Here is a 72,089-nt window from a genome sequence, read left to right on the forward strand (position 1 = left end):
GATAGGCTAAGCACAGGGAGACCAATTAGCAACAAGGGAGTGTTATCTAGCTATGCTGGCTGCGGACGAGCAAGTTCAAGCAATGATTACCGAAGAGAAGAAAGTTGTGGCAGAACCCGTTGAAGCGTTGGAAGAAATTCTTTTAGATGATGATAACCCTGAGAGGTGCACCAGGGTTGGAGCAGATCTGGAAGTGAAGGTCAAGAAAGATCTCATTTGTTTTTTAAAAAGAAACAGGGATGTGTTCGCATGGAGTCATGAAGATATGCCGGGTATAGACCCTAGTGTCATTACCCACCGTCTGAGCATATGCCCTTCCTCAAAGCCAGTGCGACAAAAGAAGAGGGTATTTGCCCCAGAGAGAGACAATGCTATTAAGGAGGAAGTTCAAAAGTTGATTGTAGCGAAGTTCATTCGAGAGGTATACTATCCTGATTGGTTAGCCAACGTGGTCATGGTCAAGAAGGCGAACGGCAAATGGAGGATGTGCATCGATTTCACTGACTTAAACAAGGCTTGTCCTAAGGATAGTTACCCGTTACCACGCATTGATCAGCTGGTAGATTCTACTGCAGGCCATAAGTTGCTCAGTTTCTTGGACGCATTCTCTGGATATAATCAGATTAGGATGGACGAATCGGACCAGGAGAAGACGTCTTTCGTCACCAGTCAAGGATTATTTTGTTATGAAGTAATGCCTTTTGGTTTGAAAAATGCTGGAGCAACGTACCAACGACTGGTCAATCATATGTTTCGTCCACAGATCGGGCGGAATATGGAAGTTTATATAGACGATATGTTGGTAAAAACTCAGGACGAAGGAAGGCATCTGGACGACCTGCAAGAAGCGTTTGAGACACTGAGGCAGTATCGAATGAAGTTGAACCCTAGCAAATGCGCTTTTGGAGTATCATCAGGGAAATTCCTAAGGTTTATGGTTTCCAACAGAGGAATCGAAGCAAACCCTGACAAAATTCAAGCAATTTTGAGTATGAAACCCCCGAGCAATGTTAAGGAAGTCCAATCCCTCACCGGACGAGTTGCCGCCCTCAACAGGTTTGTCTCTAAAGCTACTGACAAATGTCTACCATTTTTTAAGGTTCTTAAAAAAGCGTTTGAATGGACCGATGAGTGTCAGAAAGCTTTCGAAGATCTGAAAACGTATCTTACTAAGGCTCCTTTATTAAGCCCGTCCGTGCAAGGAGAACAGTTGTATTTATATTTGGCAGTCACTCCACACGCGGTGAGCTCAACATTAGTGAGGGAAGAAGACAAGGTACAAAGACCCGTATATTACACCAGCAAGGCATTGAGGGGAGCAGAAGGACGATATCCTCTAATAGAGAAATTAGCTTTTGCATTGATAACAGCCTCCAGAAAATTAAGGCACTACTTTCAAGCTCATGTCATCAATGTCATGACGGACCACCCACTTAAGAAGGCAATGAACAAATTGGAAGCTGCAGGACGTTTGATCCAATGGGCCGTCGAGCTCAGTGAGTTCGACATAAGATATCAACCGAGGCACGCCATAAAAGCTCAAGCTCTGGCAGATTTCATTGCGGAATTTACTTCAAGTGGTGACGAAGTAGGTGACAGGGGTAATGCTAGGTGGGTCGTCTATGTTGATGGTTCATCTACTCAGTATGCAGGAGGAATAGGTGTGGTTTTACAATCCCCAGAGGGGGACAAGTTAAAACACAAAGTCCGTTTGCAGTACCAGACAACTAACAACGAAGCTGAGTATGAAGCTCTTCTCAAGGGGATGGAATTGGCCAAGTCCATAGAGGCGAAGTCACTCCTCATCCTGGGAGATTTGCAGTTAATCATAGGTCAAGTGAACGGACTGTTTGAGGCGAAAGAAGAGCGAATGAGGAAGTATCTGGACCGAGTAATGCACATTATAAAAAAGTTTGAAGAAGTTAGTTTCGTCCAAATCCCAAGGGAGGAAAACATGGAAGCCAATGCCTTGGCAAGAGAAGCTTCAGCGAGGGAAGCCATAGACGAGTCAGATGAAATTCAGTATATGCCAAGTGTAGATATCCCAGTGATACTACAGGTGGGAGATAGAGAAAATTGGATGGCTCCAATTGTATCGTACCTCAAAGACGAACGACTCCCAGAAGAGAGGGACGAAGCTAGGAAGTTAAGGGTGAGAGCAGCCAGGTACATTCTTATCGATGAAATTCTTTACAAGAGAGGTTTTTCCCAGCCTTATCTCAGGTGCTTAGCCCCAGACGAAGCAAACTACGTAATAAGAGAAATTCATGAAGGAGCATGTGGAAATCATTCAGGAGCCAGGTCGCCCGTTCACAAGATCGTCCGTGCAGGGTATTATTGGCCAAATATGCAAGCTGACGCCAAGGCCTACGTCAAGGTCTGCGATCAATGCCAAAGGTTTAGCAACATTCCCAGGCAACCATCAGAGTACTTGACTCCAATGACAGCCCCGTGGCCTTTTGCACAATAGGGACTAGACATTCTGGGCCCATTTCCTTTAGGTACAAGGCAAATGAAATTTCTCGTGGTTGGCATTGACTATTTTACCAAGTGGGTAGAGGCAGAACCTTTAGCCAACATCACACAGCAAAATGTCAAGAACTTCGTGTGGAAAAATATTGTGTGCAGGTTTGGAGTACCTAAGGTGCTGGTATCAGACAACGGACGACAATTTGACAATGCACTTTTCAAAGATTTTTGCATGCATTTTGGAATTCAAAATCACTACTCTTCGCCAGCCCACCCATAAGCTAATGGCCAAGCGGAAGTAGCAAACCGATCCTTGTTAAAGATAATCAAGACTCGGCTTGAGGGGGCTAAGGGAATATGGCCAGATGAGCTACCAGGTGTCTTGTGGGCATATAGAACGACGGCGAGAACTCCTACAGGGGAAACTCCTTTCAAGCTAGCTTATGGAACAGAAGCAGTCATACCTGCAGAAGTGCACATGGCCAGTCACAGAGTTGCAGCGTATCAAGACAAAGATAACGAGGAACAACTCCGGTTGGACCTTGATCTGATAGACGAGGTAAGGACGGACGCCGAACAAAGGATGACAAGATACAAAAACCTCATGGCTAGGCGGTATGATGCGATGGTGAAGCCAAGGCGTTTCAACATAGGAGACCTCGTCCTGAAAAGGGTTTCCTTGGCAACAAAGAACCCAGCACATGGGAAGTTAGGGCCAAACCGAGAAGGCCCCTACAGAGTCGTCAACTGTAAAAGACAAGGGTCCTATTATTTGGAAGCCCTTGATGGAAGGAAGTTGGAGCATCCTTGGAATGTGGAGCACTTGAGGAAGTACTATCAGTAAAAGGTTGGCTTGGAGGAGCATGACTTTGGACGAGCTCAAGGATTAAAAACAAAACTTTGTTGTTATATATTATGTGGCTTTATTGTTGTGTTAAACTTATGGATAGCGTTATAGTCTGTTTGAATAAAGGCGTTAGCCTATGAAGTGTATGCCCCATCTTAAAACAATATGTTATGTTATGTATATAATGTTTTGTGCAATATTGATTTTCATGTGGCCAAGAGCTGAAAAGCTCAAGACGAAGAAATTCTCTGGACGCGGAGATATATCGTTTAAATTTTTTCCAAGGCAAATTTGTCCGAATAAAGGGGCGAAATGAAATTTATGCCTATCTAAATAACCTTGTCCAAAACGAAAAGGACGGGGTAAAACTTGATATCCGAGTAAGACTCGTCCAAAACAAAGGACGAGTCACAACTAGATATCCGAGTAAACTCGTCCAAGTCAAAGGACGAGATACGGCTAGATATCCAAGTAAAACTCGTCCAAAATAAAGGACGAGTTACAACTAGATATCTAAGTAAACTCGTCCAAGTCAAAGGACGAGGTGAGACAAACTTAAACTCGTCATGAGGATAACTTACACTTGTTCATACAAGGGATGAAGTAAAATATTATCTGAAGTATCAACAAATGCATAGACGAGTGCTTTAGCAATCAAAGATCTGTCCATGGACGAATAAAAATACATAGCCTCAGGACGGAAATTGGCAAAAACAAATAAAGAAGTCAATGAAGCTGAATTGTTACTTCATGGACAAATCACACTTAGTGAAATTCCGACAAAAATGATGAAAATGTGTAAAATGGACGAGCTAAACATCAAGACTAGTATGTGAAAAATAAAGACTCGTTCATACACATTAATGAAGGACAACAATAGTCACTCAGCTGTTCCAAGGGCGGACAACTAATGCCCAAACACCCTTATAACATAAAAATTGTTTTGCGTAAACTCGTCCTTAAACTATGGACGAGCTAAATGTACTTGCGTTACAATAAAAAGGTCCAAAAATAATGGACCAAAAGAAAAGTAAAAATACAAAAGATAACTAAGTAAAGACTTCGTCATTAAACTGGTGGAACATCAACATGGGAATCGTCTTGAGGAGGCAAAGTTGAGGCGTCGTCCTCAATATTGACGTCTTCAGAGCCAGTTTGGAGGAGAGAGCTGGTTGTAGCAGCGCCTAAATTGAGCTTGATGGAGCTAAAGTCAACTTCAGGGAAATTTTCCATAGCTTCCATCCTGAAATCCTCAAAGCCAGCTGCATAGTTGGTGTCCAGGAGATCAGTGCATTTCTTGGACGCCCTGAATTCAGTCACCGCGTCTTCTCGTGCTTTAGAGAGAAGAGAACTCAACTCGTCATTCTTTTTCTAAAGATGATCAAGACGAGTGTCCTTCTCCACAGCGTCGGTCCTCAGCTCCTCGATCAAATTTTCTAACTCTTTTGCCTTTTCATTGGCACTAGCAGCCACCTTAGCCCATTTTTTGGATTCAGCCTTCACCTCCTGGATCCTCGTCTCCAGCAAGACCCTCGTCTTGTCCAGCTCTGTAGCTTGCTTAGAGGCCGCCATAAATTTTGACATAGCCTGAAAGAAAGAACGAGTAAGAAAAGTTAACAGGGTGATCCTTATGTTATTGCTAAGACGAGCTCAAGAAGTCCATACCTTAAAAAGGTCATGAACACCTGAGTGTTCAAACTCCCTCAAGGACATGTCATAGCAGGCATTTATGTCCTCCTCGAGCACAGCACTCTGGAACCGTTCCCAGGCTAAGTCTTCATTTTCAACAATGTTTGAAGCAACCCTTTGGGAAGGCTGGGACGAGGCGGGGATGGTCGTTGTGGGTGTAGGAGTCTTGGATGGGGGGGTCTCAACGGGCGTGGACGAGTCGACGTCAACAACTTGGGTAGGTGGCTGGGACGGAGGCAGGTTGGGCTTCGCTTGGGACGAGACTTGTTTGATTTTTTTTGCTTCGACGGCTGGGGAGGTTCCCTAAATCCAGAGTTCTGGATAAAGTTTTCCTTTTCTCCCCACCCAGTGGACGAGATTGAGGCTCGCCCTCAAGACGAGTCCCTTCAGCAGCTACCTCCTTTCCCTTATTTCCCTTCATTGTTGCCATTCCTAAAAAAAAAAAAATGGGAAAAATTTTCTTTTAGAACGAAGACGAGAAACAAACAAAAACAAAAACACTTAGAATTTTGAACTTACTTCTTCGTACTGTGATCTCGTGTGCAAGAGCTTCTTCAGATGGTTTAGGACCAAGTCCCCACTTGGCAAGACGTCTGAGTGTAACTAAGGAATGGAAATCCCTGTCTGAGTGAAGACGAGCCCTGTGGACGCGGTCACGGTGGAATTTGCTAAGGGAAGGTCGTCCAACGGCTAAAAGAAAATAAATAAAAGTTAGATATAAACAACAATAATATTAATAAAAAGAAAAAGGGAGACAAAGACTTTACCCTCTGGACGAAGGTTCCCTAAATCCCCAGTATAAGAACCAAATGTATCCCAGCCCACGTCCGCAGGGCTACCAGCCCAAAAGCCAGAGACGAAGAAGAACTCCGTCTTCCATTTCCTATCAGACGAGGCCAAGGACTTGATCAATCTACCATCACTACCCCTGGCTGTGAACTGATAGAAGCCAAGGGATTGATGAATTTCAGAAGGTTTGTAACAGAATAGGAACTCGTCCACGGTGAGAGGACGGTCCCCTCCAAATACTTCCCTCCACAAAATTTGCATGGAGATAATCAACCTCCACGCGTTGGGATTAAACTGACATACTGCTAAACCTAACCTACATAGTAACTCTCTGGTAAAAGAATTTAATGGAAATCTTAGACCCCCCAAAAGATAGGCTTCATAGACGCCTATCCCAAAACGAGGTTCACAACACCATTCTCCACGGACTGGCAGTCTGGGGTTGAACTCGTCCGGGATTTGGTACCACGTCCTAAGATTATTTAACCTCTGCTCGTCCGTCTTAGAGGGGATATCTAGAGCACAACTAAAGACAGTGGTCAGATCGTCTGAGGCATTAGGAGGAGTATTGGACGAGGTACCTGCCTGGGACCCTGAGGCCTTCCGAAGTTGATCTTGAACAACTTCCAAAGGAATACCAGGGACTCCAGAAACGTACTCGTCCGAAGAATTCCCCCCACTACTATCGCTAGAACTACTAGAATTATTGGTGCTAGTCTCGTCGTAATACTCGTCTATCTCTTTCTCTACACTATTACTAGACGAAGAGATAACTGTTGCTGACATTTTCTTTGAAAAGGAAAATTGAAGAAACCTACGAGACGAAGGAGGAAGGAATACCTGTTTCTAAGACGGATGAGGGCTATAGACGCGTGAAAACTCCTAGACGAGGCTCTAGACGAGGAATGTCAAGGGCAGAAAATTCTAGAAATGTGAAGGGCACGGGAGAGATTCAACTATTTATAGGATGTTGACTTGGGCATTTGAAGCGACGTCATCAATGCGAAAGTGACACGTGGCATCTGTCTCGAAGAAATGAATCGACGAGACTAATTACGAATAAGAGGTTAACACGTGGCATATGCTTTTAACTTAAGTCAGCTGAGAACGTCTAAGGACGAATTGAATAAACTCACCCCATTAGTTGAACGACCCATGTGAACAGGGGGCAACTGATGATGAGGCAAAAATGTCACTCTGAAGGTCGTCCACACGGCTCGTCCAAACAATGGGGAGGTCGTCTATGAAACCTCAACACAGGAAGGAGCTTGACCAATGGAGTCAATACTCGTCCTTACCTCCTTCATCCTGAGGAACAAGGACGAGGCATTGTGAAGATGGCCCGTCCGTCCTTAAGGATGGACGAGCCAGCGTCATGATGGCATCTCGTCTTTGGCAGAGGTAGAACAGACGAGATGAAAGGTTGCGTCTGCTCTCAATGAGTGCAATATTCCAGCAACCGTTCCGCAGTAAATAATCAGTTATGAAATCCAAGTATTGCAACAGCCATAGCAGTTACAAGCGGTTACTCTCAAAACCCGCAATAACTGGAGAAGTTACAAGGTAACCGTTTTTGCCAAACACTATATAAAGGGCACGTTGGCAGAGAGGCGAGGTATGAAAAATTCTTCCCAAAAAAGCATTTTCTGGGTAGCGCTTTCTTTCTTTAGACGACTAGTAACAATATTAACTTTGCCATCGGAGGACCCTGGGCCGGCACCCACCGGTCTCCTCTGATCTAATTTTGTTTTACAGGATTCTCTTCAAGATCAAGACCCGGGAATCTTCAGCCCACTGATTTCTGTAAGAATATCAAGCTTAACCCATGATTTGATGTCACTTCTCTTTTGCTGCCACCTTACCTTATATGTAGTAACTGCCACATACAAGGTTGTAGCAAATTCTTTCCCTTCAAATAAGAACACTTGGTATGAAATTGATGTCCATTTAAAATCTAAAGATACTAAGATTTTATATATATATATATATATATATACACACACTTGGCATTTAATATTAGAGTCTTTAGAAGAATACTTGACCCAAAATTAAAGTGTAATTAAATCAATTTTGGATTCTTGATTTGAGCTTTCACTTTAATATATTACTATATACCATATGATTAAGAGTTACTATACAAAATTAATTAAAAATTTTATATTCTTCACATTATTCTCTAGGTCTATTTGACCGGGCTTATACCACTAATACTGGAAGAATTTATGTTGAATATTTTATATACAATAAAAAATTATCTTCCTTCACCGAGAACCATACAATATAAAATAATTTCAAAAAAAGGGAAATCTTGAAATATCTCATAAAATCTACATTCCTTTGGAGGTAATCGGCGATGTCATGTCTATTTTTTCTTCCTCCACTTTTTTGGACAGATGTGTAAACATGTAATAACCATTAAGCAGATTCCACGTCGTAAAAAAAAAAAAAAAAAAAAAAAAGACCTTTTTTCAGTTTTTCTTGTTGGAATAAGTAAAACTTAAAAAATGACAGAAAAAGTGTGGACAACTCTGGCTTAATAATATTCTTATAAATAAAGTTTTAAATTAGTTTGGAAGTATGCAATATTTAAGAAATACATACAATTGTTTAAAAATAAAAAGTTAAATAACTAATTAAAAAAGTTATATAATTAAAATTATATATAATAGTCTCTTCAATTACAAAAGTTAAATAACTAATTAAAAAAGTTATATAATTAAAATTATATATAATAGTCTCTTCAATTACCGTCTTTTTCATAAAGAAAAATAATTCCAAATAAATTAAACTTTTTCCTATTCTTATCCCACGAGAAATTGCTTAAAAGGCACTCTTAGTAGAGTAGTAGGGTCATAAATCATAATAAATTAATTGGACCAAAAACAGGAGCTGGAGTAAAAAAAAAATAAAAATAAAAAAATAAAACAACAACTTGTTATTCGAATGGTTTTTATCAACAGATTGGGTTTCCTCACTAAACTAGAAGTCACTACAACACTGAGTCACTACTAACTGACTCACCATCGAACTCCTACTATAAATAAAATCATAAATTAGTACTTAATATTACATACACACATATACGTAGAACATTACACACGCGACAACACACACTCTCTCTCTGTCCTTAACAGAAAACAAACAAACAACCTCTCTCTCTCTCTTTCTCTGTTTCTTTCACATGACTCGTCCTCTGAGATTCCTTAACGACGTGACATCGTCGCCCGAGCCAGTCGAACCGGTAACGGTCGACTCAGACTTCGTGGTAATCCTCGCAGCTCTCCTCTGCGCTCTAATCTGCGTGTTGGGTCTCATCGCCGTCGCTCGCTGCGCCTGGCTCCGCCGCCTCTCCTCCTCCTCCTCCTCCACAGCAACAACCCAATCATCATCATCACCACAAGCTGCAGCCATGCCGACCTTCGTTCCTCCGTCTTCATCTCTGGCCAACAAGGGGTTGAAAAAGAAGATCCTAAAGTCTCTCCCGAAGCTGACCTTCACGGCCGACTCGGCCTCCAAGTTCTCCTCCGAGTGCGCGATCTGCTTGTCCGAGTTCGCCACCGGAGACCAGATCCTCGTACTCCCTCAGTGTAGCCATGGCTTCCACGTGGCGTGCATCGAGACCTGGCTTGGGTCCCACTCCTCGTGCCCTTCCTGCCGTCAGATCCTCGTCGTCGCCACGTGTCACAAGTGCGTTGCACCTCAACCCGACTCCAGACTCAAGGACCCACATCCTCAAGATGATGATTGTAGGTTCTTGCCCTAGACCCCTAGTCCCCAACTAGGGGATTGAGTTTAATTTCTCCAAAATTTTTAAATTTTTGTTCTTTCAAACTTTCTTTTTTAGTATTTAGCGTTTGTGTTGGAGAAGGAAAATTAAGGTGGGTTTGGATGATTATGAATTCCTCTGTAAAATTAGATTTGGTGTATGTAATGTAAATACTACTTGTTATAATTTATGTACTAAAAAGGTTTCAAATTGTTAAATTAATGAAAGAATTATGATGTAATATCTGCTTTTAGCTCACTAATTACAATAAAGGAAAGATGGGCATCCAACATTGCTGGATTTCTCTTTGCCAAAATGAGTTGGACGTTGGAACTTCTTGCAACACAAGACAACCTGACTTTACAGCTAATCAGAACTTTGTTTTAATAAAGAAATTGTTACCATTTGTTAAACGCTGGCACCGAGGTGGTTGACTGATTTACGGAAGGAATGTATTCCCAATTCCAATTCGTGTTTTAACCGACCACAGCTGTGTTAAAAAGAAATAAATAATAATAATAATAATAATAATAATTTGTCTGTCAATGTCAGCCGTCAAGAGAGTGCATCAAACCCATTATTAATTCGACAAAAATGGCCCAACCTATCCCGACATCTCTAATTGGTTTTTGTGGGTCGGTGAGTTGGGTTAGATTGAAATTTTATTTTAAACTCCGTATTGATAGTTTTTTCAAGTTTTTTCAACGCATCATGCTTGACCACTCATCTTGAACATAAGTTTATTTTGTTTTACTATTATTTAAAGTTTTTTTAATAGTTTTATTGGTTTTGATATTTAAGCTCCGTTTGGATCCGACTTATTGCGTGTTTGTGTTTTGTACATCATGTTTCCTTTTTTTTTTTTTTTTTTTTCAAGTCGTAGTTGTTAACTTTTCTCCCGTGTACACGTGTTTGTGTTTTGTACATCATGTTTCCTTTTTTTTTTTTTTTTTTTTCAAGTCGTAGTTGTTAACTTTTCTCCCGTGTACAGTGCATAGTGCACTATTTATGAGACCTACAAACTTTATTTTTCAGCAATTTTTTTCATTATAAATGATTCTCACTGTACTCTTCACACATTTTAAAATTATTTTACTATAGTGTTTTCAGTTTTTAGTTTTTAGCAAAATAAGTTGTATCCAAACGGACCCTTAAAATTAATTTTGATGAGTTTGGAAATTTGGTATATTATTCAAGAATATTGTATAGATCACAATAGTTTATTGTAAAAAAATTTATAAATAATTGAAGAAAAATTAGTTTTTTTTTTTTTTTTTTTTTACCCAAATCAACTCAACTTGATCAATGTGGGTTGGGTTGGGTTAAAAAATTCTCAACTCAACAAGGTCGGGTTCGATTAAAAAAACCTTTCAACTTGACTCAATCCTACTTATGCACATCTCTAGTTAACGTGGATAAATTTGCAACTTTGTACATGTAATTGAATTTCTTTTAATCTGATACTCTATTTTATTTTTCTTCGTTAGAAAAACTTAAAACTTCATTTATTTTTATAATTTAATAGTTACAATAGTTAGCGAAAGAAAACTTCGAGTTCACATTCTCCTAATAAAGAAAAACAAAACAAAGACACTAAAAACTAAAAGATTCTACACCAAACTTTATTTAGTTGAAATGGAAGAGGACTTTATTTGAAATTCTAAAAAAATTGGCTTTTGCATAATCTCTACGGCTCTACCCTTCTGCGACGGGTGAAAATTCACCTGAAAAACCTTTTTCTAATCTTATTAATTAGATTCGATTCTTGAAAATTTAAAGTAAGCTTATAGTAACGATGGTAACATGACCCCAACACCCCAAGCCCAAAGCAAAACAAAGAAAAAAGTAAGCATATATTGATGGGAAATAATTACTCCTACACCTAGCCATGGGAAGAGCACCAGGTGTGATTTAATTTTGTGCGGGCCATGGAATCAAGAACAATGTATGGGGGACCCAAAGCAAAGGAATCCACCTAACGTTTTGAAAGGAACCCACTAGCTAAGGGTTTGTCTATAATGTCAACATTTCCTTTTACTCCCACCACCAATTTCCGACTCATGAACTTGTTGTTCTTATTTAATTGTTTTGAAAAGTTGAGCTTTAAAAATCAACGGCGTTGTTCTATTCAATTGGAATTTCTAGGGGCTAGTCTCAAGTGGTGAGTGGGAGACTCTATAGCCCTTTGCTTCCATTTCCGATTCGAGTAACTCTAAGCAACATATAATACTCTTAACTTTATATATAATAAGAGAAAAGTTAATAGATACTCTAAATGACTAAGTATATTGATTAAAAAATTAATCTGTAATATTGATAGTTGCATATATCAAAATTTCATCAATTTCTTCTTCCGCCCGCATCAAAATTCAAACGGAAGGAGATGTAAAGAGGAAAAAAACACACACATAAAGACCCATAATTCATAATACTGTAATTAATGTGGATTATGGAAGCTAAGATTTAGGAGTTAGATTAAGAGAGTCATTATCAAACATGTCCATTCCAAGTCCAACCTTTAGGATTATATTTATAAAGTACATTTCCGTTTAGGGTGTCGGCATTTGAGAATGGTCAAAGTGGAAAAACTATTAGGAAAGAGAGATGCTACGTTTACAATATTTTCACAACAAATTAGAGGTGGTTAGTTGTTATTTGTTCAAATTTGAACTTAACACTAAGATTACTTTTTTGTTCCAACAATAATAACTTACTGCTTAAGATTTGTTGTGAAAATATTGTAGAAATATAATTTCTCGTTAGGAAAAATACAAAAGAAAAAATGTCACTATGAGGCTTTTCACAATGGCCATTACATTGGAAATTGGGAGATAGGCTAATGTATAACGTAGTTAGTGCCTTATTTAGCAATATTGGGTTAGTTGATTGAGTTCATCGAGAAGCAAACTTGTTCTTATTATATAGTCAAGCACTAACTAACTACAATTAATAAATTAATAAAATAATTCAATAAAAATATAGTACTGGTAAATATACTTTGCTTCATGATCTTTAAAAGCGATTCATTATTCAAAAAAACTGTTATCTCCAATTCTCCATTCTTGTCCAGATGTCCTGACCTAAGTCCTAACGAAGATAGTGTAAGACCAATAACTTATTCGAGATACTAATTAATATTTCTTTATTGAAAAACCCATTTATTCCTTTGTCTTTAGACCGTCAAATAAAATAATTGGGTGGGTGACCTAAGTACTGGACGGGAATATATAACCAATTACGTGGGGGTCATGTGTACAATTATGATTCTGATAATACTACTAAAAAAGTGATCAACAAAGCACAACTTTTCTCTAGCTCAATATATTTTCCAGAAAATCTTGTGGGTTACTACACCTTTTCATAGTTTAATAATTCTACACATTACTGTTATGGTGGCTGTGCTCCTCAACTCCCACTATCAATGACAATGGTGTGTTTGATTGCGACAAGTTGAACCCATTATATATATATATATATATATATATACATCAATCATAGTACTGTTTAGGAAAAGAGAATTTCTATTTTCTTTTAAGAAATGAAAAGAATAGAAAACAAAAGAAAGAAAAAGAAAGGCTACGAGTTGAAATAAAGAGAGACATAGAGTTACATAAATCACGTAAAGAGAGCATGCAAATCTTATGAACCGAGAAAAAGGCCTTTAATGAGTTTTGGTGTTTTCCCCATGCTTTAAGATCATTTCACGCAGCTTGCATGTTTAATTTCATCGTCACCTTCCACTCTCAATTTGCAAATACACTAGAGAGCTCATTTGGGTATATATTTGTTTTCCTTCAACAATATGAACACCAAAAAGAGGATTTGCAATTCTACTCGTATTCTAACCATCCATATTATCTGCGCGCTTAATTGTAAAAAAATAAAAATAGAATTTTTCCTCTATTAAGTTGAAGAATATTACAATATATTATCATTATACCAAAAAAAAAAAAAAAAAGTTCACAATAAAGAAAATATTTAGGAAAATAACAAAATCTCATAATATTTTTTCAACACTCTTGTTTTGAGTTTTGATGGGTCGGGATATACTTTTTATTTTATTTTGATTTATGATAGATTCACACCTTAACTTATTATGAAAATTTTGTGAGATTTTATTGTTCATAATCATGGCATGCCCGTGAAATCTCTTACATCATATATATTTTATTTTCTTCTTTCACCAAAAAAACATTACATATATATTCTCAAGTACAACCATAGTTGGTAGTTATTATCACCGTACAATATATAACCATATATACTTAGCTTATTAATTGTTATAAACCAATGAAAATAGACTAAAACCAAAACCAACACGGTTAGCTTGTTTGATTTGGCTTCTCTTTTGGTTCATTAACTTATTTCTTTGTGTGCAACTTAATTTCTCTTTAAAAAGAAAAAGAAAAAGAAAGAAGGGTCAACACACTAAACAGGCCAAGTGCTTGTATACACACTGTTACTCGCACATTTCATGTGCCACACCTAACCCATTAAGGCTATGCTGCCAATAGCATTATAGCACAAAATCTAGTGAGGCCAGAAGAGAGTGTGCCGAGAAGAAAAACAAACAAGTGGCGTATACTAATCACACTCAGTGCATATCAAATACCAAAAGGCCGGGTAACGCAAATGACCTCCCACGAATGCGGAAGATTGTGCTTAGTGGCCACTATGTGACTTGTGACGAGCTCCTTTATCTTTCTTTTTAAAAGGTGACAAAGAGATAAAAAGGATCCAAATTTCTACAAAACTTCGGTCGCACTGGCGGCTCCGCGTAGAGTGCTGACTTGACTTGGAAAAAATTTAATTATTATATGTAAATTTTAAAAATTTTATAATTTTTAATCCTAAACAAATATTTGGGACCACCCTAAATTTTTTTAGACTCAACATAATGATACTTTGGACAAAATTTAGCAACAAATTTGGTTGTAAATTAAGACTACAACTTCACTCAATCTTTTTTTTATTGGATGTGAATTTTGACAAATTCATTATTAGATTACATTTTTTTTTTCTTAAATCCTCCATATTTGCAAAATTTCAAAAAGACCAAATATCAATAACTATGTTATCACTCAAATCTTTAAATTTCAAATTTTTGTTGTCTAAAATTTTACATAAAAAATAAGTTTATAGATTAAATAGTAAATCATTTTTAATTGACATGAAATTTGACATGTGTTTTAAGAACATAAAGAACATACAATTTAACATTTAAATTTTCAAAATATGTAATTATGTTAATTTGTTTAGTGGGAGTTGTAGCAAAAGCCTAAGAAAATTTTTATGAAACTAAAATTTTGAAAAAGATATAATATTGCAGCATTAATAATGAGATTATCATGCAAAAATTTCAAAATAAGAAAATTCAAAAAGGGTATTGTAAGACTTATGTCTTTGTGTGTGTATGTGTTTTTTTTTAATTTTTTTTTTTATGGTCAATATATAAAGTTCTATTTTTATTAAATTTTGTATAATTTAAGTTTCTTAATGACCACCCTGGAAAAATTTGTCGGATACTAGGATTGAATTCAATGGATTTTCCTCATCATGTATTAGAAAGAAAACAATTTTGGGCTTTGCTGGGTTTAAAAAATTAGGGGGACTTGAAATATTTCATTTCACACCCAAATGTATTGTATTACTGCAATGTTGTAGTTACTTATATGGAAGGAAACGGTGACAAGCTTGCGATTGAGGTTTATGTGTTATTTGTGAAATTTCAAGTTTAATTTGATCTGGTTTCTTGACTTTGGAGTTGTATTTCCAGGACTTGATGCATTGAGTAGTACATGAACTGATATCATATGTAAAGGTGAAATTAAAGTAAAAGGGACTTTACAAATATAGTATCTATCTATGTGGACAAGCTCTGCATTGGCTTTAGATCTGCCTTTTGCAAAGAAAAACATAGAAGTGATAGAACTGCTTTGGAGGATTAATTGTATAAATCTTTCTTGGCTCTAAGACTTTAATAGTATAATTATTTCGTACTCAGTGCGCATGGATCCAGCTTTTTTACCTTTTAATTGTACCATTTGAACTGTGGCTATCCATTGACAAAGGAGGCTCATGGTACATGTGTATAAGTTATTTGGTGTGGATAACTTTTCAAAACTTTTGCCTTTGGTGTGACCCACATTGACAATGAGTGATTATAAGTTATTATAGAACTCTTTCGATATCTTAAGATATAAGACCTAGCGTGGGATTTATCTTATCTATATCTTGCCCTATCCCGTCCCACCTTGCATATGTGAATCCATATCACTTTTACTTTGGGTGTTTTTTTTTTCTCCTTTTTTTTTTTTTTGGCTTTTATAGTTGTTTATGATCGTTTAGTTCAGTTTATTAGAAGTTAACTTTCTTTGTAAGTTAACATGTTACTTTACTATTATCTGACTAAGTCAGTGAATTATTTAACACACCATCATAACATTTACTCATCAAAGTTATTATTTCTTTCTTGATTTGGATTTGCCTTGGCAAAGAAAAACATAGACGTACTGTTTTATTTACTAACTGAGTAAAGAAAAACTTAGAACTGCTTTGGAGGATTAAAGTGTATACATCTTTCTTGGCTCTATAACTTTATAGTAAAATTAATTCGTACTCAGTGCACATGGATCCAGCTTTTTTATCTTTTCATTGTACCACGTGAACTGTGGCTACCCATTGACAAATGGTACATGTGTAAGTTGTTGGTGTGGACAAGACGACAAGTACACATCCCCTCTGCTCAGCCCTCCAAGCAGAAGCCCATGCCATTCTTTAGGCAGTTCAACTTGCACAGATTGAAAGATGGAGCAAAGTTATTTTTGAGGGTGATGCAAAAGCTTGCTTTGATCCCCTCTCATCTCCAAACTCTTCTTTAAATTGGTCTATCAGTAACATTATTAGTAATATTTCATGTTATGCTGAGTCCTTTTTTATTGTTGCTGTTTCTATTGGGTCAAGAGGCAGTGTAACACTGCAGGACATGTTACTACTAGGTTCTCCCTAGAGTCTTTTCTGCCTTTATGTTATTATAATCACAATCTACTAGTTGTCATAGAGTCCGCTTGTGAGGTAGTTTTGAAATAAACATTGAAGTTTATAAAATAAAAATAAAAATAACACTTTGGTCTTTGTTGTGAGTCTCGTTAGTAAGAAGTGTTTACAAATTATTGCGGATCTCTTTTGATATCTTAAGATATAAAACCTAGGTGGATTGTCTTATCTATATTACATTTGTACTTATTTTTCCTCACCGTTCTAGGCTTTTATAGTTGTTTATGACCATTTGGTTTAGCTAGTTGAAGCTAACTTGTTATTTTATTATAGTTTGACTAAGTCGATGATTTATTTAAAATACCATAAAAATATTTAACCATCAGAGTTATTATTTCTTTCTTGATTAGAACACTGTTGTACTGTTCTTTTCTTCTCGTACAAATGTTCTTACTCTTTGTGAGCTCGTTCTTAAACTCATTTTATATTTTTGTTTTTGTTAATCATTTTATATTTCCAACTTAAGTGAGCCAATTAAATCTTCATCTTTGTTGAAAGTAAGAACATATGAGAGAATGAGAGAATAAACTTTATATCATGTGAAAATTTGCAGGATCAAATACACGAAGAATGTCTGATTACATAGGCTATAGAAAGTATATCAAACATAAAAGCCTTGACTAAGACTAAAATCAAGGACAAAGTGATGATCCTTGATTTTAGCTTAGTTAGGGATGTGATATATATGAAATACACATCTATAATACAAGATATAATATATGGTGTATAATAACATCCCCTCAAACTAGAGGTGGTGTGGAGGAAGTCATCTTGAGTTTAGAGGCAAAAAGGAGACATTCAATTGATGAGATTTTGTTTTCATGAACACATAAGCAAGTTAGTTTGTAGAAAAGACATAAAGTAAGTAAAGATTGCCTTACCGAGATGATGGTGAATGAAGTGATAGTCAATCTCAATGTGCTCAGTGTGCTTATGAAAGACATCATTCTAGACAATATGGATAGCACTTTGATTTTGGTAATGAACAAAAGTGTTGTTGGTTTGAGAAGCACCCATAATGAAGCCAGAAGAGTTCATAGTGAGAGCACTATACTTAGCCTTGCCTTGATAATGGAACGAGTGTCTAGGGATTTTTTTTTGCTAAGTTAAGATAAGAGAGAAGTGTCCAATGAAAAATAGTAAATAATGGTGGAGTAGTGGATAGTAATATCCCCTACATTGGAGTTTTACCATCCACTACATTGGAGTTGAAAAACGGGGTGGAAAAGAAAGAGAAGGGTGGGATTGCCAGCTGAATTTTGTTGTTGTTGTTTTTTTTTTGGTTGCGTAAATGCTTATTTTTATTTACTGTAAATTTTTTTTGAGAAGAATATTTTTTTTATATACTAATGTGGTATGTTAAAATAAGATTGGATAAATTGACAAAATTGCTAAACAGTCTTAAATGTTGGGCATTCAAATAAAAAAATTCTATATATTATGGATTAAAATCAAAATCATTAGGGGTGTAATTTCTATTTTAGTAAAAGAATATATATTAAATTAATAATTTTTTTTATAGGAACAAATTACTACTACTAAGGACTTTGGAGGGTGTAATTTATCTTTCAGTTAAAAGGTATATATCAAATTACTAGGAAACTTTGGTCGTGCTAGGATTTCTTGTTTTCACATGGGCCATAGTATGCTAGAAGAAAACTATATTGGGCTTTTTACTGATGAGTCTAAAAATCTTTATCTTTCTGTTTTCAATTGGGCTTGGAAATTGAAACTTCTCATTCTACCCAATAGAATACGACGTCGGTTGGACTCCAACAGAATATGACGTCGTTTTAGAAAAAAACAAAAAACAAAGTGGGAATTGAACCCGACGTGAATCGAACACGCAACCTTCTGATCTGGAGTCAGACGCGCTACCATTGCGCCACGGATCCACAACTGGTAGTTTGCGCAAATAATTAATATTTAAAACATAATTTTGGAGTATATGATATGCGTTTTCCGTTAATGCAACCTTCTCAGTTCTAGTCTCAAACAACGGGAAGAACAACTCCTCCTGGAGCTGAGTGGGTTCTGTAATCTTCACAAAAGACCCAAACACTATATATATATATATATATATATGAGATCTTTGAATTCCAAATCAACAATCCTAAATGGCATCAATTTGGACTCTTCGATTCCATCTCATTTCTCTCCAGGTATTTCTCTTTCTGTTTCATTCATTGCTTTATTATTATTATTATTTACAAATATTTCAGGGTTTAATTATTTCTAATTAAATTTGGTTATTGTAGCCTTCAATTTGGGTTTCAAAGCATCAGACCCATTTGAATTTTGTGAAACTCAGACCGGAATTTCGTTTCATAAATAGTAGTAGTAGCAAGCAGCTGAACCGGAAATTTGTACTGGGAGCCAATTCCGGTTCGCCGAGTGACCCAGATGAACCGGCGGTTAAGACTCAGACAATCACCGTCGCTGTAAAAGACCAACTCTCCAAATTGCACGGAACAATCAACTCTTTCCCTCCCCTCGTTTTCGTGGTAAAAAAGATTTCTTTTTTTTTTTTTTTTGGCAACAAAGTTGTTGTTTTTGAATGTAGTGAGTAGATTTGTATGTTATGTTATTTATAATTATGTATGAATTTTTATGGGCATTTTATTTTTTGGTCTAAGATGAATAGATATGGTGGGAGTAATCTGGCAATAGGGTTATGTATTGCAATTGCATTGTTGGTCATTGCTGTAAGAGTGTATGCGGCGAGGAAGTTGAGGCACAGAACACCTGGTTCTGTAGCTGATCTAGTTAGACGCGGGCAGCTGAGGTCTGATAGAAGAGGCATGTATGATCCCAATCCTTAAACCCGGTGTTAGATTTGGTTTCCGAGTTTTTAGTGATAACATGCTCTTTTTGATGCAGCTCGAGGCCTCTCAAGTATGAAGACCCGTTCAATAATCCAATGGTGAAGGTTGGGAAGAGCAATTCAACTGTTGAAATGTGTGGAAAGGTTTATCGATTAGCCCCGGTTACTCTGACAGAAGAGGAACAAGCCATCCATCAAAAAAGGAGGTCACGGGCGTACCAGTGGAAGAGGCCAACTGTGTTCCTTAAGGAAGGGGAATCTGTACCTGCTGATGTTGACCCTGATACGATTCGGTGGATTCCTGCTAACCATCCTTTTGCAACGACAGCTAGTGACATTGATGAAGACTTGGCGCAGAATAATGTTTATCAAAAGCATGGTGTTCCATTTCGTATTAAAGCTGAGCATGAGGCAATGCAGAGAAAGCTTGAAGCACTACAAAGTGTAAGTACTAAGTACTGAGATGCAACTATGTTTACTACTAGAAACGGGGGAAATATCTCCATGCACGATAGCTTTATAACATGCACCACTTTTAGTAGAGAGAATTTCTTCATATTACATTTGAATAAACATCCAGTGTCTTGGAATTTGCAGACCTTGATGTAGTTGAACGATATCAAGGTAGGGCCAAAATGGCCATTACCAAATCTGGTCCTACAAAATTAGGGTACTTGTAGCCAACCTTAAGTCTGGCTGAAGACTCTGTTGAGTTTAGTTTTACATGTAGATGATGTTGCCAAATACAGGAGATATGACAGTTCCCGTATTTAACTCACCTGATTGGGGTTGGATTCTTAACACCAATGTTGATGCCAACAGTGATGCCTTCAGATCAAGGCATATGATATATTGGTTCCAGCAGACCTATCATAAATCAAACAAATAATGGTTCTCACCTTAGATAGTTAAATGGTAGGATAAGGATGATTCGAGAGCACTTGAATTTACCATGTTATTAAATGGACAATTCAAACACACTGAAAAATGTGAGATGTTTTCAAATCTGTTGTGCTGGGATAATTGAATCCTTTGTGTCATCAACTTTCTTCTGAAGTGGGGCTTATGCTGATTTGAGTAATTGCAATTGGTAATGGATCCATGTTTCAGGCTAGAGTTCCATAAATCTATCTTAGTTAGTGCTTATATTTTCCAAGCTGGCGCCTTCTATTGACAAGGTGGTTGAAATAGGTTGTTTTAACTTTGACACCTTACTACCTTACACAATTTTTTCTAAGTCTAAGCATTTATCCATGCAGCTATCTCAACTTACGGTTCTATTTACCCTGCATCCATCCATTTGTATAATTGACCAAGGAATAGAAGTTGTTTAATTAGCCTAGGAACTTGAATGAAATTGTATTTATTCTAAGTCATGTTTTTGCATACTTGAAATTGACAAGCAGTTGATTACTAGGACTGTAGGGCATAAAATGTCACTCCCATATTGCTCTCTGAAAATTCTTTTTTGTTTGCAGGAGCAAAAACTCAATAATTTAATGATAGATCCCAGAAATGCTAAAGATTTTGAGAGACCGTTCAAGGAACATCCAAGGTCTCATGAGCAAGTAGAACAGAGTTCCTTTAATAATCAAACCAGTGACTCTATGCCCCCCACATCAGATCCTGCCCCAATTTCAGTTGAAAGCAATTCATCCTCAGAGGAAACACAGAAACTGTAAGTTACATCTGGCTTCTAGGAATGCTACTGTCATCTGTCAAAGAGACTTGTTCTGCAGCAAACATGGGATTCCTGAGTTTTACGAAATACATATCCAGATATTGGTATGAATTTGCTTCTAAATTTTGAATTTTAACAACTTCCATCTCTGATATTCAAGTTGAAAAGCGAAGGCTGGATTGTAAATAGAAAGTCTACTTATTTCAGTTTATTCTACGTAGATTGCAATGTTTTTCCATAGATAGCCTTACTGCATAAAATCTGTTGTACACATGGTTTCTGTATTGGCTGCACGTAAATCTCTCTCTCTCTCTCTCTCTCTCTCTCTCTCTCTCTCTCATATTAGTGTGTACTGATGGAAAAACTATCTTATGAGACCTGTGTATCGAGCACACCTCTCCCATGTGGATCACACGTCTGGGGACCCACCAAATGTGAGAGCGGGGTGCTTCATAGGCTAATCTCATGAGATAAAATTTTCACACTAGTAGGTGGTGAATGTGTGAAAATAGTTGGATTTGAACTAATTTAACTATTGAAACCTTTTTTGGTCATTTGGGTGATGAAGACGCCAAAATGAAGATTCAACCAAACCTATAATTTCTACCTGACTAGCTGACAGCCAATGTCAGGTTGAATGGTTGATGCATGTTATTTTCATTTCCTTCGGTTCGGCAGATGATGGAATTGTTTCTTTTAGAAAGGAAGATGAGGTTGGAGTTCAATGAGATTAGATATTCCTCATTCCTCTACAAGTTAAGAGAGGGAGATGCTGAATACCACGAAAAATAAGAAATAAAAATGCCAGTAGTTTTTTGAGAACATGTCAACCCTTGGGTGAAAATCTAGCTAATACCAGAAAGAAAATTTAAACACAAATGGAAAATAGAGAATCCAATATTCCTCAAGAAAGAGGGTACTATCTAGTGCTTGATGGTTGTTAAACTCGGATTCCTAATTACAGGTGATTAGGCCAGGGGGGTTGATGTTCAACAGGTTAAACCCAGATGAGTCACATTTTTTGGAAAGTGTTGCTCCCTTAAATCATTATAACGAAACTAGCTGATTTAAAAAACATGAAAAAAAAAATGCATAAGTTAATCCATATCTGTATCAAATTGATATAATATGTAACTGAAATTTTTAACAGATCCGTAGAGGTCCAAATCATCCAGAGGGGGGGAGTGGGATGAAGTGGTATCACTGTTAGTACATGAAAGACCAGGTTGGCTACCAATGGACATCACACTATATCAGCTATGCTCTTTATTAGAAGTCTCCAATAAATAATCATACTATAAGGCAAAATTTTTTCAACGAGTTTGAATCAGAAGAATACTTTCATGCATAATGCAACCACAACAAGCAAAAATTTCCAAACGGAAGATTGATGACATCTTCAGCAGCTGATACAGCCAAAAAGTGGCTAAATCTGTTGAAAGAATTCAATCACTTGCTCTTCGCAGCAGCAGCTTGGCTAGCACCAACAGCAAACATCTCAGTAATGACCTCGAGGGGCATGCCTTTTGTTTCTGGAACCTTTAAATAGATGAATATCCAGGAGATGACACACACAACAGCGTAAATGCCAAAGATACCACCAAGGCCAATTACTTCAAGCAGTACTGGCAATGTGTAAGTGACTATGATGTCTGAAATCCAGTACACCAGGGCACAAATAGCAATGCAGAGGCCTCGAACTCTTGTAGGGAAGATCTCAGAGCAGAGTATATTAGGAATTGGCCCATAGGCCGTGACAAAGACGCAGAAATAGATCACAACACAAGCGGTTGAGAGTGCTGCATTAACAACAGTGCTTATTGTGACAAGTTGGGAAAATACTAGAATGATGAGCGACACTACCAGCACTGGAATTGTAGTGAGTAATAGCTTCCTGCAGTAACGGGTTTTATTAGTTCTAATCATGAGAGTATAATTCACAAAAGTTACATATGACAATTATCATATGCCTAGAAATGTACCAAGGACGAATATAACAGAACTGAAAGGCAATAAGAAATATGGATGCAAGCAAGTGCAGTTCAGCAAATAAACTGTGTTGTCTCTAACTAGATAGATAAGGCATAAAAAGAGTGTCATTGTCTGTTACTATTTAGGAAAAATATTTAAGCCTGTAAGAAAAAGAGGATCTTGGATTTAATGATTCCCAACATAGTAACAAGTGACAGAGAAAAAATCATAAAATAAAAAGGGAAAAAAATAATTCACCTTCTGCCAGCAGTATCCATGAGCCTCATGCCTAAAACAATACAAGGAAGCATCAACAAGGTTGTGAATGCACTAATAAGGAACGATGCAGACTCTGAACTAAGGCCCAAGTCTGCAAGAAGTACTTCGACACCTGCATCTTCTAGAATTTGAGGAGTGTAGTAGAGAACCCCATTTATTCCAGAAAACTGCACGTGCATATAGAAAAAAACTGAGTTATCACGTAAATCATTATAACTCAATTGACCAAACAGAGAATTTTCATGCAAGGAAAACAAGAAGAAGAATTCCCAAATTTTGAATACAAAATCCAATGAGTTAAAGGCAGCTAAGGAAGAAATGAGAAAAAATAAGGCAAAATGTGAGTAGAACAGCAACTGCATGGATGCCACGGATGAAATGTAGCTGATAACTTTATCACATGAAATAAATGTGACTGTAACCATCATTTCTTCAGAAAGTTTCTGCATAATGATTCTTTAGTTATATCCAAATTGACAAAAATTCAAAGTGGTAAGAGCTCAATGGTTATGGTAGGTTTAAGAATGACTTAGGTCAAATTCTCTGTTCCTTCCAAAGATTTTGTGACTTGAAAAGTGGAAACCACCACTTTAAATTTAAGATACAGGGAAACCCCAATAAGGAAACATGAAAGAGAGGATCATAAAAATAGAAGAAAAAGAATGAAAATTAATTCAAAAGACATGCATGAACTGAATCTGTGCCAACTGGGTCACAGCTTTTACATTGACTTACCAGGAGCAAAAGTAGTAGAGAAATATAAGTTTTTTTTTTTGAAAGGTAGTAGAGAAATATAAGTTAATCAATTAACAAAACAGATATCCAATTACAACCTGCAAAAGACACCTGTATTCCAACCTATCATAAACTGCATGCTTAACTACTGGTTTGAGAGGACCAGCCCAGATTGGGCCTCTCAAGCAGTTAACAAATGGGTAAATCATCATGAAAGAACTGACAAGAGAAAAGAAAGGGTTTCAAAAGAAGAAGCACAAGAAAGAAAACTAGAGTAATCCATTCACATGGATCAGAACAGTGTTAATCAATTAAAGATTAAGTAGAGCAATAAAAATAAATTATATATAAACAAGTACTACCTGCTGAAGTAACTGAATTCCAATTCCGACAAACAATGCACGCTTAACCCCTGGTTGGAGAAGAGCAGCCCAAATTGGTCCTTTTGAAGCAGTTTCAGCTGGGTGGACCATTGCTGGTCCAACTGGATGCTGCTCCATAAGCTCCTTGGTATAAAGAGCAGGCTGGCTTACTAGAGCAGCAGCCTGGATATACTCGCCTTCTGCTGGAACATCTCCACCAGGAAGTGAAACAAGGGACCCACGTCGGGTTCCAGGACCTCCCTCCTGATGCAAATAAATCCTTTTAAATCCTCCTTCCTTCTTTCCATCCTCACCTTCTCTCTCAGTCCATTGCCATGCCAACTGCCAGCCACCACCAATACCTGTACTACTAACTGTTTCCCCTGTTCCTTGCATGAGACTGCTGTGGTGCCTCATGCTCAGTACACTGCCATGGGAAGTAGGGGCGACCATGTCCTTTTCCAAGCTGGTTGTTTGACGAGAGATCAACGGACTATGTAGATTGTCATCAGAGTCTTCCCCAGCAGCCTCTGACATGTAATCCTCACCTTCTCTATGCTGGCTCTCTTCATCCCATCGATCAGTTTTAACCGGTGGCTCTGCAGTGCTGAACATGCTGCCAAAATTAGGAAAAAGCATGCTACGCGTACTTCCTGACTCGGGGAGATTTTCATGGACACTACCAAACAGAGTCACAAGAGGGTCCATGAGTGGCATACTTTGGTTCACCATGCTTCCCTGGCGGGAGGCAAGACCAAGTGAACTCTGTCCAGTGACAGGTTTGGCATCCCATTGGAGGCCTTCTTCAGGTCCGTATAATCTGATTGTGTCTTTATCAGCAGTTGGCTCCTCACCATCAGCAAGTTCATCAGCAGGGCCTATTATGTATTCTTCTATTGATGTTTCGCCCCCAAGTCCAAGACCTTCAACCAGCAGAGCCATCTCACCTGTGGTTCAAAGATGCCTCAGCAAGATCAGTATGATAAATTAGTCACAGACAATTAAATTATATCATAAAGAATGTTTCAGATAGCCCTGAAACTTCTGTTTTCATAGATTTTAATGCAATATGGTGCATAACAAGCAAGGCTCAAATATATATATAAATATATATATATTTTTTTCCTTTAACAGTAAACACAGTAACTGGGATGTTTATATGGAACACAATGTAAGGAGAAAAAGAGGGGGAAAAAAGTTACTCATTTAACAATGGAGGAAAGAGACAACATATTGTGCAAAGGATGACTATCTTCGACATGGTTATCGTACAAGCACATAAGCTCATTTAAGATTGCTTCTTTAGGTCATAGTCAATATCAAACTCTCTTCCATTTAGAAAATAATGATTTTATGCCTTCCAACCATTGGATTTATGGAAAATCTCTCAGAAAGTTCTAGAAGAATGCTGTCCAGAAACAAATTTCTCTGCTGTTTATCTGATAATGCCATAACTTTTGTAACATATCCCAAAAAATTTCCACATTGACCTCAATGATTCCAATATTAACAAACATAAGATATTAAGACAGTCAATTTATAAAATTTAACATATTTTTGACAATCTTGTGCATCTTGAATGTAAGGAGAGCGTTTGAGATATTTATGAATCAGTTGCATGTAAACATTTTTTTAATAAGGATCCTGAGGGACTTCTTTTTTAAGTTACTATTCCTAATTCTGTCACTTTAGATTCAAAATGATAGCATCAAATTCATTATTATGCATCTATTTCTCATCAGCAATCCAAGAAACGTGTCCTCAGAAATTTCTTAAAGTCAAATAGTTAATATCACTCCATAAATACAACTGATGGTAAACAACAATGACCCATTTATAAGAAGCAAACCTTATTTACAAATTCTGAAATCACTAATGTTGAAAGCAATATTTTGGAACTCTTTGAATGCCAACTAAAGAAAATGTATAAAGCCTTTGTTATCTTTAATCGAATGATCAATCTTGCATGAACTAGTTATATGAAAAATAATTTGAGATGATTATGCACACCATTCATGATTCAACATCAGAGTGTAGGCAACCAAGTGGATCCACAAAAGCAAGCAGGGGGGCCTTCAACTACAAATAATTAACTTGCAATAAAGAAAGAACCTGAAACATCTTCTCTGCCACGCAATCTCTGGAGAACCTTTTCCGCCTGAGTCATCTTTCCTTTACTCACAAGCCACCGAGGAGATTCAGGCAAGTAAAATACTGCTAGTAAAAAATATAGGAAAGAGGGAATGGAAAGAATTCCAAGCATCATCCTCCAGCTGGGTGAGGTCGTCAGTGACAACCCAAAAACCATACAATATGATAAAAACATACCACCTGAACCTGTGAATTGTGGAAGAGTATTTAACTGACCCCTTATCTCTGGTGGGGCAGTCTCAGATATATACACTGGGGCAAGAGTAACTGCAAGACCAATTCCAAATCCATCTAAAAGCCTTGCTAGTAATAGGACATAGACGTTGGGTGACCACAACATTACCAAACCACTTATAAAGTAGAGCACTGATGAGACTATAAGCATTGGACGCCGACCAAGCCAATCAGATACAGCTCCTGAGAATGTTGTAATAACTGTGGCTCCAATGAGCGACATAGCCACCACAAGCCCTTCTACAGTAGTTTGCAAATCAAGGTCGTCCGTTATGTAAACAATAGCCCCTTAAGATAAACAATTCAGATATCAGAAGCATACCTTTTCACAGTTAAGCATTTGAATGAGGGCATTCAGCACCAAATGGGGACCAAATTGAAAAGAATACAAAGAAACAGAACAAAATGCAATGTTTGGAGACCATGAAACAAATTCAACTACCATCAATAGTAAATTCCAGTTAAGTTAAATTTCATTGCACACCTAACTCTCAAAACATGAATTAAGGAAGGAAGCTTTCTAGATTCACATTCAAAAAAATATAGAAACCAAATAAATTCAGGAAGTACCAGCGATTGTAGCATTATCCCAGCCTTGCAAAAAGTTACCAATTGCAGCAGCTACAGCCACTAGCACAGCTCCCTTCATCTTTACACCAATGAATCAAATCCCCAATCTAGGACTAACCTGTGACAGATAGAAAAACCCAGATCACATAAATTAAACAACCAACCATTCCCAACACTGAACCAGATCTAATACGCTCATCAGTAACACCTTCTCACGACAAGAGAGCCAATGGGATTGCATTCCCATGTCCCAGAGTCAAGGCCATAAGCAGAGTACACGACAACCATACATTCACTATAAATTTAAAATGCCAGCACACCCACATCCCAAATCAATAGTAACCATTCAATAAAGAACAATAAAGAATAAACTAGAACACCCATCAACATCAACAACACGAAAATTCAGATCAATCTAATTCCTTACCAAATGGGAAATAGGCCAGGCTTAAGAGAGAGAGAGAGAGAGAGAGAGAAATGAAGTGATTTTGGAATACCCCCAAGACTAAGAAGAAAAAGGGGCAATCTGGAAGAAAGAGAGAAAGAGAAGTAACCGTTAAAGAGTACAGCTTTGTGCCACTCTATTCTTTCCCAGTATATAAGGAAAAAATAGATACAAATACCATTAGCTCCGTGAACAAACTGAGTTCTTGAATGGAATCTGTGTATGGGGACAAAAGATATTGCTGTAATAATAGATAGTAAAATATTAATTTCCCAGATGGAGATCAAGTTTCAAGAAGAGGAAGACAAGTACTTAGGCAGCTTTGCTCAACAACCCTTCAAAGTCCTTCCAAGTTCAACTCTTCACTCTCTGACCCACTCCCACTCCAGTGCTGACTCATCAACACTTAACACAAATATCGGGCTCTTCTGGCAAAGACAGATTCAAACTCATTTCCACCTCAGAACTAGAAAAACCTTTGTCCTTTCAGACAACAAAACATTATGAACAAAATTCAAGAATATCTGTAATACTAAAAACGATATATGAATATGCCCAAAAAATAAAAAGTCTATAACTTTTCCATAAGCAAGTTTTTAAACTAAAAATAAATTTTTTTGTTTAGTTCAAAGTTTACCTTTTGAGAGACATAGAGAGAGAAAAAGAAAGTCTTTGTGTGTGTCAGAGTTTGCGACTGGAACCTACTGATCTTTGGCTTCCAAACGGTCTTAACTGATCCAGAGTCACTATAATATATATATATATATATATATTTTTTTTTTTTTGAGAATCACTATATTATAGTTAGTTAGTAAATTTTGTTTCTTTTCTCTATTAACATTTCCCTATTATTATTATTTATCAAAAAAAAAAAAGATTGAAGAAGATGGAAATAATTGTACCTGGTAATGGGTCCGTGACTTGACATTTTGTACGAACTATCAATTTCTGCATTTGCAAATGGCAATACAGACAGTCTCTTTGGCACCGATTTTTGCCTTTTTCTGTAAACCCCGTTTGTCCAATCTTTTTATCAATCAAAATAGAAAAGTCAGATTCGTATTCAAGTATTGCAAAGAATATGAATATTAGTGCTGACAGTAATGAAAGTCCAGGTCCAGCTTGCAAATTATTTGTACTCTCAAACTCGTTTTGTACATCGCTAAGAGACTTGAAAAAAAGAAAAAATTATGAAATTATTTTTGCATGTCAAACGAAAGAATTGCGTGAGTTGTGCACAGTATTTTGAGCCAATTAGAATACTAGTTTTAAAAAGCCGCTATCGTGTTTCGGATTAGATTTTTTGTTATTGTGGCCACGATTTTCCAGATCCTAGAGGTTGGCTTCCACATTTCATTCTGCCCTAGTCCAACCTACGTTTAGAGTACGCATGGGAAAACCGTAAAATTTGTTGCACACACGTCATGCCTTCAACTCACTATTTGAGTTACCTTTGTGTATAAAAGTGTATACAAGTTGTTAGGGAAAAATAACCATTTGCCCATAATTTATAAACTACGTAGCAAAACGTCTTTGTTTTGAAATTTTTAGCAAAATGCTACTATTTTTAAAACTCGATTTTAACAAAATTGAATTTTATGTAAAACTTGAGATCTTCAGAATCAAGTTCTATATATATTTTTAAAGTGGAACAATTAAATTTTCAAAAAACTTTAAGTGGTAAAATATGTATAGAATTTGACATTGCTAATGTTGAGTTACATTCTTTAACTCGATTTTAAGAGTTTAAAAAACAGAAATATTTTGCTAAATAATTTCAAAATATGGACATTTTACTGCATAATTTGTAAATTAAGGACAAATGTCAATTTTTCCGAAGTTGGTATATGTAACTAACACTACCACATGCAAATAAACTTATTCCAAACAATCTTATGGACTATAGTCAAGAAAAATGTTTTTGGTCAGAAATATAAATAGAAGGGTTTGGAATTATGTATAGTGACAGATCATATTATCTAAGTTATGCACTTGTCAACTACTTTCCTCTCTTTTTTTCTTCGTTTTGTCGGTCATCCTGGTTTGTCACGCTAGTTTTAGATAGTGGTATACAACCTTTAATTATTGTGTTAGAAAAATCCAATTACACCGGTACATAATGGCAATTCTCTCTAAGTTGAGTCACTATACATTCACTAGGTGATTTTGACAATTTTTATTCGTAGATAGTGTTCAAAGAATGTGAGGTATATCATTCACTTTCAAAATAATATCTAATTTAAGCACGCTCATTGACTAAAAAGATTTATCCAATCAAGGACTTGGCTGGCTCAACTAATTGATGGAATTCATATACTAGTTCAAACCAAAATACTAGTCTCCAATATACTATAATTAGAAACCAAAAATTGAAAATGTAATATTTAAGAGTTTTTTATTAATAGAAATTTGTAACACTTACCAAAAGAGTAAGGAAGAAATCTTAAATCATATCCATGCTCACAAAAATTTGATGGAAGTCCCACGATATATATGTTTGTTTATGTTATAAAATTTGTTAAATAAAAAATATTAGAAGAAAAATACACTTTGCCCATCTGATAAATGAAGAGTTAGATTTTCTAATTTAAGAGCAATCGCACCTTGCATAACCCAAGGTCTGTCTTGCTAACATTCCTCATACTTTGTTAAAACAATATTGTGATTGGTATATAATAAAACTGATGATCTCAAATATTCATCTCCTTGCAAAAGTTATTGCCATTCATGCCACCTTTGTCTCCTTTTCCGCATGATCATTCATCATTTGCCATGATTAATTTTTTTTCTTTTTACCAAAAGCTGCAACTACTCTTCTCCTTCATTCCTGATTATCACTACTAATCTAGTCTCATTTTGATGCTTGATTAACACACTGTGCATGTTTATTTTATACATACCTCTTGGTGGATATGTCCACTTCACGTCTTTGCCTAATTTAACCATCTTATGCTTTGTAATCACTTGTTTGAACCAAGGGAGTCAATACCGTACCGGAGGCTGTACCGGTTTGCCCAGCGGTACGGTATATTTCGGATACCGGTCAATACCGGTGTACCGTTTCGGGTTTACCGCTATTTTTTATTTTTTTAATTATATTTTTATATATATGTATGTGTGTGTATATATATTATAATAAATATAAAAGTTTACCATAAAACATTTCCTCAATTCAAAACTAATTATTTTACTTTTACAGCCTGTTTGGATGGAGGGGAGTGGAGGAGAGTAGAATAAAGTAGGCTAAAAATAAGCTACTTTTGAGTTAAATTTACTCTACTCTCCCCCCCCCCCTTTCCTCAATCCAAACGGACCATTAATGTCATTCATCGATCAAAACAATAATTTTTCTTTCCTAATTGTCAAAGGATGTCTACTTCCAACTTATAAGGTACTAGGTATTATATTTATCTTTGATCTCAAAAAGGTAATAGGTATATATTATACTCATGCATCATTTAGATAGAGAATTAGAAATGGTAAACAAGTAATGTTATGGACATAATCTTTTTTTATGTCTGTTGATATGGTTTGGTAACTGGAATAACATCACTTTCATTTGAGTCTAATTGTTATCAATTCTATTATGCACCAATTATAACTAAACATGTATCTTTGTGAGATACTAATGGAGCATGAGCTTAATTTATTATGTAAAGTATATCCAAGAGTTCAAACCAAGGAAGTCGATACCGTACCGGTTGCATATCGGTATCGAAATATTAATGTTTCGTACCGATTTAAATACCGGCCGTACCGGCCATGTACCGGCCATACCAGCTAATTTCGGGCAATACCGGCCGGTACCGGGCGTACTGGCCGGTACAGAAAAAAGTTTTTTTTTTTTTTTTTTTTTGTAATTTTTGAATTTTTGTTAGGGTAAAATGATAACTTATTTGCATTAACTTATTAGTATTATTTGTTTTCTTAGTATGCAATAGTAACTTTTGAGCTTTCTATTTTTTATATTGTGCATGTGTGTGTTTTTTTTTTCTTTTAATTGATACTAAAGTCTAAAATTATAAATAATTAGTTTTGAATTGAGGAAATGTTTTATGGTAAACTTTTATATTTATTATAATATATATACACACACNACTTGTATCATATTTTTATTTACTAATAACCACTCACCACATTAACAGTTTATAAAAGAGTTTGTGACTTTAGCATTTTCTTCTTTTTAAAGGCCAAATTTAAAATCTAAAACAAAATAAACAAACCCAAAAAAATTACCCAACAACAAAAATTACCAATAGTAAAGCTAAAAACAATTAACTTCAGTCAACTAATTTTACCAAGAACAAACAACCTAACCCTTTAAAAAATTTAAAACAAAATAATTTTGTTCATACCTAGATGCACACATAAAAAACACAAATAAATAAATAAAAACCATTAGCTATTAAGCAACAGAGCCGGAAGTTAGAGTTGCCACACACAACTAACAACAAAGCTACCCTTAATTTCAAGTTTTGGCTTCGTTCTTGCTCCACAAATATCAATACTTGTAGAGTGTGAGGAATAAGGATCAGAGTTTAAATTTCTACTTTCTAAGAATGAGTTTCACATATATATATATATAGGAAGAATTTCTATTTTGTAAAAAAAAAAAAAAAAAGAAAAAAAAAAAAGGGTTACTCAATTGATGTAGCCTACCTTTTCGTATCTTTATGGAAAAGTCATAAGCTCGTCCTGGTACAAAATTAATTGTTAATAATTAACGAGCTACACCTATCACCTGCAATTGCAAAGGTGTCCGTATTTAGTTTATAGTATTAGCATGTGAGAAAGTCAGAAAGAAACGTGCCACATGAAGATAGGGCCATGGTTTTGACAATCTTGGATTTTAGTGTTTCTTGCATTGACCATTATCTGGAAACGCACACACACTCCAGTCCAGTCCCAATGGTTCACGTAGAGAAATCGAAGAACCTTTTTTACACACACCCCCACGTTGCACCAACATTTAATTAGCTAATGGTCTCTCTCTTTGCAATACCACCTTTGACAGGTAGTTCTTATACTTCCCGTAGAGGGTAAAGCATTTCAGTTTCTATTTTCTACATTCTTTTTTATAAAAGTAAAAAAAATAATACAATTGTACTCATATTTAAGAGAGAGAAGAGAAAGTCGGCAAGACTGTAATTGTATAAGTCAATGAAAAAATCTTAGATGGCAAATTATCACGGGCAAATAAAAAAATAATGTTAATAAAAAATTTAAAATTTAATCTCTACTTATACTAAAAATTAATTGGTACCTTGGTTTAATGATAAAAAACATTAATCAAGTATCATAAGTTAAAACTCTTTTTATAAAAAAAATCTTAAAGTTTATGAAAAAATTGTGAACGTAGAATTACTCGTGACTTATCTTCTATTCATTAATAACAAAGAAAAAAAAAGTAGGTCATCGTTTACTATTCAGTGGTTTCTTTAACAATATACATCTTTATAATGATAGAGAGATATCCCAAACGTGGGTATTATACTTCGAACTTTCAATTAATGTTGCCTAATTCTTACTAAAAACGAATCGTACTTTCTACTAATTGATAGTTTTCTTATATTATACTTGCCCAAAAAAGTGTTCATGTATTATCAAAATCGTCGAATTAACTACAATGTAAAAGATCTGAAGATGATTGTGATTTATGAAATTCTTAAGAGTGAAGATTATTCATTCCTAGTCTATTCCTAGAAATATATCTGATCGACTTCATATTATTCCTAGAAATATTTCATTGTGAAAAAGGTGCTAACAAAACTCAAAATGTGACAAACATATTCAACTAGTAGAGAAGAGCCACTTGACGTGGCAAATCTCCACAGTGATTGAGTTGAGTTCTCACCAGTCATGAATGCTCCAAGCATGTAATAAAACATGTAAGATGTATGAAGGCTTTATTATCACAATCGATTTTTATATGGTCGTGAACTTTTTTAATTTCTTCTTTTTACAATATTATATATATATATATATATATTTATAGCATAAACAATTAGATCAGAAAGATGTATCAACTCTTTTTCTTACCTTTTCCAAACTATACTTTGTTTAGCCATAATCTTTTTTACTTTTCACTTTCAATCCATAGCTGCATCCTCTTTATATTATTTGTATATATAATTTATGAATCTAGGATTATGAATTTGTTATTGTATGCTGACTAGGAATGGCAACAGGTCGGGTTCGGGCCGAGTTTTTTCATGCCTAGACCCGACCCGCGGGTCTTTCTTAGAAACCCAGACCCGGCCCGTTTATTAAACGTTTTTTTCTTAAAAGGTAGGCTACATCAATTGAGTAACCCTTTTTTTTTTTTCTTTTTTTTTTTTTTTTTACAAAATAGAAATTCTTCCTATATATATATATATGTGAAACTCATTCTTAGAAAGTAGAAATTTAAACTCTGATCCTTATTCCTCACACTCTACAAGTATTGATATTTGTGGAGCAAGAACGAAGCCAAAACTTGAAATTAAGGGTAGCTTTGTTGTTAGTTGTGTGTGGCAACTCTAACTTCCGGCTCTGTTGCTTAATAGCTAATGGTTTTTATTTATTTATTTGTGTTTTTTATGTGTGCATCTAGGTATGAACAAAATTATTTTGTTTTAAATTTTTTAAAGGGTTAGGTTGTTTGTTCTTGGTAAAATTAGTTGACTGAAGTTAATTGTTTTTAGCTTTACTATTGGTAATTTTTGTTGTTGGGTAATTTTTTTGGGTTTGTTTATTTTGTTTTAGATTTTAAATTTGGCCTTTAAAAAGAAGAAAATGCTAAAGTCACAAACTCTTTTATAAACTGTTAATGTGGTGAGTGGTTATTAGTAAATAAAAATATGATACAAGTGATGGGTCCAAATACAAACTAATATGAATTTACTACCTCAACAGTTTGCAAAAATATTGTAGAAAAGTTTGTGACTATAGTAGTACTCTTAAATGAATCAATGATATTTTTAAGGGGGGCAAAGTGTAATTTTATATAACAAAGTTGCTAAAATTAGTACATATATATATATATATATTAAAAATTAGGGGGGCCATTGCCCCTCTAGTCTAAGTATCTCTCTATCCTTGTTGTAGAGTGATTATCGCGTTAAGGGTGCACAGTGGTAATTGAGGACTTTAAAAACCAAAAGAAAAGAAGAAAAGAGTAATATTACGTCAACAATATTTTCACAATAATTTTTACAATAAAATTAAGGCAACTAATTATTATTGGTTCTAATATAAAATTATCACTTAAATTACTTTTTTTGTGTATTATTAACAATTTATTACATATGATTTGTGATGAAATTATTGTTGATGTGGCATTTCTCAAGATAAGGAAATAGGGAATGAAGTTATAGCAGTATCATCATGAATCTGACATTTTTGAAACAACTTAGGCAGGAGCCTAATGGTCCATCATTGACAAATCACAGCTCATTGTCATTGAAATGCAGTTACGCAACCATCGCCGCTGCCTCATTCATTTGCAATTACGTGTTGTATGTAATATGCTCTAAGCCTCTAATATCCGTTAGAGAGATAGAGACATATGAAAATTACACTTCTTATTACTATCATGGTTTGGAGGGGACATATCGGTACTAAAATTTATGTGATTGTGTTGTATGCACTTAATGTGTAAGCCAGAAGAGACGTGAAAAACACTTCTTTCTAATGTGGGGTATGTTTTCAGTTAGCTCAACTAATCGTTAAATAAAGGATTTGGATTTGAATTTCGCTTATATAAAAAGAAACCTATTAATATTTTAGCTTGATAAAAAAAAGTAATTATTATGAAATCAATCCCAAAAGTTTTAAATGCTATTTATCTATAAAAGTTAAAAATATATATATAATAAGACATCTCTTTTATAATATGATTTAGATTAAATTACAAATCACATTCTCTAATTTTGACTTGTTATCAATTGCGTCTACAAAGTGGTGTTTTTGTTTTAATATATTAAATTTTAAATTCCAGTCCTTTACCTTTCACTTATTTTCAATATAGGCGTAGCCCCTTCTTCCAAATCCATCCAAACTGCGCCATTAGACCCCTCCAAAATGACATATTTAAGTTTTTCAAAGTTTTAAAATCAAAAAATCTATGAAACTAATAAGAATAATTAATTTACTGAAAATAACACTAAAAAAATTAGCTACAATCGGCAGGGGCTAAATGTTGGCCAACATTTAGCAGTACCGGGCATGGATAGAAATGGATGTGTGTACCCCAATGCATATGCATTGTGCAGTGGCTGAGTTAGAAAATAAGGATTGCTTCATACATTTTAGAAAACCTAACTTAATGCCTGTGAAAGATCATTGTTGATGCTTTATATCAGATCAACACAAAGGATTAGATCCTGTACTAGTAGATGTGGGACTAGATCAATGCATATCACAGGCTATGTGCAAGACATTTATGTGTGTGTGTGTGCACATGCGCGGGGGTGGATTATCTTATAAGACAGTCTCATAAGACATCTCCCTCATATCATATTAGAGTCCCTATTTGAAGCATATATGAAAGAGATGGCAATAGCAAGCAAGCCTACTTATGATGATCTAAGAAAAAACCCTCTAGTGGGCTAGGTATGCATTCCCACATTACTCCAAGTGTGACATGCTTCTAAATAACCTTTGTAGGACTTTTTAACTCTGAGATTGTGGGTGCAAGAAACAAGCCAAGCCAATGCTCATAATGCTTGAAACCATGAAAAGATACCTCAGTGACTAAAATTCAAAAGAATGTGATGCAATAGAAAGGCATCAAGGCCATATTTGTTTGTCCAATGATCCAGCTTAAATTGGAGAAAGTAGGAAGCAGAGCAAGGATTCAAAATTTACTTCGTTAGATGGGACAAGGTTTTGAGGTAAACAGTTGGGGGTGGCAATGTGTGGTAGATTTTAAGAAGTATTTGTCATGCTCTTGTAATAAATGGAATTTAAATGCGATACTTTATAAGCATGCTATTTATTCAATATATAGCAAGGAAAATTGCGGTTAAATAAAGGTCTGAAATCCACAGAAAAAATAATAGTTCATATAATAAAAAATTAAAATAAGAAGAATAATCATATGCATGTAGATCTCATCTAACAAATGAATGTGAATTTTGATTTATTTTCTACGAAATAATTCACGGGATAACTTTGCTAGAATCAAATCTATTTTGTGAATGACCAAATTTCAAATCATATGATCATGCTTTCAAAGAAGCATTGGATTCATGTTTAATGATACTATATGTGACATTCATAACCTAATCAAGTATATAATCATGACTTTCTCAAAAAAAAAAAAAAATATATATATATATATATATAATCATGACGTAAATAATCAATTGTTTTTTAGAAACGCACACAAGAGAAGAGAGGGAATAATCCAAATATTATAACATCGAAGGAAAACACATTGAATAGGTGGGAATTCGTCTTGATTTGCCTAGTAAAAAAGTAGGGCTTTGGAGATCAGATTCGAAGAGGATACCTTTGGGCTATGCAATATCAGTAGTGTAATATATATATATATATATATATAATTTTTTATGAAAAGTAGTGTAATAACTGATTTAGATCTGAAGAATTTTGTGGGGTTTAACTTTAGGCACAAAGTAAAGTCATTATCTTGAAATCGCCTCAAGGTGATATTGAGACATAGCGTCGAAGCTATTTCGTTGACTAATTTTCTCAACGTAAACAAATAGAGAAAATGAGTTGATTCAAATCATGGGAATAACAAAAAATAATAAAGAAAGACCAAAAATACTATTAATAGAAATAATAAAAAAGACATGTGTTAATTAAAGATGTAATAAAAATTATGATTTTGAATATAATAGAATAATGGAAAAAAAATAAATGTGAGCGATCTTGATTGATTATTAAGAATCCGTAACATCAAAATTTTGGGACAATGGCTTGGTTTTTGTCTCAATTTCACCTTGGGACAATGACTTGGTTGTTGTCTTAAGTCTTAACTTTAAATGGTTGATATGCACAGGAAATGCTTTAAACATGATTCTTCCGCTACAAAAATTTTATAGATGAAACTCTTTTAATAAGTGGTTTATAAATCATATTTTTAAGGAGGCTAATTTTGTTACCCGTAATATTGTCAAATGGGCTATTTTGTTTGTCATCTGTACGTGACTTTTGCCTAAAGTCATTGGATGAAGAATGGTTTGAATTATTCCATTTGTAATTGGTTTCATTTTTTCTTTTTTCGTTTCCAATGAAATATTTATATCCCAAAAAAAAAAAAAAAAAAGGTTAATGCATATTGTTGCCTTGGAAAGAGCTGCGGTTGAAATTTAAACAGATTTATCCTAGTAATTGGTTTGGCTCATCTTAGAAGCTTAGAATTGAATTAATTTTTTTTATTAAAGTCACAGAATGGATGAACACATGGTCAAATTAGAAAATTGGAGCATTATACTTGACTTTTCACTCTAACAACCTTTTTTTTTTAATGGGAGATTTACTCTAACTCTCTAACAACTTCATTTAATAAATCATATTACTATATAATAAGAGTTGGGCTTAGAACAAGGGCGGCTCCAAGACCAACCCAGGGGGTTCAAATGAACCCCCTGACCTGATCCCAAAATATATATATATATATATATATTTATATATTTACTCCTACAATAAAAATTTGAACACCCTAACTATAATTTTTTTGTTAAACTCAATTGAAATAAGTTTGAACATGATCCTTAATTTTTCTCTATGTTTGATTTGTATTTTTCTTAGTTTTTCTCTATGTCTCATCAAGTATTTTGATAAGTGCTCTACACATTTCCAAGTCCATGAAATCTTTTACTATTTACTCCAATTCTAAGAGAGTGATTGCATGCACATTTAAAAAAACCATACACTTCAAAAGCAAAATTTTATTACTGGAGTATTATTTTTCTTAGTTTCTCACTTATTTTCAGGCTCTGGCCCTACTCCTAAGTGTGTTACTATTCTTATTTTTTTTATTCAATTGATATAACTTATAAATGTAAATTATATATTAATTTGATAAAAATGTATAATTAGTTATTTAATTCTATTCATTTACAAATCCAATGATTGTTATCTTAATGATCTTTCGAATGTTAATATTTTTCAATATTATTGTACAATATAGTTGTGTTGTATATAACGTAAAAATTATATATACAGGAAAAAAAATATATTCATTTTATTTTTTACTCACGCCTCTCCCGCCAATAAATTCATGACTCCACCATTATTGATCCCCCTAAATAAAAATTCTAGAGCTGTCACTGGCTTAGAAGCCTTGATTATGCCAAGTGCTACTCTCACTAATTAGTAAATTAATTTTACATTTTTTTAGGATATATTTTTCAAATTAAGGGAAAATATTTATCAAATGTCTATTTAAAAAATATTATAAAATTTTTCTAAACTTAAACCCCATACAACCCATGTTTTTTTTTTTTTTTTTTATCCCTTAAGTTACATCTTTCGTTTTATTAATTATTATTAAATTAATATTTATTAGGATATTAATTTACAAGGCTCTTGACTACGGGATAATATTTAACAATTATTTAATTTAGATAAAAATTTATCATATTGGTTTTAGAAATTTAAATTCTACTCCAACTAAAAGCTTATTGTGTGTGTGTGTGTGTGTGTGGGGGGGGGGGGGGGGGGGGGGGTAAAGCCCAGCCATACGTAGTGGGCCTAAAGCCCAAGGTGAAGATTAGTTTATGTCCGAGGAGGCTTAAATTATCGAGGGGTATTTCGCGTGAAAGGAGGATACATAGGGGCGAATAAACTCCGTCCGAAGAGAGCATCAGTGTTTCGAAGAGACGATCATCCTTGGATGAAAGGATTTTGGGGTCATGTAAAGATCTGGGGGGTTTGAATGGGTTTACTAGTGACTTCAGCAATTTGGATCAATTCTAGACACGCTTGGAGATAAGAGGAATGGGGAAATATCTAAAAGAAAAAGCTGCCACCACCGTATTAAATGCACTACAGTAACTTTTCTGGCCGCATTTATGTGGAGAAGACCTATGAACAGTACAACTGGAGCTACCGTCATTCACAAAAACTAAAGGAGATACATGACATGCACTCAAGTGGGGAGCTGGATGAAGAACAAGTGGACGATGGCAATGGTAGTGGAGGAAGATATATAAAGAAGAAGGGTTCCTAAATGAAAAGGGGGGAGACAAAAAAAAAAAAAAGAATTGTAACCTGTATCCAATCTATCATAAGCCTCTTCGGACTTGAACTTACTTGGTCTTTACGTGTATTTTTATGCTGGTTTATACTTGTATGCTGTGATCAACCGTTGTTAGCTCCATAGTTAACCTAGTTCTATCACCCACGTTCTACAAATTTATTGTTTTTGGGCTTGGGCCACAAATCCTAACCCTACACTTATTATCAAAAATTTTCCCCACAAACAACCCACTTTTTTTTATTGTTTTTTTTCTTCCTCAAATTGCATCTCACATTTGATTAATTATTAATTATTACTAAATTAGTATTTTATTAGGATATTAAGCTACAAAACTCTTGACTAAAGAATAAGAATTAACAATAATTTAATTTAGATAAAGATTTATTATCTAAGTTTTAGGAATTTAAATTATACTTTAACTAAAAGTCTATTGTCAAAATTTTAGAACTTTTATGTGTGTGTGTGTATACTAGCCTCGTCACATGCGCTTTGCGCTCGATGAGGTTTTTTTTTTTTTTGGTCTAGTGTCATTATTATTATTATTATTATTATGGATAAGTTCGTTTTAAAAATATGGATTAGTAAGAAACTGTCCTATTTTGTAGGTATTTTAAGTGCATTAGAGATATATTTTTACTGGATTGTTTTCAAGTTTTTTTCCGGTTAAACATAAGGTTTAAAGGCTAGTTCAAAGTGGAGAATCCTCTTATTTATGTATTAGACTCATCACACGCACTTTGCGCGTGCAATAATACTCTTTTTTATTTATTTGTTTTTTGGTTTAGCATTATAATGCTTAAAAAAGTGATATATAAATATTCGTGTGTGTGTGTGTGTGTGTGTGTGTGTTTTTTAAAAGAAGGAAGTAAGGTAACGTGGAATAATATTTAAAAATGAGATAGAGAACCGTAAGAAGTTGAAACCTAACGGGACATTTGAATTTATTGATTGGGATAAGAATTGTAGTAAAAAAAAAATTGAGATTTGAACAAAAGAAAAATTATATATGTTAGTGTGGATGGATGAGGATTTGTGATAACGGTATAGAATTTGGATAACAAAAATTTTGGAATATTTTAAAGAATTTAAAAAAAAAAAAAAACCATAGAAATTTCGGGATAAGAATGAGTAGTTTTTATGTGAGGTAATGGTTTTTTTTTTTTTTTTTTTTTTTGGGAAGAAGTAATTTTGTGTTTTTTTATAAAGATAATTGAAGTATTTGAATTCAAATAGATAAAAAATATGATTCTCAAAAAAATTAAAAAATAGATAATAAATACAAATAAGAATCAAACATTTGATTACAAATGGATGGTGAGAATAACGATTTTTTTTTTCCTTTTGTTTTTGAGGTAGTTTGACTGTTTTAACCATTTATGCTTTTTTGTAGGAAAAAAAATTAAATTAAATGGTATGTTATTTCAGAATTTGTATGAGAATATTTTGGTACGCCAAAAATTGAAGATGAAATAGGGGAATCCTCTTATTAATAGTATAGATATTTAGCAATGGTTTTTCGATCCAATCTCTTTATCCAATAAGCCATTCTTATATTTAAATCTCATACAATACACCCCACATTATTGTTTTTTTTTTTTTTTTCAAATTTTTTTTTCCCGAAGATGCAACTTTAGGTTATTAATAAATATTTGATTTCCCCCTCAAAAAATAAATAAATATTTGATTCAAAAGCCAGGAAAAAAGGGAGGGTTTAATCATGGCATTATAAGTGATAGTGTAGCATTATTGGGAAGTAACAATGGCTGTTGAATAATTCCAAAAGTAGGAATAAAAAAGGTAAAAGGAAAACTTGCAAAGAACACGTCGTTTTACGTGGTGGACTTGATGTATGATGAGGTGCCATTGAATCTGAACTTACTAAATTCTATTTCATTACAACGTTTACACCAAGTTGTATTAGTTTCCTTCTTAGCAGTGTTAGGATTTGGGGCTTCTGTAGGGAGATTTATGTATTTTTAAAAATTGATAAACTTAAGGTCCGGTTACCAGAATTACTAAATTTTATATTTAGGAAAAAAAATTATATTTTGTTAAATTTTTGCATACATGATACAAATTACTACTAATTAAAATGAAGTCTTTTGATTTTTGGCTCACCTTTTAAAATTGTGCCACATAAATTTTGAATATCTCATAATTTTATATGTTATTCTTATAATAGATATTTTTAATTAATTTAAAGTTTATTCTATATTTAAACAATTCATTAGATAATTTTTTTTTTTAATAACCTGCAATTTTATTAAGAATTAAAAACATTATGACAATCGAACATGCTTCCAGAACTGCAGGTGGCAGATTGCAATTATTACTTTAAAAAAACTATCTTTAAGAGCAACATAAATTTTCGTAGCAGAATGAGCAGTTAAGTTAAGAGATCTCCTAACACAGCAAAACTCACAATTAACAAAATACAAACTTAAATCAGAAGCACTACTCATGATAGTAGAGATAAACCAATCAGCAAGTTCAACCTCTTCAGCTAGAGCATCAAAACAAACTTTTGCATCCCTTTCCACAATAATATTGCACCAATTTTCAAACCTAGTCAAGTTTAAAACCTACAAAATTGGAGCTGCTTCAATTTGAGCAGGAGTGCATAAGTCATAAATCTTGGTCCAAACCTTTAACACTTCACCATTTGCATTTTTGGCAACAACAGTTAAAAAGATGAAATCCCATGAGACTGCATCATCCACGTTCAATTTTATAAAGTTAATTTCTAGGAGAGAGTTTCCATGAGTGCAATTCCTCTCTCCTATTGTAGAAGAATAAATAGTTGCATATATAGAAGGTACTTTTGATTACCTTCTGTTGGATATTTTTATAAAAAATATCATATTTATTTTAATACTCATTTATGTGAATTGAGGAAATCAATTATCCATTAATGTTAGATACATTGATTGCTAAATTTTGAAAATTCAAATATATGAAAATTTGAATAGCTATTGTCAATGGTTTTAATTAGGAAATCTCTAAAAAATAATGTGAATTTTAATACTATATATTGCTAGCTTTTATTATACTTTCCTTTATAAACTTTTGTTCTAAAATGTTTTTTTTTAATATATTTAATAGTAACATTATAGATAGAAAGTATCAAATATTGTACAACTATATATTTATATAATTTACCGTTGATGTGTTATAGTATTATATATTGCTTTCCATTCTTGGTTGTAATTATTGTGTATAGTCAAAGTTTCAAAAGAATTGTATTAATTGATAGTTAAAAGACAGCCACGTTAAGGGCTGTAATTTTGTTTTTAATGGCATTATGACACTAAAAGACAAACTTGATTTGTCTATTAACTTACCACACCTCAATGTATATACTTTGGCAAGAAGGTTTGACCGGTTTATATATAATATATGTATAAAAAGAAAACTATTCATCACACATTAATTTCAACAATTTTATGATCTTTTAAAGTTAGCAAACGTTTTTATTTTTTGGCTAAGGACAAGCAACGAGTCTGGCTTTATATATATATATGGAAAGAAATAAAAGTTTAAGAGAAACATTCTTTTTTTTTTTTTTTTTTTTGCTTTCTCAAAAAAAAACAAAGAGACAATTTAAGAGAAACATTCTTTTTTTTTTTTTTTTTTTGCTTTCTCAAAAAAAAACAAAGAGACATATTTTTATTTTTGAATTACAAAGCTGCAGACTTTTTAAAAAACAATTTTTTATTGTCCTAAACACTTACTATCTATTGCTTCTTACTACTCACAAAAATATTTTATCTTTTACAGAATTTTATGGGAAAAGATAGTACTATAGGGAGCTTATATCCTACAAGTAGTGTAGGCTCACAAGGATAATCAGTAAAGGTGGCTGGGCTATTGTATCCTAGGGACAACGTGTAGAAACTATTTGTCTAACTACATCGGATATACCGTAGATGACATGATTTGTCTCAAAACATTGACTTAGTCCATGCCTCATCTCTGCCACCTCTTTATTGGTAAAATCAAATTGTGTAATTTCCAAGGAAAATTCAGGTATTATCTCTCATTTATTTCCAACACCTTCACTTCTTGTGAAGATAATTTATTTAATGATCTAAAGTACTTCTAGCAAAATAACATATTTGAACACCCAACCCGATTGTTATGGACTAGCACGATCAAGTTGATAAGCTATAGGCATAATCATGTGGATAAGCTATAGCTCAGCAAAGTCTAGCAACAAAATATATTTCACTTTTATTAAAAATTGTTTACATTGATTTGTTGTGATCATGATCAATAATCAATAGATAATCATGTCCATGTCTTGAGAACTTGTACACATTTATATTATCCAACCTGGCTGAGGTCTTTTATATTTTAATCTAATAAATTCATTTTACTTAGGGCATGTTTGGTAGACTATAATAGACGTTGTAATGTAATAGTTATTCCTATGTTTTATTTATTTTTTAGTTTGGTTATGTTTTTATTACAATGAATAGTCATTCCTTATGAATAGCTATTTTTCAAAATGAGAAATAATTATTCCTCTTTAAAAGGTAGTATTAGTTATTCCTTAGTAAGTGCAATAAATTCAAAACTTAATATATTTCCAAATAAACAAACTTTCCATATACATCTAACAATTATAAAAATAAAAATAAAATCATAAAAAATAACACATATCTCTCTTAAATTTAAAAATAACAATTTTTAAAAAGATATAATTGTATGAGTAAGATATTTTCTAAAATAAATGTTAAGTTTCATTTTAATGTTATAACTCACAACCAAACTAATGAATATGTTTAGTTATTACATTACAACACACTTTATTACTAGTAATAAAGATTACAATTCCTGTCGCAATCCCTATTCAGTGTACCAAACGTACCCTTATTATTCTTTGATTCTAAATTTGCGTGCAGGAGGATACTATATCAAAGGACGTTTACTATAAAGAAGCAAAATAATGGACACTCATTTAAGTTCTTGGTTCTCTTATATAAGTTTTTAATTTTTTTTTTAAAAACAAATTGAACTCTTTTGTGTATATTTTGACTTTGGGTTTTAGTTATTGTATTTAATTTGTGAGTGTGTTAATTTTTTAAAATTAGAATATCACTAGGAAAAATTCAGTATTGAGGAACTATTTTGTTTATTATTGTTTGTGCTGGCTAGGACATAGGTTGAACACAACTCAAATAGGAATAATCAAACTTGTAATGATGCAGTTTGAGTCCCTAGCCCAAAGGATAAATGAACTTAGGCCCAAAAAGCCCAATACAATGAATTTGTAGAGATTGGGTTGGAAAAACTGGGTTTTAATGAATCAGATAACAAGTAAAGTGGATTCAGATGACAAGAAAATGAAGATAGACTGATCTATTCTAAATAAAATCGTTCTTGGCACAGTCCAAGGAGATCAATTCTTACATATCTTTCTTAAGTCAGATTACAGATTCAATTCTTGATTGCTACAGTATTTTTCTCTTAGTTTCTCGATCTCATTCTCTCAAGATCTTCCTTCAATTTTATACTATCTTCCCCTTTCATCTCCACCTTCCACGTGCAGATCAAATTGTGGGTGTTGATCTTTGTCCTATTAGCACCTTCCTGAAGTCTTTGAGTATTAACTATAAGACTAAAAGTTACTGTACAGATATCACCTCCTCATTAATGCGGCTAGAGAGTTAGTTGCAGAGCCTTTAATATGGTGGTAGCAGCTTTTCATTCAGATATTTCATAGCCTCCCTATATCCTGTTCCTTCTTTATACTTATCTTCATCAGTGGAATTGTCTGGAACATTACTTTTGATGTCAGACCACACCTTCCGACCTCGGCTAAGCCGAGGAGCATTCCTTCTCAGATCGCTTCCTTGGAACATAATGCCCAAATCCCTTCTTTTATTTATTAGTGCTGACCTCTATTACATGTTTATCCATCATTGGACTTATGAGGTGTCCTCGGATTGGGCCCCTGGCCCAATACATTCTACTAGGCCTAATACCCCTACAAAACTCATTCCATATCTCATATTAAGAAATTAACACAAAGTACAAAGAGAACTTTAAAATATAAAAATGAACAAAGACTGATAAAATCATCAACATTTATCATATAACTTAAAGTAATTTTTTAATTAAATTTTTTTACTTATTTTATAATTTATTATTAATATTTATTTAATAATTTAGTTTTAATTATTTTTTTAAAAAATAGCTTACATACAAATCTTCATCAAGTTGGAATAATACTAGTATTATTATATAGTATGCTATTGCTTATTTGGATGCACTTAAAAAAAAAAACATTTATTATAAGTATAAAATACGGATGTATATATATATATATATATATAGGCATGGACCTGCCAAAATAAGTTTAAAAAGTCCAAATAAAAAACTTTATTTGGGCTTGCTAAACGCACTAAAGTCTAATGGGGGTTGCACGAAGGTAGACATTGTGGGTTAATACTTAAAAAACTCCAATGTGAGATGCCCTACCGATCACTCCTAGGCTGGAAGGTTAGGTAACAGATAAGATGTGCCCCATAATACAGGTATCACCTTTCACAAATGTTATGGCAGAAGAATACTGCCATTATTTTAGAGTACATTTATGCATGGATAGAATCTATATTATAGCAAAACTTCATCATTTCTGTGGCTGATGATTTGATTTAGGTGAAGCAGAACTTGGCCTTGTTTCCTGTCTTGGTGGTTTCAGTGTATTTTATTTTTTGAATGGCCTTGAAAATTAACAAGGTATAAATATAATCCCTATAATGTGACTTTGTATCTCTTTCATCGTTTGATAATAGACTGTAGTTGCATACTTCGAATTGGGTACTAAGCGTGGTGCATGAAGTTATGCAGAGCCAGTCATTTTGAAGACCCCAAAACAAAATAGTAAAGGTATTTTGAATATGAAATTCGCACCTGATAAGCTACGTATCTGTTCTAACTTCTATGGGGTTGTAGCCTTTCAGGTTCATGAAAAAAAAAATGACATTACTTCAAATTCCATAGAGGCAATATGGCATCTCTTCAACATGTGAGCTTCTTGTTTTCATGGTAAAGCTGTTTTTATTTTTTATTTTTTTTATAATTATATTAGAACAGGGCAATTTGATTGATAGAATGCCTTTTAATCAATGTTGCTATTATTAAACTTCAAAAAAAAAAAAAAAATTGTTGCTATTTTGAACTAGGATGCACAAACACTTTATTTAGAGTGTTATATCATATCTTATTTGTATCATTATACAGTGTCGTACTTGTCGTTTTATGTTATAATTTTTCAAAAATTATTCATGTTGTTGTGTCATACCCATGTCTGTGTCCATGCATCCTAGATTTTGAATCTCAAGTTGGTCCATGCCAGATCCATCACGACACAAAATTAGGGGAATTTGTAGAAAGGAATTTGGTTGAATTGTAAATGAATGAACAATTCTCAAAGATAAGAGCTTGATTGTATATATCGAACAAATCATCATTGTGTTGGAGGAGATTATTAAGATGAGAGCTAAATTACACCAATTAGTTCTGTCCTCAGGGCTACAGTTGTGAAAAGCTTTCAGGAGCTTTATGGTTGATTAATGTGCCTGCTCCGATGCTTATCCTTGTACTGGAAGTTCAAAAGTTCGTCAAATTTTAACTTGGCAAGAAAACTGATTTTCTTTGTTACCTCAAGTGAAACGAAGGTGCAGAATGGATGCCGGTCCCATCATTTAAAGAAGGGATTCATTCGTTTTATGATTACTAATCTTACTTATACATTTTAAATCCATCACTACCCTTGCTGTTGATTCCTATTCATCTTTTGTAACACACACGCACAAGGTAAACCATTTGAGTTGAATCAATTATATTAGTAGTTCTATTGTATTTTGTTCATTAATATGCTAATACACTGATGTCATCTTTGCATTTTCAGAACTGCATCCAAATCCAACCAAACGATGCTTTCAATATAATGCAACTCACTACTGCATCAAATTTCATACTTAGTAATCTGTAAAATCTATAATTTGTATAAAAAGTAATGCTACTAGTATGGCATTAACTATGAAATGAATTTACTTTATAAATGCGGCCTCAACAAGAAAGACTCCTACTTTGCAAACCTTACGTCTGGATTTCTGATTGGTTTGAGCCACATGTCAGCCATTACTCGTGAGGAAATGCTCCAAAACAAATCTTGCCCCTTTACCAGCACATGTTTTCCTTTTTTCCCTGCCTTTCCCAAACCATATGCAACCAGCCACTGCATTGCAGTCAGCCTCAGCTTCTCAGTATCCCACACATGTCTTTTCCCACTCGTCCTAACCTTCAAGCCTCCAACATGTAAACTCATTAATTTGAATTTCTTTTCATCTTCATACTTTTCCACTTGGATGTTAGTACCTGTGGCATGAACAAGTGCTATCACAGGTCCTCCGACTGCCTCATATCGCCTAATTGGATCCCTCAACTGGACAACCACTGCTATTGTGATATCTGATGGATCTCCTGGCTCACTTTCAGGAGTAGCCAAGCTATAGTTTTTTATCCAATCCTCAAGTGGAACAGCAGAAGCCAGGGGGTGACTCTGATCATTTCCACCACTTCCAACAGTCTTGCTATTGAGTGAAGAAACATAAAATGGGGCTTCTTCCTCAACCATATCAGCCTGAATTTTTAAGGCTTCGACTGCCATGGCCTCAATTTTCTGCATGGAGAATGCCAGAACTTCCTCTGCAGTCAATGGTTCTTCATTCACATTCCAAATTCCTGTTGAAATTCTCTCTTTCCTGCCTGTACTCATTGCAGTTGCCATGAGTTTTACTGCAGCAATTGTACGAGCAGCACTTGAGCTAGCACCTTCTCTGTTTCTCCCTTGGATTATTGCAGAAGCAATGCCTTCAAAGGCTATCTGTTCTGCAGTTTTTCCTAGCAGTTCATCCATGGGCATCAAAGACAAAACTTGTGAGCTGAGTTCCTCTAGCCCCATAGCTGCCATCCTCTGAAACAATTCAAACCCAGTTACAGATTGATGCGATGGTAGGACAAATGGTTTTGATATTTGCATGGCTAGCTTTGGATCATCTTTCCTTGCAACTGTAGTATCTAATGGATTCATGGCAGCTAAGTAGCCCCCATTCCTGGTTTGGACCACACAGCCTAAGCCCTTACCAAGGTCAGGGAGGTACACATTGGATTCAGATTCTGTTGAATCCTCGGTTCCTTCAAGCTGGAGAGGTGGAAATTCAGGTTGATTTAATTTATATGGCTTAGTTTCTTCTTCCTCAAGCATCTGGAGAAATTCCCTTGTCACGTTTTCTTCATCTGCATCCAGTCTTGGTGATTCAGTTTCTTCCTCCTTTTTGACAATTTTTTCATTTCCCATCATAGACTCAAGAGCTTTTATTTGTTGAGCAATCGAATCAAGTTCGGTTAATCTTGTGAGATGTACTTGATCATGCACAACTTCTTTGACAACATCACTTGACACTGATCTTTCTTCAACTGATTTTTCAGATTGACCTTCTGCATCCTCCTCTTTTTCTTGAACCTCAACTCCTTTATCCACAACTTCAAAGTCAGGGAGGTCAAGATCTTCTATCTTTGTTTCTGGCTCTTCCTTCTTTGGAATAGAGAGAGTGGATGATGGAGCTGCAGCTGGAGCTGGAGCTGGGGATGGGCTGGCTCATCAAGATTCAAGTCATCAATTCCTTGAAGATCTTTTCTTGTTGCTCCTGTCTGTGAAGGACTCCAAGCTTCCTTTCGGCTTGACATCTTTGGACTAGGGACACTAAAGGATATTTTTGACTGATTTCTGGCAAAAGAAGATGAGAAAATTTTAGATTTATCTGACCTCAATTCCTCAGCCTTCCTATAGATTCCAATTTCTCCATCTTTCTCCATAATCTGGAACCCCAGTTTCAAGAGTACTTCTCCTCCTTTTGCCTTTCCTGATAGATTGAAACTTGTGTCCCACTGCCGAACTCTTGTACCTTCATAGCTCTTCTCCACAGATTCCTCAATAAGTCGACTCAAATCCACTGAACTTCTTCCAAAATCAAGCTCTGCAGCATCAACAGCAAACACATATATCCAAAATGGACGCGGCTCGAATTGAAGTTGCTGCTTTCCACTTCCCGAACTGCAATATACATGGCACCTGACAAATAAGGTCTCTTCAAAATCAGCAGCTCCTTGTGAAACTCTTGAAGGCATGGTATGAACAGCTCCATCCTTTGTTTCCTTCTTTCTGACACATACAGAGAGCCGAAGGCCATTCATTGAAGCTGGAAGGCCTTGGACAGTGACGACTTCAACAGAAAACAAGCAGCTCAATTTATGCATTCCAATATGGGAGAGAGCTCGTATTGGCTTCCAATTCCAAATTCCCTTCTTCTCTGCTGAAGAAGTTGTTCTTTCATCCAACCTTTTGACCTCTGGCTGATTTGCCATCTTAACACTATCCTTATGCTCACTTTCATCATCAAGCTTTGGCCGGGAACGCCATGGAGACAAGGACATACGTCTTCGTGATTTGTTACTGTTGGATTGTTCCTCAACCTTAACTATGCCAATCTCATCAGCAGATGGGACTGAAGGAACAGAACTTCGAGGAAGAGCAAGGGAGGCAGTTCTTCTGGTGGTGGAAGTATGTGATTGGTAGAGTGATTGGCTGAGTGCCTCAAGTTCTTCCAAGATCTGAGTATTGGAATTCCTCCTGCCTGAGTACTCAGCTGCCATTGTTGAAGACTAAAGAAAGCAAAGAAGAAGAAGAGGATGCAGAAATTATTTAGAAAGTAATGATATTAAATGTACATTCAGAGAGTTGGAAACTTGGAATGCAAGAGAAGATAAGTAGCTAAGAAGGTTGAAAAGTTCTGAGGTGGAGAAACTGCCATAACTGATTATGAATTGTTGGTCTTTTCTGAACCAATAATTTTGCACTGATTGTGTGAAGGATAAGAGATGAACGTTAGTATTCCCACTCTCTTTCACTGTGAAAGAGACAGGATTGAAAGTGTAAGCAAGTTGGCAATCTGGTCCCATAAAATTCAATGCTTGTTTCTGGTATGTATGGTTGTTTTTTTCACCCATAAAGATTTTCCACTTGCAACCTCTGAAAGGTTGTTCTTGTTAGTTATTGTGATGTGCAATGTGAAACTATACTACAAAGGGAAATAACCCCCCCTTGAAATGTCAAGTAGGCTGATAGTAAATAGTTATTACCTTATTGGTTTATTATCTTATTAAGTAAATAGTTATTACCTCTTGTGTCTCTCTTCCTACCCCATCTTCTGTGTCTCTGCCTCTTAACATACATCATATCAAGTACTAGTCGTTTTCAATAGAAACGACTGTAAACATTCATTATTATAATAAATGACTGCAACACTAATTAGTTCATCATTTAACATCTATAAAAAAAAGTTAAATCCTTTATTGGTTTAGCTTCACCTGTTGTGTACTTTAAATCCTTTAATGTATGTACTTTTTTCTTTATAGGTATAATATAGCTAAAAAGTTGTCTATCAAAGGAAATTTATAGGAAAAATGTACTGTTATTCCTACAGTTTGACAGGCTTGACAATTATTTGTTGTCCGCTTACGAAAAAATAATGGTCATTACTCGTTTGGGTATTTACATGATATTGATAACACACTAGTGTCGTAAGCATGAGCTAGTCCCCATAAAAGCAAGATAGAAGCGAACTCCGAAATCACCAAGCTTTTACTTACTCAGTTACTCTCAATTTTCAAAACTTTCACAAAATTTTGACAATCTGATTTCATAGTAAGCATGCTGCTCTCCTATTATATGAAAGGACATAAAGCCTCGTGGCCATACTAAATGTTCAATAGGGCTAGTAGGACTAGCTCCATACATGTTGGGGCCTAAAGCCATATAACTAAATTGAAGCTTATATATATATATATATATATTCTATTTTTTAGATGCAAGATTTCTTGTTCTTTTGTGAAATTTTTGCACTAAAATTTTCTTTTGGTTATATTGTGTTTATTGCTAGTAACAAATTTATCCAAAGAAATTTTTAAGACTCAATGTGTTCTTCTCTTCTTTTTTTTTTTTTACTTAATGTTGTTCATATCTAGATGTTTGTAGATATTTTTAGTAGACATATATAACTAAAAAATATTACAAAAAAAGAAGAAGAAATTCTATCAATAAAACTATAATAACTAGAATAAAAAAAGTTTCAAGCATAAATAATAGAAACTAATTCATGAAATGTACTATGGTAGCTTCATTTAACCATAAAAGTATCATATAATCTTAACTTGCTAAATAAAGACCGGTTCATTACATTTCTCAATGAATTAGAATTTGATAAAATAACACAATATACAACTAAAACAAACAATATCTATTGAGTTAAGCAACCAAATACTAAAAAGCTATGATTGAAATTTTAATGAAGCTATATTTTTGGTATCTCTTAATTAATTTTTATTTTAACTTTATTTACTAGTAATTAGTTATAAATTTATTCGATTTTTTCTTTTCCACAAAACTTTGTTAACAACTAGTGTGTGTATATATATAACAAAAAACAAAGATATAATAAGTTAAAATTTATTTAAAATAAAAAGCAAAAACAAAAACAAAAATAGGAATGTTGTAGATGAACTAGTTTAGAGAGCAACTTTTTAAACTTCTTATATAAATCATTTTTGGGTATCAAATTTGAAAATCTAACTGTTGAATTTCATGTTCCTTATGTTCTTAACATGCATATCAAATTTTATTCAAATGGAATATTATTTACTATTCGATTTATAAATTTATTTTACATATACAACTTTATATTACAAAACTTGAAATTTTAATATTTGTGACGAAATAGCAATTGAACTTTAATCTTCTTGAAATTTTGCAAATATGAATAATATACTAAGAACATTCAATCCAATAGTTAAAATTTTAAAATTTACATATATAAAAAGTTTATCTTCAAACTAGTTTTGAAGAGAAACTTTGTTAATTTGCCATGCATATATCTGTGTAAATGAAGAGTGGTGTTTTACTCAACAAAAGTAAAACACCATTTAAGAGCTATAGCCACGTTTTAAAAATGTGGCCATAGGACTTTTTTTTTTTTTTTTGTAGTGTGCCAAGATCAAGCACAATTTTACTAGCTTACACGTAGAAGGAGAAATTGAAAAAGTACGAGAGCTTAAAACAAATATGAAAGTGTACGTTTTAGAGCCAAACCTGATCGAGAGAAGAGTCTGAACGCTGAAGCACAACAAATTAAAAGGAGTGGCAAAGAAAGCTTCAAAAAGTCACTTTTCAAAACTTTAAATGGAGAGAATGACAAAGTTTCCAGCCGTGAGCACAAACAAAATTTGAGGTTAGCACAGAGATTGATTTTTTTTTTTTTTTCTTTGGGTCTTTTGATTTTAGTTTTCAGTTTTGCTTTGTTGAGAGAGAGAGAAAGAGAGTCATTTTTCTGTTTTTGTGTGGGAGACTATGAGTTGTAACTTTAAAAATTCTATAGACTCTTACGTCTTAAATTCCCACGCAGAAAACGAACAGTCAAGAGCACAACCCACGAATAGATTTTTTTTTTTTTCCCTATTTTTTCTTTGATAAAAAATTTATTTTTGATGCTTTTGGGGCTTAATTAATACTTCAACAGATAAAGCAATACCCTATTGGTCGAAATTTAGATCTATTTTCTTGCTTTTTTAAATTACTTCTAAGAATGTTAGTATCATGTTAAATTTCTACTAATATTTCCTTTTTCAATCGGTAATATAGTTAATCTACTATTATTGGTGTGATATAGCCATTAACCAATCTTAAATAGGGTTTCATTCATTTTAATTTTGGAAAACTTATTTATGTAAATGCAACTGTAACATGTATTGTTAGTAAGTATTTTGTAAGCACTCCATTAGAAAAATAATCTAACATTTTATATAATTTAATAAGTCATTTGGATTATTTTTCATCCATTTGTAAAATTTCTTTTACAAATTTTAATTCTAAAAATAAATCTAAACCATTAATACCATAATAAATATTATGTTTTTGAAATAGTTTATTGTCTCTCTTGGCAATTTAGATTTCAGGTATTGGACATTGGATTTCAGTAACGAATTTATTTAAAAAACTATTAATTTTGATTTTAATACAATGCAAAACATTCGAAAGGGATAATTTTTTTAAAAAAATTTAGTTTTAATCATTGAATTTTTAGGATCTTAATTAAAATGCATATAGATAGACGATGCACTATATTGGCAATAAAGGAGGCCTTAATTTGTTATATTTTTTTACTAGGGGAGGAATCTTGCTTATTATTTTTTTGCTATATAAATATATACATACACTATAAGACAAGTTAAAAATATAATTTATTTTATTGTGTAGGAGGCTTTTTTTTTTTTTTTTAAATATTTGGCCTAAGGTTTAGTGGCCCTTGATGTTCAAGGTTCAAATTAAGTACAAATATTCCAGCAAGTCATAGAAATTGGAACAGTAGTTTAGACATAATCGAACTAGTCGTTAATCTTAGCTTGTTTACGTACTAATTAATGCAACTTGCCGGTTCCATTTACTTGTAAGTTAGTTTAACAGAATTAGTAAAAGTAATTTTGATAGTGTGATTCTGACTTATATAAACAGCTTTTAATCCTTTATATGGTCACACACACAAAAAAAAAAAAAAAAAAAAAAAAAAAAAAAAAAAAAAAACACTCCCAACTACAATTAATCAGACAAAGAGTTAATTTAATTGATGTATGTGTGGGAAATTATGTGCCAAATGGCAATAATATTTCATGATGAGGTGGAAGGAGCATATTGCAAGTTGAAGTCTTTAGAACAGAGAATGATGAGGGAAGCACACACTGAAGAACAGGTCGACCAGGCTTATTTTTTGCGGGTCTGACAGAAATTTTGCAAGCTCTTGGACATCATTACTTTGATGCTTCCATAAGTAACACTCATGTTTGATCTGAAAGAGAGACAAAGGGAGAGAGAGAGAGAGAGATGTCTAAGAACAATGAGCAAATGGTGCAGAAGACAGAACCCAAAGAACATAAGAATGCAGCACTGGAAGGGCTGCCTCTTGAGAGCAGTCCTTACGTAAAATACTCCAATTTGGAGGACTACAAGCTTAATGCCTATGGCACTGAAGGACATCTTGAACCTAAGCCTAACCAACGAGGAAGTGCCATCGATGCTCCCACACTATCCGGAAGTTGTGTCCCTGAGGGTAAAGCTTCAACCTTTGGTGCAACCAACCGCTGAGGCATGCCATATTGCCATGAAAGGTAGCTAGGAATGACATAAAAATTGTACCAGTCCCATATGAAGTCTTGTTCATGTAGCAGCTTATGTTTGCTTATACATTTGCTGTACTTTCTTTCAATACATTGTTCAGGTGTTTTAACTTTTGAGCGGTTTGTTATTTTTTATTATAATACTGAATGTGTATACTCTATAGACTGTTTCCCTTTTGAAACTTATTTATCAGTTGGAACCTTCAAGTACACATAAATCGATTTATATATGGTTTATATGTGGATTAGAAATATATTCTGCATATGAATATCCAACCAACTGTCGATTTGATCATTTTTGTAAAATAATCCCAAGTCAATAGTTTCAAGAGGTAACATAATATATGCTCCATTTCATTCTAATGTATTTGAATTGGTGCAGAACTATATCTTGCTAGCAAGTTCATTGAAAATGCTATGTTATACCATGTGCACATTAAAGTTTATATCCGTACTTGAAAAGGAGAGACACATAGCTAAAAATAAATAAGCACACCGTTGAATTTTGCACATACAACGCGAGTAACATCTCTATTTCAGGTTACACAGTGAGTAGGCTCCAGAGTAGAATGAAAGAAATAACCAAGTAATAAAATCAGCAAAACATCTGAACCTGAAATACATCAATAATTATAAATTTTGTCAACAACTTTTAAATTCTAAGCCACCAACATTTGTCCAGTTATATTCTTTGGATTCACATAATAGCCTGAATAGACAGGAATTCAACTATGACCTTGGCTTAGGTGCAATGCTCCCAAAGGGTGGAACTACGAATTATGTTTTTTTTTTTTTTTTTTGGGGGGGGGGGGGGGGGGGGGGGTGGGGCCGCTGCTATTATCATATTGGTTCCCAATTCAAAAAAAGTTACTATTAATTATCTTATATGCAAAGGTTTTCTAGATAGTTTGCTATAAAAATGTATAACCAAAAAAAAAAAAAAGCAAAATGTCAAACAAAAAAACAAATTTAAGTATAAGCCGCTATACATATGAATTTCTAGATAAAATAGAAAATAAAGGCTATCAATTGGTTATATATATTAAAGGGAAAAAATATACAGCATAATTTAAATAAATAGAAATGGAAATGGAGAAGAAGAATTTCTTACCTCTCAAAATCTTAAAGCTATTGTGGCTTAACTATTAGGTCATTTAGTCAATTGCTTAAGTCCCTTATAGTAGAATATATTATATTTTTTTTGTCTTATACTATATATTGCAAAAAACAATTATTTAAAAAGAGGTAAGTCATCTCACCTAGCAAAAAAACAAAAATTATTTTATTGCCGAATAGAATGTCTTGTCTATTGATCTTATAATGCAAATTTAATTAAGGACCAAAAATTTAATGAATAAAAATTATTTTTAAATATATTATATTCTTTTCAATGTTTGTTCATTCTATTAATACAGTTTACTATGTTTGGGGTGGCTTAAGAGTGTCATAATTTTCAATCTCCCAAAAATTTTACTCTTTATCAAAATTAACATTGTAATTAATAGTTTTATGGATAAATTCATTACTGAAATCTATTGTTTAACACTTAAAGTTCAATATTACCAAGAGAGACGATGACCTTCTCAAACATAATATTTACTCTTATAGTAAATTGTTTACATTTATTTTTATAATTAAAATTTTAAAATACATTTTGTAAATGGATAAAAAATAGTCCAATTAACATATTAAGTAATGTAAAAATGTTAGATTTTTTTTCTAATGCACATGTTTCTTATAAAATATTAACTAACAATACATTAACATTTGCGTATACAAAAAGAAGCAATCCAAAATTAAAATTGATACTTAAGATTGACAATATCACAAGAAAGATTAAGTGAATTAATAATATTACTGAAAAAGGAAATCTTAGCAGAATTTTAAAAAATAATAATAATCGGTACTAATCTTGTGTCTAAAAAAAAATGTAAATATTATTTAGTTAATATTTAAAATAAGAGAATGTCCCACTAACAATTGTCGCTTTAGGTTCCAAAACGTGTTGAATTGATCCTAAAATGTGCCTTATTATTGCGGACTGCCAATTTAAGCGAGATTTAAACTGAATCTGTTTGAAATTGAAATAAAGTATTTGAAAGAAACGACACCATTTAGAATTTACAAATTTTTTTGGAAAAAATATTTTATATTTAAAATACTCTATGCATATAAAAAATCATTTTAGCAATGTAGCATATTTTGTATGAAACTCATTTAACATGCCAATAACATGGATAGTATTACATGATTTTGGCATTATCTCGTGGTGGTATTAATATAAAAGAATCAATTTAATTGAGGCTAAAATTGTTAAAAACACACGTATATCAAATTGATGACTTTGCTTAACACAAATGGATGGGTTTGCAAAGGAATGTTTAGCGAGTATTACCATTGGGATATTAGAAGAAATTAAAATTTTCACATAAAATAATTTTTTTTTTTAAATTCCCCTTTAGGAACAAGATACACAAACCCAACCATGGATCAATGAGAAAAAAATCAAGAATTGCTTTTAGAAACCAAACTACTTGATTACAAAGAATCAACTTAGGAACTTGTTGATCAAACAGAGAAACAAGAACCAATTCAAGATCTTGGCAATTGATTAAACAATTACGCAATCTTCAAACTAGAAACTGAATGAAAACCCTAAATCAAGAATTCAATTGCTATTGTATGCAGAAAGAAATCAAGATTTAGAATTGAAAACTCAGTGCAGAAACAAGAGAAATACAATTGAGAATTTCTACTTGATTCATGAGAAAGCACTAAGCAAGAAAAACAAAGTAATTGAACTAAGAATCTCAAAGAATACCAAATTGAAGATTCTCTAAATTAGCTCTACTCTGATACCATATTAGAACACAGCTTCAACAATGGTTTAGTGAAATTGTAGTTTAGCGCGAGAGAGAGTGAGAGAGATTGAATGAATGAAATCTATATTGAATGAGAATGTATATACAATAATATAGTTCAGCCCCTTTTATATACACAGAGTTGGATAGGAAAAGTTGTAACTAACCTAACAACCTGACAGCTGTATTCAACAACTAACTGACTAGCTAAACTACTTGTAGCTTATCCTATCTTATCCTAATATGTACATAAACAACCTCTAGCACAACCACATATACAAAATCTATACAGACTCTAACACTCCCCCTCAAGATGAACTATAGATGTTAATCAAGTTCATCTTGGACAAGAGGTATAGAAATTGCTTTTGGCTAAGAGGCTTTGTGAATAAATCTACTAATTGATGCCTTGTGGGAACATGAAAGGTCTTGATTACTCCATCTTTTATCTTTTCCCTTATAAAGTGACAATCAATTTCGATATGTTTGGTCCTTTCATGAAATACAGTGTTGGCAACAATGTACAATGCAACTTTGCTATCACAGTATAAGGAAACTAGATGTTTGTGTGTGTAACCAAAAGTTTTAAGTAGAGCAATTAACCATACTACTAGCCATAGCCCTATATTCAAATTTTGCAGAAGACCTTGAAACCACCTGCTGCTTCTTGCACTTCCAGGAAATTAAGGATTCTCCTAAGAACACACAAAATCCAGAAATAGACCTTCTAGTATCCACACAAGCAGCCCAATCTGCATCACAATAGCTCTTCAATTATAACTCAGAATGTGTAGACAAGAATAACCCTTGGCCAGGTGTTTTCTTTAGGTATTTAAGAACCTTATAGATTGCTTGAAGATGAGGCATCTTAGGTGCTTTCATAAATTGACTTAGCTTGTGGATAGCATAGCTAATATCAGGCCTTGTCAATGTTAAAAACAGGGGTTTCCCTACCATTCTCCTATACAGAGCAACATATGGAACATCATCACCATTTGCATTACTCAATTTGACAAATTGGTCCATGGGAACATTTGAGGGTTTGCAGGCCAGCATACTAGTATCTGAGAGCAACTCTAAGATGAACTTTCTTTGACACAAAGTCAAGCCTTCAGTGGTTCTAGCTACTTCCAATCCTAAGAAGTATTTTAAAGTGCCAAGGTCCTTCAACTTAAACTTGTTATCTAGGAACAATTTGAACTCATTCACAGCATCCACATTATTACTAGCAATCAAAATGTCATCAACATAGACTAAAAAAATGATGATAGAACCTTTTATGACTCTAGTGAACACTAAGTAGTCTGATTTGGACTGAATAAACCCATGCTCAATGATAGTGGATGAAAGTTTGGCAAACCGTTGCCTACTAGCCTGCTTGAGTCCATATAAGGATTCTGTAAGCTTGCACACCTCCCCTTTGCTGCCAAAACCAGGAGGTGGAACCATGTAGACCTCTTCATGCAAGTCCCCATGTAGGAATGCATTATTCACATCCAACTGAGTGAGATGCCAGCCTTGAACAGCAACCAATGCAAGAAGGGTTCTAACAGTAGTGAACTTCACAACAAGTGAGAAAGTTTCATAGAAATCAATACTCTCAGTTTGGATGTACCCTTTAGCCACTAATCTGGCCTTATATCTCTCAACAAACCCATCTGGCTTTAGTTTGATTTTGAAACCCCACTTGCAACCAATTGAGACTTTTCCAGGAGGAAGAGGTGTCATAACCCATATGTGATTTGCTTGCAATGCATCAATTTTAGCCTGCATAGCATCTTTCCATCTAGGATCTAAAAGAGCTTGAGCATAGGTATCAAGTCCTTTTTGAATAGTAAGAGCAATGGAAAAAGCTCTATGCTGATCAAAAAGTTTGGCATAGGAAAGACTAGAGGAAAGAGGATATAAGATACCTGGACTAGATGCAGAGGAATCATCTAATGGAGAGAGTGAAGTTGAGGCAAACACTAGTACAGTAACAAGATTGCAATGATAGTCTCTAAGATAATTTGGTGGCTTGTGCACCTGAAAGGATTTTCTAAAAGGAACAATATTAGAAACAGGAAGAGATAAGGAGTCAGATTGGATAGGACCAGATTGAACAGGATTAGATGGGACAAGAACTTCATTTGAAGTAACATCAGGATGAACAAGATTAGGAAATTCATCTGGTGGAATAGCTGCATCAGAAAGAGTGAAAGAATGAGAAAGTTCTGTAGAGACATTGGTCTGAGGTGGATCAAGAACACATGACTTAGGTGGAAACATGGAATGAGTAACAGGAGTGGAGGTAATAGACCTGGAAACCCAAGACTTGAAAGGAAAAATGTTTTCTTTGAAAACAACATCCCTAGACTGAAAACAGGTCTTAGAGCTCAACTCATACAGTTTATACCCTTTAGTACCATGTGAGTAACCAAGGAAAACACAAGCATTAGCTCTGATCAAATTTAGTTATGTTCCTAGTCAATGTAGAAGCATAGCATAGGCAACCAAACACTCTTAAGTGTGAATAGATAGGAGAATGACCAAGTAATTTTTCATAAGGTGTAAGATCCTTTAACAAAGGACTAGAGATTCTGTTGATTAGATAAGTGGCAATAAGAATACAATCCCCCCAAAACTTAAGAGGTAAATTAGCTTGGAATCTTAAAGCCCTAGCCACACTTAAAAGATGTTGATGTTTCCTTTCAACATCGGAGTTTTGTTGAGGAGTTTCAACATAAGATAATTGGTGAAAAATGCCTTTAAAGGCATAAAAGGAAGGTAAAGCAAATTATAGCCCATTATCAGTCCTAATTACCTTGATGCTGGTATGAAATTGAGTAACAACTATATTGTAAAAGGATTGAAGTAAACTAGAAGCATCAGACTTATGAGACATCAAGAAAGCCCAGGTACATCTACTAAAGTCATCTACAGTTGACAGAAAATATCTTGAACCATATAAGGAAGGAGTGGAGTAAGGTCCCCAAATGTCAACATGGATTAAATCAAATCTAGAAGTTGAGATATGAGTAGAACAATCAAAAGGCAATCTCTTTTGTTTAGCAAAAGGATAGACAGTACAATCAAAAGTCTTATTATTATTGCATGAAACAATACCAAGTACAATAGACTGTAATAGAGACATTCTTTGAATAGAAGGATGTTCTAACCTGCTATGCCAAAGACTAGTATTATTCATAACAGAATTAGGATTACAAGAAGCAACAGAATTTACAAAACTAAGGAAAGAAAGCTTGGAGAGAACATCTGAGATAGATCTAGGCAAACTTGTAGATGCAAACTGCAGTGTATAGAGACCTCCTTGCTTCTTACCCAACCCAATCATCTTCCAAGGTAGTAAGTCCTTAATAAAACAGTAATGTGAAAGAAAAATGCAACAACAAGATGGATATTGGGTTAGTTTGTAATAGACACAAGGTTGAAAGAAAAAGAAGGGATACAAAGTACATTCTCCAAAATCAAAGTGGAAGTCAATTTGACAGTGCCTATATGAGTAACCTTAGCCATATCTCCATTAGGAAACCTAACAGAAATTTGCACAACTAAAGTAATGGAAGTAAAATAATGGATTGAATGCACCATATGATTAGTAGCTCCACTGTTAAGAATCCAATTAGTGGAACTAAGTTGTGAAGTATCAAATTGTGAAGAGAAAACAAAATATTCTAAAGAATGAAATGATAGTTTTTGAAAATTAGTTGAAGAACTGATACCTAACATCTCATGCCCTTGAAAATCCATAGAAGGTTGAGTGATGATAGTAGCAACCTGATGAGCATCAACAGCAGAATCATGTGGTGCTTGAGTGCCAAAATGACTTTAGGAATTGAGCAAACCAAGAAGTTGCTGGTATTCTACTCTAGTGAGACTAATTGCTTCCTTTGAACAAGTACCAGTAACAACAGCATTATTGGCATATTGAAGATTTCCACCATTTTGACCTTTATTCTTAAACTTGTATCCAGGTAGATAGCCATGTAGCTTATAACATTTGTCAACTACATGTCCCAAAAGTCCACAATGAGTGCATTGGGGTCTACCAAACTTGCCTTTGGTGAACCCTTTAGCAAAAGATCCACCATTCTTAACTACCAAAGCTGAAGATTCAGCATTAAACTTCTTCCTAACCTTTCTTTGCTTCTCATCTTGAAGCAAAAGAGAAAATACTTTGCTTAATGTGGGAATTGAATCCATGAGTAATATCTGACCCCTCACAACTGCATAGGTATCATTAAGACCCATCAAGAAGGACATGGTGCAATCTTCTGCATGATGACCACATGAACAGGTCCTATAATTGGAAAGCTCATCCCACAACCCCTTAAACTTGGTGTAATAGGCATTAATGGACAATGCATCTCGAGTAAGAGAACAAACCTCATGTCTCAACTCAAAAATCCAAGGACCATTGCCTTGAGAATACCTATATTGCAAATCTGGCTAGACTTCTCTAGCTGTCTTGAAATATACAAAACTAGGTTGTAAATCTTTAGAGATTGAATTGAACAACCAAGCCAAAATTGTACTATTGCATTTGCACCAAGCTGCATAGCATGGATGATCAACAAACTGTGGTTTTGGGATGGAACCTTCAATAAAGCCCATCTTGGTTTTAGCATCCAAAGAAATAAGAATTGCTCTACTCCAAGTACTATAATTTTCTTCAGTAAGGTGTTGAACCACAAGTGACATCCCAGGGTTATCACTACTTGATAAATAATAAGGACTAGAAGTATTCTTCCGTGGTTGAAGGGTTGGAACAGAGGCACTAGAAGTATTCTCTACCATCTCTTATTGCAATCAAGCAAGTACAAATGCAATTGCAACCAAGATTCAATCAAGAACAGAGACAACTGAGAACAAGATACACCAACCCAACCATGGATCAATGAGAAAACAATCAAGAATTGCTTTCAGAAACCAAACTACATGATTACAAAGAATCAACTTAGGAACTTGTTGATCAAACAAAGAAACAAGAACCAATTCAAGATCTTGGCAATTGATGAAACAATTACGCAATCTTCAAACTAGAAACTGAATGAAAAGCCTAAATCAAGAATTCAATTGCTATTGTATGCAGAAAGAAATCAAGATTTAGAATTGAAAACTCAATGCAGAAACAAGAGAAATACAATCGAGAATTTCTACTTGATTCACGAGAAAGCATTAAGCAAGAAAAACAGAGTAATTGAACTAAGAATCTCAAAGAATACCAAATTGAAGATTCTCTGAATTAGTTCTGCTCTAATACCATGTTAGGACACAGCTTCAACAATGGTAGAGTGAAATTGTAGTTTAGAGTGAGAGAGAGTGAGAGAGATTGAATGAATCAAATCTGTATAGAATGAGAATGTATATACAATAATATAGTTCAACCCCTTTTATATACACAAAGTTGGGCAGGAAAAGTTGTAACTAACCTAACAACTTGACAGTTGAATTCAACAACTAACTGACTAGCTAAACTACTTGTAGCTTATCCTATCTTATCTTAATATGTACATAAATGACCTGTAGCACAGCCACATATACAAACTCTATACAGACTCTAACAAATTATTTTGTCTACCTGTAGAATGAAGATCTGTTGTAGTTACTTAGGACCAAATCTATGAAAAGAGACGATAATATGTTGAGTATGTTGAATCGCCCGGTAGCCTTTGACGGGAGATTTAGAAAGTTGGAGAAAATAGCTGTTGTAAGCAACACAAATTTAAGCCCAAAATAATTTTTACCACAAAAGAAAGATGACGAAACAATAAGGGACACAAAACCAAGAATGCTCCAGTAGACACTGAGTCTTAACAAAAAAAATGTTATACATGTTATGGTTGTAGTTATGATTGTAGTTATGGTTACCTCTTCTGTTTTTATTTTATCAGAACTTTTATTGTTAGGGTAGGTATATTATAATTTAGTTCATGGTTAATTTTATATACAGTTTAACGTTGCATACATATTAGCTAACTTCTTAATTAAAGATTACGTCTTTTCTTGTTAGATTATCTAGGATTTTTAAGCTCAAATTTTTTTAGTGTGATGTTGGTTAGTTACCACTCATTATACCTTCTATATTAAATTTGTATTACCGTGTATTTTAGGATTGAATTGCATTGCATTTGTTATGCATAGAAATCATTACTTACCTTTAACTTTTGGGAATATTTTGATTAAATCATATACTTCATGACTTCATTTTGATCATCATATCTAAACTCTAGCCAACCAGAGCTTTCCAATATATCAGCAAGTTGAATATCACAGACCTACCACGCGGTGAACGCCGAAAAGCGTTAAAACACGTGGCATACTATCTCCCATTTCCAATTTAGAAAAGCGCTGTCATTAAAACACGTATCCAAATTCAAATTTTCTATTGAACTTCCATCATGTATATCTCAAAATGGACGTAGCCGCGGTTTTACATTATAAAAAATAAAAAAATAAAAACATATGGACATCTCCGCGTGACTAAGACTAAAGTAAACTTTGTTACCCAGCAAAAAAAAGAGAGTAAACTTTCTTATCTCAATAGTCCCCAGTCCATATGGAGAACCGCGGTTCAATTTTTTCTATAAATTTAGCCATTTTGTCATTCTACTTGTATAACATAACCAGCACAAATAGAATTCACATCCTTTTCTTGATGAAGCAAAACATGTTTTCGGGAATAATTACTTTCTTCAACCTTGTAAAGGTAGCGCTGCTTCTTGCATTGCTGATTTTTAACAGCAAGCCTGTTGAAGCTGCAAGGCATTTTGTTGTCATGAAATCAAAACTTGAGACAGTCAAGGTGTCAGTTTCACAACATCGAGCACTGGTTCCACCATCTGCGCCTGATCCATGCACTTACTTGCCTGGACCCGGTAATGGTTCTGGTTGCCATCATTGAAGATAACGGAGCTTAGCTTGGTCACCTACTCACCTTTGGTGTTGTAGACTTATAGTCAAGTTGATCTTTAAAAAAAAAAATCACGTTTATTCTGAATTGCAAGAATGATATTCTTATGTAGTAGAAGGAAAAGGCAAATTAGCCCTAACCGCTTGCCAAATGTTTGTTTGTTTGTTTTTTTTCTTTTCTTTCTTTTAATAGTTGCATATGGATTACATAGATTTATATTTATAAATAATGTTCTCTACTCTTCATAATAAAAAGCTCATGAATTATTGGTTTGGGATGAAACCCTAGCAAGTGGCCAAAACTTCATCGCCATATATTCTTCATCTCTGCTATATTCCAAGTATTCCAAGAATCTTAAGTTCTAATAGGACTTATTTTAAACAATTGTTCTAAATTTTATATATTTTTTATGGGAACAACAGTTCTAATTGGTTTCAAAGAGCCCTAACTCTAATAATTAAAATGTTAATATATGTGAACAAAAGAGAAAGTTCCAAAAATGCAAAACTCTTCTATTTGGAATTCCAAAGATCTTAAGTTCTAATGGGGCTTTTTTATTTATAATTAAATATTAGTAATGTAGAAATTTGTAAGACCTCGAAAATGACTTAGCAAAATATTATAAGGTTAATGAAAAATCAAACATCTTCAGTTATTATATATTTAAAGATTCATAAGATTTAAAGCATTGACAATATTGAAACAATATGTGTGTGTGTGTGACTATAGAATATTAGAGAAATATAAGAGAAAAAATAGTTATCCTCAAAAGAATAATAAATGACCATTGCTGGTGAAATTTGTCAAGCAATTTCAAGTATTGCAAAAATATGTTAAAAGTTATAAAAGGCCAAAAAAATAAAGAATTAGAAGATTATGAGCCTATAATTTATTGAAACAAAACAAATTTGTTGAAATTTGTCAAACGGTTTCAAATATTGCATATTGACATAATTTACACGAGATAGAACTATAGAAGCCCATGAGCCTAAAATTTATTGAAACAAGATAAAAAATATGTGACTACACAATAGAAAAATTAATATAAGATAATTATGGGTTACCCTCAAAAAAAATATTTCATGGTTATAGCCATTGAAATTTGTCATCCACATAAGAGAATTGAGAAGCTCAGCACCTAACTCAAGAGACTTATTGGCTGGTAGTGTGGTTCACGTAGAGTTTTTGTGTTTTTAAGAAAAACACGTGTATAGTGGTAAATTTTGATTAAAAAATCAAATCTATATATATAATAATAGGTGAAGCAGAGAGAAAATTCAATTAGATTTCAATTGGATTCTCAATTTTGCGCCACTTGTCCTAACCAAAACTCAAAAAAAAATCTAATTAGATTAGAAATTTGACTCCAATTTTGTGTTATGTATCTTATCTAAATTTTCTAATTTCTGTGCTCAAATAAATGATGCATTAATATTTAACGCGGAAGACAAGAAAACCACAATGATAATGCTCATTAGCCTAAATAAGAATATCTTACCTACACACTTTTATAGAGATTATATATTGGACTTCAATTTTGTGTCATATATCTTATCTAAATTTTCTAATTTTTATGCCCAAATAAATTATGCATTAACATTTAACACGGAAGCCAAGAAAACCACAATGATAATACTCATTGGTCAGCAAGAACATCTCACATGCACACTTTTATGGGTAATCTCAATAGAGTCTGGAACTCTTCTAATTCCACAACCAGAACCAAGGAGTCCAACGAGAAATACTATAAAAGTAAAACATCATCTCCTCCTAATTCCATATCGTCATCCCATGTCTCCTCCTCTCTCAACATCTACCAACTAGATCCACACACTACCCCCTCCTCCTCCTTACGGATTTCTCAGAGCAAGATCGGGTTCAAACACAATGTTCAATCTCACTCTTCCTTGCTTCACACTCTCATACATTAGCGCTTCATTGGCGCCTCCAAGAAAATTCCAAGCTCAATGATCAGTTTTTATTTTTTAATGTCCCTTTATATATTTTAAATAATAAAATGCAATATTCTCTTTTTTCTTCATTGTAACATCACTTAAATAATAAAATGTAATATTCTCTTTTTTTTATTCATTGTTTTATCTAATGCTATCCTATGTATGATAAACCAAAAAAAAAAAGACCAATAGCATTACTTAAATAATAAAATGCAATATATATTTTTCATTGCTTGATTTAATTCTATCATCCGTGTGATAAACCCAAAAAAAAAAAAAATGGCCAATAGCATCATTACAATTAACCAGTCCCGTGCGGTAAGACGGGGTTACATACTAGTATATAAATAAAAACTTTAGTCACACAATCACCTTGCAAAAAGATTTAGCCTTATTAATAGAATCTTGAGAGAGAGAGAGAGAGAGAGAGAGAGAGAGAGAGAGAGAGAGAGAGAGAGAGAGAGAGAGAGAGAGAGCTGCGGAACCTCTATTTAGGCCAGCACCCGCTGAGCTGCTATTTCTTGTCCCGCTGGTCGCAGGTTCATTCACAACAGGACCGCCAAAAAATATGGATGGACCTGTGTATAATAGCTCTGTTCCAAGACCTCTGGAAGATGAGGAAACAAAACGCCCAGCTTCTTGATCCCAAAAGACTGAAGATCCCACGTTTTCAGCAAGACCCAAGCTGATATTTCTCACAGGGTTTCGTGCCAAATTCTCGTGAACTACAGTTTCAATCTGTTCACTTTGTGTTGTTGACTGAGGAGATTGATCTGCTGATGATTGATAAATGGGATTCAAATGATCTCTGTTTGAAACCTGCTGCTCCATTGGTGAAGGTGCAATGTTGGAAAGTTGAGGACTGCTAAGGTTACTGATACTATGATGGCATGTTTCAGTATCTTCCTTGCTGGCAAGACTGGGTGGATATGAGCTCTTGGTAGGAGATAATTTTGATGTCCCAGCTCTAGCATTTTTGTTGTGAAACCCTTGATCAGTACTGATTGGACTGCTTCTTCCACTCACATTGCTACTGGATAAAACATCAGCATCGTATGGATGAGATCGAGAACTGACTGGACGAAGCACAGATGATGATGCTCTAGCTTTTGCAGCCGCTTTAATTGCCTCATTAGAATCCAATTTAGCAAGTTTCCATGGACTGATTCGGACTGGGACTGGACGCTGGCCTAATTTTTTCCCCATGTCAGATGACTGCACTGCATCTGGATCCACTGTGGATGGTAGGCGTCCTGGCTCCAGATGTGGTATAATTTCATCCTGTTCATCAGAGACCAAAGTTGATAAATTATTGCACAAAATTCACCTTATTGAAGGACTGCACAACAATGCATGTGCTAATATGCCAAGACTAACCAAAATTTCTTTTTAATAAACAATTAGATAATCTAATCATGAATTCATCAGGAACATATTTATTAAAATATAACCAAAGAGTCAATCTAGATCTTTCTCCCCTCTATATGATAAATAAAGGTGGCAATACCTGGTGCTCCATGAAGATTCTTGGAGGAGTACACCAAACACCTTTATATTGCAAGCCCATTCCAAGAGAGCTTTTTCCACTTATGGCAGTCACAGCAGAACTAGTCGGCGATGATGCCAGACTTTGTTGATCACCACCATCTAAAGACGGTCCAGGCGGTTCGCTTTGTGTTCTCATGGCAACAACATACTCATATGTTGTAATACCCTGCAGCAAAAACAAAAATGGTACACTACATGCATAATAGAGAGGTGGAGAGGGAGGATAGGTCATTTAAAGAACACACCTTTCGGATCAGAATCACATGGAAAAAGAATAGTTCTCCCAAAGGCACAGTGGCTAGAAAAGAAACTGCCGTGCATAAGGCCTGTAATCATTATAGAGTTCATGTTTTTTAGGACTTTATAATTCCTTTGTCACCACAGTATGTAAAGATTAATTAATTATTCATCAAAAGAAGTGAATCATAGCAGCAGCATGTTAAAATTGAACTGAAAATTGAGGGATAATACTTGCATTTAAAACATTTCAAGCAAAAGCAACTTTAAAAAAATGTCTCAGTGCAATATTATTACCTCAGCTTGGCTACATAACTTAGAAGCAATGCATGCATTATACACAGATAAAGCTACATAGGATTATATAAAGAGGCAAAAACTAGGAAAACCGTATATTGGTTCCATAAACAAAATCTGAGTTAGACCACTACATGAGTAGAAACCAAAATGAGGCCCACATATCCATTTGATAGAATCACTTGGTAAGAGCATAATATGTAATGCATAAATGATTACATTAAAAATTCTCTTTGATTCTATGACAGTTTCCTTATCAAGACAAATCCAATGGGTAAAATTTATAAAACCACCAAAAAGGAAAAATCAGGTGGCTATGCCTGATGAGGTATTTCTCGAGATGGTTATAGCTGCCAGCCCAAGGTGGTTCTTGCAGGCATATAATCACATGAACTAGACCAATACTGGTCTATATAACTACAATCTCAAAACCCAATCCACTGATAAAATCATAATATCATCTTTTTTGGATAAGTGCAAAATCATAATATTATCTAAAATATACAATAATACAATCTGAAGCCTAAAGGCACACAAGGCAGCAAACATACCACCACAATAGCAAAGGGGGTCGGGAAAATCCATCTCCAAGTTTTTCAGATATCTGATTCTCTATCCCCTTTTTATCAACAAAGCATCGGACAAATACAGCAATGCCAACCCCACATTCAACAAGAAGCTGTTATAAACACAAAAAAAGTCTATTTTATAAGTAATAAAATTTAATTACAAATAGAGGAGAAACCTCATGTAAACAGGTTACACACTCACATAAATGAATCCAAGAAAATAAATTTAGTTCAGATTGGAGGATGTAAAATATATATCATAATCCAAGGAGAATGAGAAGTCCAAAGAGCATATTATCTTAAAACTTACCCAAAGAAGGCTCATTGCCATGAGCCACACAAATGTGATATAATTTTTCCTCCCCACACAGTTATTCAACCACTGCACCATAGATGCAGATAACTTTAGTCATACCAAAACAATAGCTAAGAGATATAGGCAGGATATTTAAATTTACTAATCAAAACCAGGGATAACACCTTTAAAAGTCATGAAGTCATTACTGAAACACTCCTGGATATTTCCATACAACTCAAGATCTTAAAGTCCATGAGTCAGAGACTGACAAGAACAAACATCAGAAAAATTTTATAGCTTACCCGGCAATGATGATCAAATCCATCGACACATTTGTCGCAACTCCTACAATGTTTGCTGAACTTGCGAACCTAAAAATATAAAAAATAATTTTATTTTTAATAAGTTAGAGAGAGAGAGAGAGAGAACATAATGTGACCCTTTTAACAACTTCTCCATCTGTAATCTTGTATGTAAATGAAGATTGGACTAATTCCAGTTTTTAATGAAAAGCGCCATGTAATGTGATGAAAATGAAACTCCCCCATTCTTGTACAACAACAGTATGTTTCAAAAACAAGCATCACACAAACATTGAATACAAAAGCAAAGGTTGAAATCTGTTTTTAGAAGTATAAAGAACCTAATGGCAAGTTGGCAACTTGTTCACACACGAAATGTCTACGCGAAGATATGTAATTCTAACATGCAAAGCCGAATACGAGATGAGACTCAAGCTGCAGATTTTTAAATTAAATCCTTCCTGCTAATTAAAGCATTTGATTCCAGCTTTCTTTGCACAAGTTTAAAGAAAAAAGAAAAAAAAAAAGAAAAAAAAAAAAAGAAGAAGTTAGTAGAAATGGAACTTTGTGTTTGTGCGTTTGTCTGGCACCATGTTTGTGAGGAAGTAGTGCTATATAAGAAATCCATATTGCATGCAATTGAAATGGAACTTCTTCTTTTCTTCTCTTTTATCTCATTAAAATAAACCTTGCCAGGAAAAGTCTTGTACCTCAGCATTGCACAATGTGCAGAATAAAGCATCCTCATCTCCGGATTGTTGTTGTAGAAGATCATCTTTGTAGCAATCTTCTCTTACAAGAAAACCACAAAAGAAACCTCCAAGTTTTGAACAATAACTCGAGCCATGCCTATTATAGTTTCCTCCATCCTTTAATCCTACCTTGCTGGGTTCTTCAATAGAAGATGCATTCCCTATTATAATAATCACATACCATGTAGCTTCTATGAGAAATTGCAAAGAATAAAGACATAAGGATTTGCTCATACCCTAAACTTATGCATTTGTATACCAACAAAGAAAAAAAGAGTATCATTCTTATATTTCAAGTTAAGAAATGTGTATGCTTGCTACTGTCATTAAAGTTGCAAAAATTCAAAGGTTGGGCCTATCAAGGAGGTTCCTGGATAAAAATTCTAGCATCCTTTAGCGATTGCAACCATTTGTTTGTAGAAAACTTTTCAGGACCATCAGTCAATATAATCTTTTTGAATGGTCCAACACACATGTAGGTGTGTTATAACCATCCCAATTACTAATCCAATTTACTTGAAATTACTTAATAAATGATTGTCCTTGACATGAATCTCCAATTCAATACTTCTCTAATCATAACCTTAAAAAATAAAATTTAAACTAAATTACACCAAGAAAAACAAACCATGCAGATATGTGTCATTGTGTTATTTATAGGCAGATGACTTATCACCTTCAAGCAGAATTCCTGGATCAGCAGGATCAATACCAGTGCATCGAACATAAAGAATAAATACAGAGAGTGCCTGAAATGGATTTCAAGTAATTAGATAATGGCAAAATACTCATCATGGAATTATGAAGAATAAATGAAAATTTTTGGACTGTGCTTACCAAGACAGAATAAACACCCAGCGCCACATATTCATAGATGATGTCCTTTCCAAGAAAGGGAGCAAAAAAGGCATAATATGCAACAGAGAGCAAGAAAAAAACTGTTATAGCCACAACCTGTACAGATGGGGTAATAAAAAAGGTATT

At 34.2% G+C, this 72,089-nt stretch overlaps 5 protein-coding genes and 1 non-coding gene across 12 annotated transcripts in view; 3 read left to right on the forward strand and 3 right to left on the reverse strand.

Annotated features, from left to right (window-relative positions):
- Positions 1 to 10, forward strand: part of LOC136067698 (uncharacterized) — a 1,593-nt gene extending 1,583 nt beyond the window's left edge. Inside the window, exon 1 of the mRNA XM_065773907.1 lies at positions 1 to 10. This exon is cut by the window's left edge and continues 1,583 nt beyond it. Coding sequence (XP_065629979.1) covers positions 1 to 10 — 10 coding nt within the window.
- An 8,753-nt stretch (positions 11 to 8,763) lies between these two features.
- LOC136067497 (RING-H2 finger protein ATL80-like) lies at positions 8,764 to 9,801 on the forward strand. Its single transcript, XM_065773462.1, has one exon. The coding sequence runs from the start codon at positions 8,976 to 8,978 to the stop codon at positions 9,555 to 9,557; it is 582 nt and encodes a 193-aa protein (XP_065629534.1). The 5' UTR covers positions 8,764 to 8,975; the 3' UTR covers positions 9,558 to 9,801.
- Positions 9,802 to 18,439: 8,638 nt separating this feature from the next.
- Positions 18,440 to 18,511, reverse strand: TRNAW-CCA (transfer RNA tryptophan (anticodon CCA)). Its single transcript has one exon. It is a non-coding gene; the product is annotated as a tRNA-Trp (tRNA).
- A 93-nt stretch (positions 18,512 to 18,604) lies between these two features.
- LOC112023648 (protein MULTIPLE CHLOROPLAST DIVISION SITE 1) lies at positions 18,605 to 21,420 on the forward strand. Its single transcript, XM_024056272.2, has 5 exons — positions 18,605 to 18,778; positions 18,875 to 19,120; positions 19,253 to 19,419; positions 19,497 to 19,884; positions 20,919 to 21,420. The coding sequence occupies exons 1-5, from the start codon at positions 18,734 to 18,736 to the stop codon at positions 21,120 to 21,122; spliced, it is 1,050 nt and encodes a 349-aa protein (XP_023912040.1). The 5' UTR covers positions 18,605 to 18,733; the 3' UTR covers positions 21,123 to 21,420.
- A 794-nt stretch (positions 21,421 to 22,214) lies between these two features.
- Positions 22,215 to 28,925, reverse strand: LOC112023616 (monosaccharide-sensing protein 2). Of its 7 annotated transcripts, XM_065773471.1 has the most exons (8): positions 28,506 to 28,588; positions 28,181 to 28,296; positions 27,851 to 28,084; positions 27,424 to 27,541; positions 26,581 to 27,141; positions 24,469 to 25,415; positions 23,351 to 23,538; positions 22,215 to 23,015 (listed from the first exon to the last, which is right to left on the reverse strand). In XM_065773471.1, exons 4-8 carry the CDS (start codon positions 27,500 to 27,502, stop codon positions 22,571 to 22,573), a joined length of 2,220 nt encoding a protein of 739 aa, XP_065629543.1. In that variant the 5' UTR covers positions 27,503 to 27,541; positions 27,851 to 28,084; positions 28,181 to 28,296; positions 28,506 to 28,588; the 3' UTR covers positions 22,215 to 22,570. The 7 variants fall into 7 exon arrangements, with proteins under 7 accessions (XP_065629543.1, XP_065629549.1, XP_023911996.1 ...); XM_065773477.1 differs by lacking the exon at positions 28,506 to 28,588 and having other exon boundaries at positions 27,978 to 28,084; positions 28,181 to 28,431; XM_024056228.2 differs by lacking the exons at positions 27,851 to 28,084; positions 28,181 to 28,296; positions 28,506 to 28,588 and adding an exon at positions 28,771 to 28,925.
- A 19,146-nt stretch (positions 28,926 to 48,071) lies between these two features.
- On the reverse strand, positions 48,072 to 50,949 carry LOC112023645 (protein PLASTID MOVEMENT IMPAIRED 1). Its single transcript, XM_024056269.2, is given in 2 exon segments — positions 48,072 to 49,743; positions 49,746 to 50,949. Coding segments are annotated over 2 exon segments (2,628 nt in total). The 5' UTR covers positions 50,805 to 50,949; the 3' UTR covers positions 48,072 to 48,174.
- Between the last annotated feature and the right edge of the window lie 21,140 nt (positions 50,950 to 72,089).

This window comes from Quercus suber, unplaced genomic scaffold (genome assembly GCF_002906115.3).
Source record: "Quercus suber isolate HL8 unplaced genomic scaffold, Cork oak 2.0 scaffold_6, whole genome shotgun sequence".
Classification (NCBI taxonomy): Eukaryota; Viridiplantae; Streptophyta; class Magnoliopsida; order Fagales; family Fagaceae; genus Quercus; species Quercus suber.

What these genes read in the sequence shown, in the direction of transcription:
- LOC112023616 (XM_024056228.2), bottom strand. Translation starts at nt 27,502, where the DNA reads ATGAAGGGAGCTGTGCTAGTGGCTGTAGCTGCTGCAATTGGTAACTTT. An exon ending in GGATAATGCTACAATCGCTG is followed by an intron (nt 27,142 to 27,423) that starts GTACTTCCTGAA and finishes GTTTATCTTAAG; the next exon opens with GGGCTATTGTTTACATAACG. An exon ending in TGGCAGAGAAGATGTTTCAG is followed by an intron (nt 25,416 to 26,580) that starts GTTCTTTCTTTA and finishes TTTGAACCACAG; the next exon opens with GTGAGATGGCTCTGCTGGTT.
- LOC112023648 (XM_024056272.2), top strand. Translation starts at nt 18,734, where the DNA reads ATGGCATCAATTTGGACTCTTCGATTCCATCTCATTTCTCTCCAG. An exon ending in TCCATCTCATTTCTCTCCAG is followed by an intron (nt 18,779 to 18,874) that starts GTATTTCTCTTT and finishes TGGTTATTGTAG; the next exon opens with CCTTCAATTTGGGTTTCAAA. An exon ending in AGCTTGAAGCACTACAAAGT is followed by an intron (nt 19,885 to 20,918) that starts GTAAGTACTAAG and finishes TTTTGTTTGCAG; the next exon opens with GAGCAAAAACTCAATAATTT.
- LOC136067497 (XM_065773462.1), top strand. Translation starts at nt 8,976, where the DNA reads ATGACTCGTCCTCTGAGATTCCTTAACGACGTGACATCGTCGCCCGAG.